The 72089-nt window shown below is 44.3% G+C and overlaps 2 protein-coding genes, 1 long non-coding RNA gene and 1 pseudogene across 4 annotated transcripts; all 4 read left to right on the top strand.

The window, feature by feature from the left end:
* Window positions 1–28500: 28500 nt before the first annotated feature.
* On the top strand, window positions 28501–34222 carry LOC100192506 (Zinc transporter SLC39A7). Its single transcript, NM_001137726.1, is given in 11 exon segments — window positions 28501–28988; window positions 29084–29167; window positions 29261–29310; window positions 30213–30264; window positions 30933–31043; window positions 31352–31611; window positions 32748–32876; window positions 33000–33107; window positions 33459–33560; window positions 33640–33684; window positions 33780–34222. Coding segments are annotated over 11 exon segments (1452 nt in total). The 5' UTR covers window positions 28501–28630; the 3' UTR covers window positions 33933–34222.
* Window positions 34223–39276: 5054 nt separating this feature from the next.
* LOC103643133 (uncharacterized) lies at window positions 39277–40183 on the top strand (annotated as a pseudogene). Its single transcript, XR_560815.4, has one exon. The product of XR_560815.4 is annotated as an uncharacterized protein (transcript).
* A 6187-nt stretch (window positions 40184–46370) lies between these two features.
* On the top strand, window positions 46371–47902 carry LOC100275412 (uncharacterized). Its single transcript, NM_001149489.2, has one exon. The coding sequence runs from the start codon at window positions 46899–46901 to the stop codon at window positions 47415–47417; it is 519 nt and encodes a 172-aa protein (NP_001142961.2). The 5' UTR covers window positions 46371–46898; the 3' UTR covers window positions 47418–47902.
* A 10816-nt stretch (window positions 47903–58718) lies between these two features.
* On the top strand, window positions 58719–61663 carry LOC109943491 (uncharacterized). Its single transcript, XR_002266333.2, has 2 exons — window positions 58719–61218; window positions 61316–61663. It is a non-coding gene; the product is annotated as an uncharacterized lncRNA (long non-coding RNA).
* Window positions 61664–72089: the final 10426 nt, after the last annotated feature.

Raw genomic sequence — 72089 nt, 5'->3', positions numbered from 1 at the left:
GGTCCAACGCAAAAGGACCGCACCACCACCCATTTTCATTTTTTTTCAAAAACTAATTCACAAAGGGGAAGAATTTATTTCAATTGCAAAAAAACCCTTAACAGCTAAGGGGAGAACTTCTTCGGGGGAGCGTTTATTTATCCAAAGGAAAAGCATTTGAAATACGGGGAGAATTTTCAAAATCTTGAAAATGCTCTTTGAAATCTTATACCATTGGCTATTTGCAAAAAAAATTGAAAAGACTTTTCCAAAAGATTTGCAAATACAAGAAAGTGGTGCAAATGTGGTCCAAAACGTTAAACTAGAAGAAAAGAAATCATATACTTAGAAACACTTTGAGTTGGTTTAAATTCAAAGTAACTTATGCACAACTGTCAAATTTGCAAACTAATTACATTTCTACTCTTTATATTTGCTTTGGTTTGTGTTGACATCAATCACCAAAAAGGGGGAGATTGAAACGGAAATGGGCTTAAAACATTTACTATAATCGATTTTGGTGTTTGACATCCATCACAAACCACGTGGACTAATTAGTTTGCCTAGTTGTCAATTATCTCAGGTGCATAAAGTTCAATATAAACCAACAAAGAAAATAAGCTGGGAACTCTACAAAGTTTGGAGCAAAGACATTCATTGGTGCTGCCAGTGGCACACCGGATACTGTCTGATGTGTAGGCCGAGCACCCCACGAACTGGTCGCTCTCGGGTTTTTCTAGAGTCGCTCCGCTATAATTCACCAGACGGTCTGGTGTGCACTGGACATGTCCAGCGAGCCAACAGAGCAATGGTCAACTGCGCCAACGGTCGACTGCTTTGTCAGATGAACAGTGAACAGTGCGTAAGTCAGAAGTCAGAGCAGCGAAGTCAAAACGCACCAAACTATCCGGTGCCGCAAGAGGACAAAGGACTTCAACGGTCAACTGCTCCAAACCCCAACGGTCTACTGGCGTCGCATGCACCGGACAGTGAACAGTGTCATGTCCGATGCACCACCAGACTGTCCGGTGTGCCATCGACAACAACGACTAGAATAGTGGTTGGGGCTATAAATACCCCCAACCACCACCATTCAAGCTATCCAAGTTTTCAGCCCTTCACATTCAATACAAGAGCAAAAGCCTACACTCCAAGACACAATCAAAAGATCAAATCCTCTCCAAACCTCAAAATCAACTCAATTGCTTAGTGACTTGAGAGAGGGTGTTTAGTGTTTCTTTTGTTGCTCTTATTGCTTGGATTGCTTTTTCCTTCTCACTCTAATTCTTCTAAGTGCTTTGTAAAGCTAGCAAGAGACACCTAAGTGTGTGGTGATCCTTGCGGGGTCTTAGTGACCCAAGTGATTAAGGAGAAGTACTCGACCGGTCTATGTGACCAATTGAGAGAGGGAAAGAGTTGGAATAGATCTGGCCTTTGTGGCCTCCTCAACAAGGACTAGGTTCTTTGGAACCGAACCTCGGTAAACAAATCATTGTGTTCATTTGTATTGATCTTCACTCGATTTGTTTCTCCCCTCTCCTCTCTCCAAAGTTCCCTTACTCATATTGAATTGAGTTTGCTCCCAAGGTTATCCGCATTGATTTAGCAACTCATAGCAAGAGGAACAATCTTCTGCACTTCGAATTCATTTCTAACCCTAAGCCCAAGTATAGTGCGTATTCAAAGTTTATAATTTTCAGGTTTCGCCTATTCACCCCCTCTAGGCGAGTTGTGCCCAAAACGTGAGCTGTAGTTGTATGTCGTGGTGATAGGAGGGCGCCCAACATCGACCCGTGCGCCCCGAGAACATCGGGGTTGGTGTAGCCATCAGCGCACACGTTGCGACACCATTGTATCTCCATCTTCGACACTTCAGTCGTGATGGAATCTAAGGATGACTGTGGGGCATTGACCGTACAATCCACGCACGGACGCCAAATCTCGAAGGAGTGCATGGATGTCTCGAGCTGAAGCGTTCCAATCCTCTGGGACTCAAATGTGATAGAATTACTAGTCCTAGGAGGCTAGTAAACACATTTATACATTAGATGGTTCCAGATCTTCTTAAACAAGACAAACCTATAAAGGTGGTGATCAACTTTAAGAGTTGGTCTACAGCTCGAGACATATCATTAGAGTGGGGCTAAAGTAGCCCGCAGCAAAGCAAATCAGCGGTCCAACAACCACAGGCATGGTTGGGAACAAGCGTAACTCTTACCCGATCAGCGATCTCCTTCTCTGAAAAACAACAAATAAACAAGAGTGAGTACTTATGTACCTAGCAGCCCATCTTCACCCACGGAATGGGAAAATCAGATATAATGCATGGAGTCTTTGGAGATCAGGATGTTTTTGTAGAAAAAGCAATTTTTGATGCAGAGCTATTTTGTAAAACATTTTATCTTTTTCAAAGCCCATCCTCTCCTAAAGGATCAGGAAGTTTTTCAATATAGAACAAAATCCCCTGGACTAAACCATCCAGGTTTTCTTGGTAGTTTCCGACCGATTTTCATTTTCAAAAATAGCTACTGGACTTCCCGTCCACCATAGCTCACGGCTCAATCGCCGGACCTTTTAAAACCACTTTTTAAAAGCATTTTTTGAAAACAAAACACTGATTATTCGAATAGGTTTTTAACTCTGCGCAAAGGTGTACACTTTACCCACTAGTCCGGCTTTGCGATCTCATGGCCAATGAGACCCGAATATGAAACTCTCTCTTCCCTTGCACGACTTTACCTTGGTGGTTGTACCGAATGGAACAAGGCCACCTCCATTCCCAAACCAGGACAAAACATTCCCCTCCTTGTTCTCTCGGTGCTCTCCAGCCATCATAACCCTAGGGCACAGACCGTGCAAGTTGAGAGCACCTAGAGGGGGTGAATAGGTGATCCTGTAAAATCAAACACTAAATAGCCACAAAACTTAGTTATAGAAGTGTTAGTGTGACTAAGTAGTTTGAGGCGAGTTCTTGTGAACAAAACAATCATAGAGAAAGCAACACAAGAGACACGCGATTTTATCCCGTGGTTCAGCCAAGTAACACTTATCTACTTCCACGTTGTGGCATCCCAATGGACGAGGGTTGCACTCAACCCCTTTCAAGTGATCCGATGATCAACTTGAATACCATAGTCTTTTCCTTTAGTGTATTTTCCCGTTTGCGAGGAATCTCCACAACTTGGAGTCTCTCGCCCTTACAATAGAGATCACAAAGAAAGCACAGAGTAAGGTTGGGAAGAGCAACACACACAAGACTCAAATACGCAGCATAACCACGCACACAAGTGAAGACTCGAGCTCAAATGACAACACAGGGAGTTCACAACTCAAATGGAGCTCAAATCTCTAACACAACGAAGCGAATGCACGGGAGCAGAGTCTGGATGCCTTAGAATACTTAGAGAATGCTTGGTGTATTCCTCCATGTGCCTAGGGGTCCCTTTTATAGCCCCAAGGCAGCTAGGAGCCGTTGGAGACTAACTTGGAAGGCCAATCTTGCCTTCTGTCGAGTGGCACACCGGACAGTCCGGTGCTCCACCGGACAGCTACTGTAGACAGTCCGGTACATGATCTCCTTCCAAATTTGGAATATCCGACTGTTGCCCCTCGGGATCAGTTGGCGCACCGGACAGTCCGATGTGCCCAACCGACCGTTGACGCGACCACGTGTCGCGCGAAGATTGCGCGTCCGACCGTTGGTGCTGGCGACCGTTGGCTCACCAGACAGTCCGGTGCATCACCGAATAGTCCGGTGAATTATAGCCACGTCACCTTTCTTCATTCCCGAGAGCGACGAGTTCATCGCGGATGACTCACCGGACAGTCCGGTGCACAACTGAATGGTCTGGTGATTTTTAGCCATACGCCGCCATCGAGTCCCGAGAGCGGCGAGTTCACGCGGACCAGCCTGGCGTAACAGACACTGTCCGGTGCACCACCGGACAATCCGGTGTGCCAGGTAGAACTGGAGTTTGGTTGCACACAGCCAAGTCTTTTGCAATTCGATTCTTTTCTTCTCAGCAATGTTTCTAGTACTTAGATAACCTCATTAGTATTCAAAAACAAATGTACTAAGTGTAGAAACATACCTCATGCCTTAATTTGCACTTTTCAACCTTTGGCACATTAAGACTTAAAGAATATGTGTTGGACATCTAACCACCAAAATACTTATAGAAATTGCCCAAGGGCATATTTCCCTTTCAATCTCCCCCTTTTTGGTGATTTATGCCAACACATCAAAATGCAACAAAACGTGCAACATCAATTCAATTTGACTATAATTTGGCATATTTGGATCACTCTTTGCCACCACTTGGTTTGTTTTTGCAAATCAAATTCTTTTTCCTATCTCTAAGTCAAACACACTTGTTTGGGCAAATAGAGAGATATTCCAAGAGTACAATTAATCAAGTGCCAAAAACTCCCCCTTTTCCCATAATCAAAATTCTCCCCCACAAGAGACCAAATTTTGCAATAAGAGCATTTTGGACAAATCAAAAATTCTAACTCTATTATTTTTGAAATTCACAAGTGGTAGCTGATCCATTTGCTTTGGCCTTAATTTCTCCCCCTTTGGCATTAAGCACCAAAACGGGATCATTTTTGGCCCGATAACCCCATTTCCTCACCAAACATGTCAATTAAGAGCAAAAGGCAAATAGAGCATAAGAATGAACTTGGAACTAAATACATCAATACCGGAGTGCAGTGGAAGTCTTTGCATCGTCCAAGTCCATTTTCCCTTTCAATGCACCTTTGAGACTACATCAAGAGTACTCAAACAAACAGGTTAGTCTCAAAGGGTCAAGTTATAGCATATCTCCCCCTTAATATGTGCATCATTCGCATATGGACTTGTGAGGTCCAGGAATCACTTGTACAACTTGAGCACCATAAATAACAATAATTGATTGAAATGCACAAAGTAACATGATCAAAGGCATAGAACACATGTATGCTATAGACCAATCCAAGTTACACGAATCTAAGACATTTAGCTCACTACGCAGCCTGCAAAACCTTTTCTCATCTAAAGGCTTAGTGAAGATATCGGCTAGCTGGTTCTCGGTATTAATATGGTACACCTCGATATCTCCCGTTTGCTGGTGGTCTCTCAGGAAGTGATGCCGGATGTCTATGTGCTTAGTGCGGTTGTGTTCAACAGGATTATCCGCCATGCGGATTGCACTCTCATTATCACATAGGAGTGGGACTTTGCTCAGATTGTAGCTAAAGTCCCGGAGGGTTTTCCTCATCCAAAGTAGTTGCGCGCAACACTGTCCTGCGGCAACATACTCGGCCTCAGCAGTGGATAGGGCAACAGATGTCTGTTTCTTTGAACTCTAGGACACTAGGGACCTTCCTAGAAATTGGCACGTCCCTGATGTGCTCTTCCTATCAACCTTGCACCCGACATAATTGGAGTCTGAGTATCCAATTAAGTCAAAGGTAGACCCCTTTGGATACCAGATCCCGAAGTAAGGCGTAGAAACTAAATATCTAAGAATTCGCTTAACGGCCACAAGGTGACATTCCTTGGGGTCGGATTGATATCTAGCACACATGCATACACTTAGCATAATGTTCGGTCTACTAGCACATAAATAAAGCAATGAACCTATCATGGACCGGTATGCCTTTTGATCAACGGACTTACCTCCTTTGTTGAGGTCAACATGCCCGTCGGTTCCCAAACCGCTTGAGAAGATCTTGTGTGTACTTCGTTTGGGAGATGAAGGTGCCATCCTTGAGTTGCTTCACTTGGAACCTAAGGAAGTAGGTCAACTCGCCCATCATCGACATCTCAAACTTTTGTGTCATCACCCTGCTAAACTCCTCACAAGACTTTTGATTAGTAGAACCAAATATTATGTCATCGACATAAATTTGGCACACAAAGAGATCACCATCACAAGTCTTTGTAAAAAGAGTTGGATCAGCTTTCCCAACCTTGAAGCATTAGCAATTAAGAAATCTCTAAGGTATTCATACCATGCTCTTGGGGCTTGCTTAAGACCATAGAGCGCCTTAGAGAGCTTATACACGTGGTCGGCATACCTGTCATCCTCAAAGTCAGCGGGTTGTTCCACGTATACCTCCTCCTTGATTGGTCCGTTGAGGAAAGCACTCTTTACGTCCCTTTGAAACAACCTAAAATAGTGGTGAGCGGCATAGGCTAATAAAATTCAAATAGACTCTAGCCTAGCCACAGGAGCAAAAGTCTCCTCGAAATCCAAACCTACGACTTGGGCATAACCTTTTGCCACAAGTCGAGCCTTGTTTCTTATCACCACCCCGTGCTCGTCTTGCTTGTTGCGGAACACCCACTTGGTTCCCACAACATTTTGCTTTGGACATGGCACCAGGCTCCAAACTTCATTTCTCTTGAAATTGTTGAGCTCTTCCTGCATGGCCAACACCCAATCCAGATCCTGCAAGGCCTCTTCTACCCTGAAAGGCTCAATAGAAGAGACAAACGAGTAATGCTCATAAAAGTTAGCTAATCTTGAGCGAGTAGTTACTCCCTTGCTGATGTCACCCAGAATCTGGTCGACAGGGTGATGTCGTTGGATCGTTGCTCGGACTTGAGTTGGAGGGACCCGTGGTGCTTCTTCCTCCATCACTTGATCTTCTTGTGCTCCCCTTGATCATACCCTTCTTCTTGAGGTACCTGTTCATCATCTTGAGTTGGGGGACACACTACTGTGGAGGAAGATGGCTGATCTTGCTCCTGTTGTTCATGTGGTCGCACATCACCGATCGCCATTATGCGTATTGCGGCCGTCGGAACATCATCTTCATCTATGTCATCAAGATCAACTTGCTCTCTTGGAGAGCCATTAGTCTCATCAAATACAACGTCGCTAGAGACTCCAACAAAACCTGATAATTTGTTGAAGACTCTATATGCCTTTGTATTTGAGTCATACCCTAGTAAAATCCCTTCTACTGCCTTGGGAGCAAATTTAGAATGTCTACCTTTCTTCACCAGAATGTAACATTTGCTCCCAAATACACGAAAGTAAGATACGTTGGGTTTGTTACCGGTAAGGAGTTCGTAGGAGGTCTTCTTGAGAAGGCGATGCAGGTAGAGCCGGTTTATGGCGTGACAGGCTGTGTTCACAGCTTCCGACCAAAACCGCTCGGGTGTCTTGAACTCTCCAAGCATCATTCTTGCCATGTCGATTAGCGTCCTGTTCTTCCTCTCTACAACACCGTTTTGCTATGGTGTGTAAGGAGCGGAGAACTCGTGCATGACACCTTTCTCCTCAAGATACTCCTCAACTTGCAGATTCTTGAACTCGGACCCGTTGTCGCTCCTTATCTTTTTCACCTTTAGCTCAAATTCGTTTTGAGCCCTCTTTAGAAAGCGCTTTAGGGTCCCTTCGGTTTCTGATTTATCCTGCAAAAAGAACACCCAAGTGAAGCGGGAGAAGTCATCAACAATTACAAGACCATACTTACTTCCCCCGATGCTAAGGTAGGCAACGGGTCCAAAGAGGTCCATGTGAAGAAGCTCCAATGGTCTTGATGTTGTCATCACATTCTTGCTGTGATGAGTGCTTCCCACCTGTTTCCCTGCCTGACATGCTGCACAAGGTCTGTCTTTCTCGAAACAAACATTGGTTAGTCCTAACACATATTCTCCCTTTAGAAGTTTATGAAGGTTCTTCATCCCAACATGTGCTAGACGGTGATGCCACAGCCAGCCCATACTAGTCTTAGCTATTAAGCATGCATCTAGATCGGCCTCCTCTTTCGAAAAATCAACTAAGTAGAGTTTGTCGTCTAATACACCCTTAAAAGCTAATGAACCATCACTCCTTCTAAAGACAGATACATCAACGTTTGTAAAAAGACAATTATAACCCATGTGACACAATTGGCTTACGGATAGAAGGTTGTATCCAAGCAACTCTACTAGAAATACATTCGATATGGAGTGCTCGCTTGTGATGGCTATCTTTCCCAAACCTTTGACCTTGCTTTGATTTCCATCCCCAAAGATAATCGTATCCTGGGAATCCTTATTCTTGACGTAGGAGGTGAACATTTTCTTCTCCCCCGTCATATGGTTTGTGCATCCACTGTCGATGATCCAGCTTGAGTCCCTGGATGTATAAACCTGCAAGGCAATTTAATCTTGGGTTTTAGGTACCCAACTCTTGTTGGGTCCTACAAGGTTAGTTATAACAGTTTTTGGAACCCATATGCAAGTCTTATCTCCCTTGCATTTGGATCCCAACTTCTTAGCAACTACTTTTGCATTCTTACATGAAAGAACAAAAGAATCATTACAAGCATGGTAAATGGTAGAAGGTCCATTGCACATTTTCCTAGGTACAACATGATCTTTCCTAGGCCTACGATGAACAAAAGTAGAACTAGATGCAAACATAGCATGTGAATCATTATGAACATAACTTTTATTATAATGAGGACGACTAGCAATTTTCCTATCATAAATAAAAGCATGGTTCCTTTGAGAACTACTAGCCATAGGGGCCTTCCCTTTCTCCTTGTTGGGAACGGAGGTCTTTTGGCTTGTTAAGTTCTTGGCTTCCTTTCGAAAACTAAGTCCATCCTTAATTGAGGGGTGTCTACCAACAATGTAGGCATCCCTAGCAAACTTTAATTTATCAAAATCAATTTTGCAAGTCTTAAGTTGAGCATTAAGACTTGCTACCTCATCATTTAATTTAGCAATAGAAATAAGGTGTTCATCACAAGCATTAACATCAAAGTCCTTGCACCTATTGCTAATAACTACATGTTCTACACATGATCTAGTTGCATTTGCCTCCTCTAGCTTAGCATTTAATTCATCATTTAAATTCTTTAAACTAGAGATAGATTTATGGCAGGCGGATAACTCAGAAGATATCATTTCATTTCTCTTAGTTTCTAAAGCAAGAGATTTTTGCACACTAACAAATTTGTCATGTTCCTCATACAATATGTCCTCTTGCTTTTCTAGTAGTCTATCTTTTTCATTTAGAGCATCAATTAATTCATTAATTTTCTCTACTTTGGCTCTATCTAAACCTTTAAATAGACTAGAGTAATCCACTTCATCATTCGAAGATTCATCACTAGATGAAGTGTACTTGGGAGTGTCCCGAATACGTACCTTTTTCTCCTTGGCCATAAGACATGTATGGCGTTCGTTTGAGAAGAGTGAGGATTTGTTGAAGGCGGAGGCAGCGAGTTGTTCGTCGTCGGAGTCAAAAGAGGAGCAGTTCGAGTCCCATTCCTTCCCAAGGTGTGCCTCGCCCTTTGCCTTCCTATAGTTCTTATTTTTCTCCTTCTTCCCGCTCTTTTCTTGTCCCTGGTCATTATCATTATCGGAACAATTTGCAATAAAGTGACCAGTCTTACCGCATTTGAAGTAGGAGCGTTTTCCCTTTGCTTTATTCCTGTTGGGGTACTCCTTGCGTCCTTTGAGTGCGGTCTTGAAGCGCTTGATGATAAGCGCCATCTCGTATTCATTGAGTCCGGCAGCCTCCACTTGAGCTACCTTGCTTGGTAGCGCCTCCTTACTGCTCGTTGCTTTGAGAGCAACAGGCTGTGGCTCGTAGATAGGTAGTGGACCATTCAAGGCATCATCCATGTATCGTGACTCCTTTACCATCATGCACCCACTCACGAATTTTCCGAGTATCTCCTCGGGCGTCATCTTGGTGTACCTGGGGTTTTCACGAATAAGATTGACAATATGGGGGTCAATTACAATAAATGACCTTAGCATGAGTCAGACGACGTCATGATCTGTCCATCTTGTGCTTCCACAACTTCGAATCTTGTTGACCAGGGTCTTGAGCCTGTTGTAGGTCTGTGTTGGCTCCTCTCCCCTGATCATCGCGAACCTCCCCAGCTCGCCTTCCACTAGCTCCATCTTTGTGATCATAGTGGCATCGTTTCCCTCATGAGATATCTTGAGGGTATCCCAGATTTGTTTGGCATTGTCCAAGCCACTCACTTTATTATACTCGTCCCTGCAAAGAGATGCTAACAACACAGTAGTAGCTTGCGCATTTTTATGAATTTGCTCATTTATGAAAATGGGATTGTCAGTACTATCAAAACGCATTCTGTATTCAACAATCTCCCAGATACTAGGATGGAGGGAAAATAAATGACTATGCATTTTATGACTCCAGAAGGAGTAGTCTTCTCCATCAAAGTGTGGAGGTTTCCCAAGAGGAATCGATAGCAAATGAGCATTTGAATTGAACAGAATACGATAATAATCAAATGAATAGTTTTGATTAACTATTTTCTTCTTTGAAGAGTCGTCGTTGTTGTCTCTAGGTGAAGAAGAGGAGGCATCGCTGTCGTAGTAAATGATCTTCTTGATGCGCCTCTTCTTCTTCCCGTCCCTCTTCTTGTGACTCGATCCTGAGTCAGTGGGCTTGTCATCCCTTGGTTCGTTGAAGAGGGACTCCTTTTCTTTGTCGTTAACCACCATCCCCTTTCCCTTAGGATCCATCTCTTCGGGCGGTTATTCCCTTAAGTGAAGAGTACGACTCTGATACCAATTGAGAGCACCTAGAGGGGGGTGAATAGGTGATCCTGTAAAATCAAACACTAAATAGCCACAAAACTTAGTTATAGAAGTGTTAGTGCGACTAAGTAGTTTGAGGCGAGTTCTTATGGACAAAACAATCACAGAGAAAGCAACACAAGAGACACGCGATTTTATCCCGTGGTTCGGCCAAGTAACACTTGCCTACTTCCACGTTGTGGCGTCCCAATGGACGAGGGTTGCACTCAACCCCTTTCAAGTGATCCGATGATCAATTTGAATACCACAGTCTTTTCCTTTAGTGTATTTTCCCGTTTGTGAGGAATCTCCACAACTTGGAGTCTCTCGCCCTTACAAAAGAGATCACGAAGAAAGCACAGAGTAAGGTTGGGAAGAGCAACACACACAAGACTCAAATACGCAGCACAACCATGCACACAAGTGAAGACTCGAGCTCAAATGACAACACAGGGAGTTCATGACTCAAATGGAGCTCAAATCTCTAACACAACGAAGCGCATGCGCGGGAGCAGAGTCTGGATGCCTTAGAATACTTAGAGAATGCTTGGTGTATTCCTCCATGCACCTAGGGGTCCCTTTTATAGCCCTAAGGCAGCTAGGAGCCGTTGGAGACTAACTTGGAAGACCAATCTTGCCTTCTGTCGAGTGGCGCACCGGACAACTACTATAGACAGTCCGGTGCATGATCTCCTTCCAAATTTGGCATATCCGACCGTTGCCCCTCGGGATTAGTTGGCGCACCGGACACTGTCCGGTGCACACCGGACAGTCTGGTGTGCCCAACCGACCGTTGGCGCGACCACATGTCGCGCGAAGATTGCGCGACCGACCGTTGGCGCTGGCGACCGTTGGCTCACTGGACAGTTCGGTGCATCACCGGACAGTCCGGTGAATTATAGCCACGTCGCCTTTCTTCATTCCCGAGAGCAACAAGTTTGTCGCGGATGACTCACCGGACAGTCCGGTGCACCACCGGACGATCCGGTGATTTTTAGCCATACGCCGTCGTCGAGTCCCGAGAGCGGCGAGTTCACGCGGACCAACCTAGCGCACCGGACACTGTCCGGTGCACCACCAGACAGTCCGGTGTGCCAGGCAGAACTGGAGTTTGGCTGCACACAGCCAAGTCTTTTGCATTTCGATTCTTTTCTTCTCAGCACTGTTTCTAGTACTTAGATAACCTCATTAGTATTAAAAAACAAATGTACTAAGTCTAGAAACATACCTCATGCCTTGATTTGCACTTTTCAACCTTTGGCACATTAGGACTTAAAGAATATGTGTTGGGTATCTAATCACCAAAATACTTATAGAAATTGCCCAATGGCATATTTCCCTTTCACAAGTTCGGATCAAGCGATTGCACATATAGTCTCGAGTGGTTGTACTTGATAAGATTATAGGTAAGGAGTGATGACAAACTGGTCCTTATGCGAGAGGGACAATCCTTCATGCTCATACTTAACCCGACTAAGCCATCACCTTAAGGCCCTCCCAAACTAGGGAGTCCCTGATCATCCCGCTCAAAGGTGATAAGGGTGACAACCCTTCATCATACTCATTTTGAAAAACATTTTCTTTGAAAACTCACACCTTTTCTCAAATCATTTGGTAACAAAAATGTCAATGAGTGTAAAGATGAATTGCGGTAAAGTTCTAAGTCTGGTTGGCCATATTAACATGTCTCCTAGCAGCAAAATCATATAATGCATAAAATAATAGGCTGAGGGTTGTGGTTGAAAAGCATAGGTAATTTATGCATCAAAGGGATCCAGTGAGCTTCCTGTTGCTTTAACCGGTGAAAGGGTGAGAGCTCACGGAACTGACTTATGGCTCCACCGTCTGGTGTAGACTTGCAGAATTGGCCTTCATGAGACGACACAGACGCTCCGATAACTATGCAACATGAACAAGCAAACATACAAACTAGCAAGTATATCAACAAATATTTAGTATAGTGGTCAGAATGGAGATATATGAACGGGTAGAGTCTTGAGCAGAATCTGTGTCATGTGGTGTTGTGATATTCCTGATGGTGGAGTGGAGGTGCTTACCAGAAGGGTGGATTAGAGGTGAAGCGACACTAGGCTTGTAGCCGGTAGAGCGGTGTAACTGAGTGGGTGGGGATTTGCCTTGGCTGCGGGTGTGGAGAGAGAGAGGGTAACTAGGTGTATTTATAGCTAGGTACATGTGGTTTAGTACGATAGAGTTCACTGTTGGTGAGAATAGTGGCAAATGAATCATTTGACTCAGTCCGAACAGGGAAAATATATGCAGGATATGGGACAAGAGTATTTTTGGAGTTTTTCTGGAATATGAACCATGCTCAAGGGATGACATGGTTGGTTAGGGAATAATTTGATAAGAATTTAGAAACAAGAATTATTGGAATCTAAGTTTGGATGGAGGAGTTTTGGATTTTATAATCATAGGAATAAAAAGAAAAGGGAAAAGGAATATTCCTAGAATAATCCAAAATTTGAATATTTAGAGATATTTGGAAAATCAAAAATACGTATTTTTGAGCGGAGTGCCATGAATCATTTTTGGGCTATTCTTGGGCAGAGGTTTATGTTAGTGGCAATTGTTCCTACCTACTGTGTCACATGCGACAACAGTAAGGCACGACCCAAAAGGCTGGAATACTATGGTATTCTGATTCGGGTGGGCTATGGTATCTTGGGCCAGGTTTTATAGGATTGACGGCGTATCCATACAAACATGGTTCGCCTTTATTTTTGGAAGTCTGGTTCGAAAGAATCTCAAAGTTAAGTGTGCTGAACATGATGGATGAGCAGTTGAACAACATCTGGGATGGGTGACCAGACGGGAAGTTCTTACTGGAAGGAAAATCACAGTCATCGGAAGGTTGTATGACTGAAATATTGGCCTGACAGGTATTAGGTGAGTTGGACAACATGATGGATGAGCAGTTGAATATGTGGGTGATCGGATGATCGATGAATAGTAACGAAGAATAGTAGGATGAACGATGAACAATGACTATGAACGATCCGATGACTGGTGAATAGCCTATGAACGAACGATGAACGATGAATATTTCGTATGAACGAAAGATGAACGATGAATAGTTCGTATGAACGAACAATGAACGATGAATAGTTCATATGAGCGAACGATGAATGATGAATAGTTCACATGAACAAACGATGAATAGTTCATATGAACGAACGGTGAATGATGAATAGTTCACATGAACGAATGATGAACGATGAATAGTTCGTATGAACGAACAATGAACGATGAATAGTCATATGAACGAACGATTAATGATGAATAGTTCACATGAACGAACGATGAATAGTTCATATGAATGAACGATGAATGATGAATAGGGATTATGAACGAACAGACGAACGATTGAATGATCGGACGAACGAACGATTAGAATTTCGGCAGCATAACGGCTGAACAAAGATTACTTGAACGAATGATCGGTTGAACGAACCATGAACGATAGGACGAACGATCGAATGATCGGACGAACGAACGAATAAACTATGAATAGGTGGACAGACGATCGAATGAACGACCGAACGATCCTTGTGCTTGTGTTGTGCTTGTGTGGGAGTGGGAGTGAGGGGGGAGGGGAGTGAGTTGCCATGAAATGGCTTGGGGTGGCTTGAGGGGAGGCCATTGCCCCTCTATTTATAGGCAAAATGGGGGATTAGGGGGAGGAGGCGAGGATTAGTGGGAGGAGGCGAGGATTAGCGGGAGATAAGCATGTATTAGTCATGTATAAGTGAAATTAGCTTCTAGAGCTCACTATATGACACCGGAGGCGTATGTATATGTATGAGCATAAGGAAAAATATTAAGAAAATATTTGTAGAGAGTTTAAAAATGATTCTGAAGGTATGTAAGTGCAATCAACCCTAATTGAGGGTTTTGGTGATTAAATGACAAAACAAACAGAGATTCTAACAAGTTTGCTCCTAGCATGTACACAGTTATTCTACAGACAGGAGAAGCACAGATCTTATGAGTATGCAAATGTAAAAGCACAACGGATTAAAATTCTACATCATATGGCGTGCTCCAAGTGCTTGGAAACAACGACAGTTTACTTTTTCTAATTCTTGAGTTATAGAAATCGCCGTTCAATTAAGAGGGATCCGCAATAAGTTAAGTTATGCAATGAGCTCAGTTCAAATTCCTTCAAATCCTCTAAGAGAACACTTTTATAGATCATGAATGTCCTTTGAAAAACCACTCTTACTCCCCACAAAAGTTCCACCTTGGTTCACTTCAGTTTTGTCAAAACTTGCTCTTCGGTTTCAAAAACCGGTTCAACCGGACCTGAAACCGGTTCAACCAGTTTCTGGACTGTTTCTTCTGCCACCTCTGTCCTGTCTGTCTGACAGTCAAAAGCTGTCAGAAAAGTCGTGAGCAAAGATTTTTCGAAAATCGGTTCAACCGGATTGGAGCCTGGCTCAACCGATTTTGAGTCCGGTCGAGTCTCCGGCTGAGTAGCTCAGTGAACCGAGAACCCCCTAGTGGAAACCGATTCAACTGGTTTTAGAACCGGTTCAACCAGTTTTTGGTCCACTTCTCCCAACGGCTGCCATCTTTTGGGGGATCCTTTAAATACCCCCCACACACTCTCTCTTCATTCACTTCTGCCCTTCCATTATTTCTTGGCTGACCAACCTCCAAACAAAGGCATTCATTTCACCTCTCACACCCGCAATCGCATCACCTTCAATCGTTTGAAGGATCCTTGGTGTGAGGTGAAGTCGATCTAACACACTGTTGATTTCATCTTGATTCTCCTATTCTCTTCATTCTCGAGCTCATTGCAAACTTAACCTTGTGCGGATTTGTTACTCTTGGAACCTTGCGTTCCTTGACGGTTAGAGGTTGCTTGGGAGTCTCCAAATTTGTGGACGACCCCAAGAAGTTTGTATCACCCTCTCTTTGAGCAAACTTGAGAAGAGATTGCCTTGACCTTGGTGGTCGGCTTGTGGAGGATTAGGGCTGGAAAAGACCCGGCCCTTTGTGGGCTCCTCAACGAGGAGTAGGACATCTTTGTGGTGGTTGCCGAACCTCGGGTTAAATCGTGTGTTCTTGCGTGTTCTTGATAAGCACTTTAATTGGTTGGTTAGTTCATATTTGGCTATATTGTGTGCAAATCGTGTGAAAACAATTCACACCGATTTGTCATCTATTTGAGTGGATTTTCTCTCGGGAAAGTCTTTAGCATAATCTCTAACTACTTCGTCTCATTTGTTTAACTATTTATCTAATCTAAGTTGAGTAGGTTCAAACTTGTTCAGTTGTAAACAAAATCAACTGAACCGGTTTGCACCAGTGCAACTTGAATTTGACACTATTTCAAAGTTTTTAGTGGAAAATTTTAGGTGTAACCTATTCACCCCCCTCTAGGCTACTTTCAATTGGTATCAAAGCTTCGTACCTTGTTTTACGCTTAACCGCGTGAGGAAACAATCATGTGTACTCAAAGGGACCATGTGGATCCTCTCCTCTAGGAAATCCCCGTCACATCTTCCGGTGAGGAAGTGGACCCCAAGGTCCTCGACCTCACCATGAAGATTGTCGAAAAGATGTTCCTCAAAATGAAAGAGGAAGATGCTAAGAAAAGGGCCGAAGAAGAAGAATTAAGAAGAAAGGCCGAAGAAGACAAAGGAAAGGGAAAAATTGAATACAATGATGACCTAGTGGAACTTTTGGTGTCAAAGGTGATGAGCAAGGTAAGTCTCAACACCGAAGGATCATCTACCAAAAGTAAAGGTAACGAGTTCAACAAAGTTCAATTTGATTATTCTAGAAATTTTATTCCCAACTTCTCTTCCGCCCCACTTGGAAAGTTACCAACTCTTAGTGAGTTGAAATATGACGAGTGGGCCGATAAGATGAAGTCACATTTAATCGGTGTACATCCTAGTCTTTGGGAGATTGTCAATATAGGTATGTATAAGCCCCCCAAGGAGAAGAGATGACTCCAGAAATGATGCAAGAAGTTCACCACAATGCTCAAGCAATGAGCATAATAAAAGGAAGTCTTTGTCCGGAAGAATACCGAAAAGTCCAAGGAAGAGAAGATGCTCGTGACATTTGGAACATTCTTAAAATGTCACATGAAGGAGACCCCAAAGCTAAGAGACATAGAATTGAAGCTTTGGAGAGTGAGCTTGCTAGATATGATTGGACTAAGGGTGATTCACTTCAATCACTCTTTTATCGGTTAATGGTGTTGGTAAACAAAATAAGAGTGCTTGGAAGTGAAGATTGGAGTGACTCCAAAGTCACTAGACTATTCATGAGAGCATACAAAGAAAAGGACAAGAGTCTAGCAAGGATGATAAGAGACCGTGACGACTATGAGGAAATGACGCCTCACCAACTATTTGCAAAGATTCAACAATATGAATATGAAGAAGCCCCAATCAAGACAAGAGACTCTCATGCCTTGATCTCAAATGAACAAGGCACCCCCAAGAAGAACAAAGACCACAAGGCAAAGAAAGTGGTCGAGACATCAAATGATGAAGATAGCTCAAGTGATGAAGACACAGCTATGTTCATCAAAACCTTCAAGAAGTTTGTAAGGAAAAATGATAAGTTTCAAAGGAAAGGAAAGAAGAGGGCATGCTATGAATGTGGCCAAACCGGTCATTTCATAGCGGATTGTCCTAACAAAAAGGAACAAGAAGCAAAGAAGGAATACAAAAAGGACAAGTTCAAAAAAGGAGGCAAGAACAAGGGATATTTCAAGAAGAAGAAATATGGTCAAGCCCATATTGGTGAAGAATGGAACTCCGATGAAGAGAGTTCTAGCTCCGAAGAAGAGGAAGTGGTGGCAAACGTTGCCATCCAATCTACTTCAAGCTCGCAACTCTTCACCAACCTCCACGACGACTCCTACACTCCAACTTGCCTCATGGCAAAAGGAGATAAGGTAACTTTATTTAGTGATGATTTTACAAATGATGATGATGAACAAATTGTCATGAAAAACAAAATGATTAAATAATTTGGCTTAAATGGATATAATGTTATCACTAAATTAATGGAGAAGCTAGATAAAAGAAAAGCAACTCTTGATGCTCAAGAAGACTTGCTCATCCTTGAAAAGGAGAGAAACCTAGAGCTTCAAGAATTGCTACTCAATAAAGATGAAATGCTAGAAGCCTTGACTAAGGAAGTATCTTTAGTCAAGATAACTATAGAGGATAAAGAAAAAGAAATGACAAATATGAAAACCTCTATTGTTAATCTTGCAAATGAAAAGAATGCACTTGAATCAAGCATGTTAAGCTTAACTGTCCAAAATCAAGAACTTCAAGTGCAACTTGAAAATTGCAAGAACATCAATGCTTCATCTTTATTGGTTGAATCTAAGTCTAGCTCTTCAAATAATACCATTTGCAAACATTGTGTCAAATACCATGCTTCTTGTTGTTTGACTAACCATGCAAGGAAGAAAAGTCCACAGGTTAAGGTCAAAGAAATATTGAAGAGATGCTCTAGCAATGATGGGTTAAAGAAAGTTGAACCCAAGTACAAGTTCTTGAAGCCCAACAATGGAAAAAGGGGGCTTGGGTTCAACTCATATAAGGAAAACCCTAGCATAGTGCATAAGGAGTGGAGATCCCCCAAGTTCATAGAGGGAACCACCCTATATGATGCCTTGGGGAGGATTCACTCCTCAAATGACAAGTCAACTCAAGTAAAGGTAAACTTGAGTCCACAAAGAATAAGATGAAGGAAGCGGGATCCACAAGTGGAGAAAAATTTAATGCACCCATTTCTCATTCTTATCTTTGTGATTATATGTTGACTTGGGATTCAGGGAAATTGGTTGTGAAATATGTGGGTGCCTACACTAAAAGAAAAGTCACGAAAAGAAGTGTGTGGGTACCCAAGGCTATAACTAACACTGTAGGACCGAATTCAATTTGGGTACCTAAAAGCATAGCCTAAATCTGTTTTGCAGGTCTACTCCTCTGGTGGGTCAAGCTGGGTGCTTGACAGTGGATGTACAAATCACATGACCGAGGAGATAGACATGTTTCACTCCTTGCAACTAACTCAAGAAGCACAAGAAATTGTGTTTAGAGATAGTGGCAAGAGTAAAGTGATTGGTATTGGTAAAATTCCTATCTCTGACCAACAATCACTTTCAAATGTTTTACTAGTAGATTCTTTAAGCTACAATTTGTTATCTGTTTCACAACTTTGTGGAATGGGATATAATTGCCTATTTACTGATGTTGATGTGAAGATCCTTAGAAGGGAGGATTCCTCTGTTGCCTTTACAGGTCGCTTGAAGGGCAAACTCTATCTTGTTGATTTCACAACAAATAGGGTGACGCCTGAGACTTGTTTAGTGGCAAAATCCGAGAAGGGGTGGCTTTGGCATCACCGGCTAGCTCATGTTGGCATGAGGAACTTGGCCAAACTTCAAAAGGATAGTCACATTAGTGGACTAACTAATGTTGTGTTTGAGAACGATAGGGTTTGTGGCGCATGCCAAGCAGGAAAGCAACATGGAGTCCCACATCAATCAAAGAATGTGGTCACAACAAAGAGGCCATTAGAACTTCTTCACATGGACCTCTTCGGACCTGTGGCTTACATCAGTATTGGTGGTAGTAAGTATGGCTTAGTTATTGTTGATGATTTTTCCTGCTTCACCTGGGTTTTCTTTTTGAGTGACAAAGGTGAAACCCAAGAGACCTTGAAGAAATTCATGAGAAGAGCTCAAAATGAGTTTGAGCTTAAAATCAAGAAAGTGAGAAGTGACAATGGGACAGAATTCAAGAACACAGGTGTCGAAGAATTCTTAGGCGAAGAAGGAATCAAACATGAGTTCTCGGTCCCCTACACTCCACAACAAAATGGTGTTGTGGAAAGGAAGAACCGAACACTAATTGAGGCTGCTAGAACCATGTTGGATGAGTACAAGACCCCTGATAATTTTTGGGTAGAGGCGGTCAACACCGCCTGTCATGCAATCAACCGCCTTTATCTTCACAAGATTTACAAGAAGACTGCCTACGAGCTTCTCACTGGTAATAAACCTAAAGTTGATTACTTTAGGGTATTTGGTTGTAAATGCTTTATTCTTAACAAGAAAGTAAAGAGCTCGAAGTTTGCTCCTAGAGTGGACGAGGGCTTCTTGCTTGGTTATGCATCAAATGCGCATGGATATCGTGTTTTCAACAATACCACCGGTCTTGTTGAAATAGTGATAGACGTGACATTTGATGAGTCTAATGGCTCACAAGGGCATGTTTCTCATGACGTTGCAGGAAATGAAGAACCACCTTGTAAGGCCATAAAGAAGCTTGCAATAGGTGAAGTGAGACCTCAATAAAAGGATGATGAGGAAGGAATCTTGTGGATGACCAATGAGGTTTTTGATGTGGGCGCAAAGGTGGTGGGTGATAAATCCTCCACCCAAGCAAACCCATCAACCTCAAGTCATCCAAGTCTTGAAGAAGGTCATAAACCCCAAAGATTGCCAACTGTGGTGGAAGGTGAACATGAAAGTGTTGATGCTGAAGTGCCTCTTGATCAAGTGGATGATGAGGAGGAGAAAATTCAAAGACAACCATCAGTGCCCCATCCTCGAGTCCACCATACTATCCAAAGAGATCATCCAGTGGACAACATCCTGGGTAGCATCAGGAGAGGGGTAACAACTCGATCTCGTTTAGCAAAATTTTGTGAATTTTACTCGTTTGTCTCCTCTCTTGAGCCACTTAAGGTTGAAGAAGCGTTGGGTGATCCGGATTGGATAATTGCCATGCAAGAGGAGTTGAACAACTTCACCCGGAATGAAGTCTTATCCTTGGTTCAAAGACCCAAGCAAAATGTGATTGGGACAAAATGGGTCTTTAGGAACAAACAAGATGAACATGGCATTGTTACAAGAAACAAAGCATGGTTGGTTGCCCAAGGCTACACTCAAGTGGAGGGACTTGATTTTGGTGAAACATATGCGCGGTAGCAAGGTTAGAGTCAATTAGAATATTAATTGCCTATGCTACTAACCATGATTTCAAGTTGTACCAAATGGACGTCAAGAGCGCATTTCTAAATGGACCACTACAAGAGCAAGTCTATGTGGAGCAATCGTCGGGCTTTGAAGATCCAAGGAAGCCAAACCACGTCTATCTACTTCACAAAGTGCTCTACGGGCTTAAACAAGCCCCTAGAGCTTGGTATGACTGTCTTAAAGATTTTTTAATTAAAAATGGATTTACAATAGGAAAAGCTGATTCTACCTTATTCACTCGCAAAGTTGATAATGAGTTATTTGTGTGCCAAATATATGTCGATGACATTATATTTGGTAGTACTAATGAAACATTTTGTGAAGAATTTAGCAAGGTGATGACAAACAGGTTTGAGATGTCTATGATGGGCGAGCTCAAATACTTCCTGGGATTTCAAGTCAAACAACTCAAGGAAGGTACCTTTCTATGCCAAACCAAATATACACAAGACATGCTCAAGAAGTTTGGCATGGAAAAGGCAAAGCACGCCAAGACTCCAATGTCATCAAATGGACATCTTGACCTAAATGAAGAAGGTGAACCGATAGACCAAAAATTGTATAGATCTATGATAGGGTCTCTACTTTACTTATGTGCATCTAGACCTGATATCATGTTAAGTGTTTGCATGTGTGCACGCTTTCAAGCTAATCCTAAAGATTGTCATCTTGTTGCCGTTAAAAGAATCCTAAGATACTTAGTCCACACCCAAAACCTAGGATTATGGTATCCTAAAGGCTCCCTTTTCGATTTACTTGGCTATTCTGACTCAGACTATGCCGGTTGCAAAGTAGATCGAAAAAGCACTACTGGGACTTGCCAATTCCTTGGGCGGTCCTTAGTGTCATGGAGTTCCAAGAAATAAAATTGTGTTGCACTTTCCACTGTAGAAGCTGAGTACATAGCAGCTGGTGCATGCTGTGCACAATTGCTATGGATGAAGCAAACCCTTAGAGATTTTGGTTGTGAGTTTAATAAAATTCCACTACTGTGTGACAATGAGAGTGCCATAAAACTTGCAAACAATCCTGTGCAACATTCTAGAACCAAACACATTGATATTAGACAACGTTTCTTGAGAGACCATGAAGCCAAAGGAGATATCGAATTATTTCATGTGAGCACTGAAAATCAACTAGCCGATATCTTCACCAAACCCCTTGATGAGACTAGGTTTTGTTTTCTAAGGAGTGAACTAAATATTTTGGATTCTCGAAACGTGTGTTAAGAACTAAAATTTGAACATATGATTGATTGATATAAAATTGTTGTATGCACAAAATGTCATGTGAAATCCTGTTTTTATTGTCAAAATTACTCATGTCATAAATATTGATTGTGTTTTAGGCCTTACCTGGCTATATCTATAAACTGGTTGAGTATACTGGCTGAGTAGGCCACTCAACCGGATTTTCTCTAGTGAGAACCGGTTGAACCGGTATAAAAACCGGTTGAACCGGTTTTTGTCGCCTCGGCGTCCGCGCTGTCTGTCAGCCCCGCAGTCTGCGCCATCAGTTTCGTAGGCTGTGCTGTCAGTGTGGCAGGTTTTCTGCGCAGTCAATGTTGTTTTCTGCACGTTTTACTGTGCACGCTGTAGCAAAACCGGTTGAGGTTCGCTGACCAGCCGTCGCCTCCTCTTTTCTCTCCTCCCCTTCCCTCTTTCTCTCTTTACCCTTTCATTTGTTACTGCCGCCGACGCCTTCACTTTCTCTCTCTCTCTCTCTCTCACTCACACCACACTCCAAATCTCTTTCGAGCCATCAAATCCTTGAAGAGTTTGTTGGAAACTTGTTCCCCTCGGCCTCCTCCATCAACTCCTTCCTCTTCGTTGGGATTTCTGTGGTTGAATCGACAGATCGAGGTATTGTTTTATTTCCCCAATTTTTTTCGATCCAACACCGTTCTTGATTATCTTGTGTATCTTTCCAAGGATACTGTATGGTTTAGGTGCTTGGCACACTTAAACTATTTTCATTTGTCTCGAACATTGCTTGAGTTAAGTAGTTTGGTATTGTTCGTTGTAGTTAAACCGCTCACTTGAATGGTTAAAGTGCATACTCAATATCATACTTGTCTTTACTCAAACGTGTTCGATAAAATCCTTGAACATCGATTTCCTCGCTCACCATATGTTCTCTTTTTTATCTTAAGGATGGTGCGTCGTAGGAATCCGTCAGTAGTTGAGTCTGACTCCGATGATGACGCTCAAGAGATTCGTGAAGAAACTCCTCCGCGTTCTAGATCCAAGTGTGGGTGCGGGTCTGGTTATGTGATGCAAGGTGGTGAGGCCTTAGGGTCTCATGGTGCTCACGGTCGAACGGCCCGGAATCCCTCCGGTCGGTCTCGACCCGCGACCAATCCTCAAGCCTGGGAGACAACTAGCGATGATGACGAAGGCAAAGATGATGAAGTTGATCTCCCTTCTGCCAACGCACCCATTATCCGGGGGTTGGTTCTTCACAGGGCGGAGGCCCGTCGCTCTGCCAATGAGCCTGTCACTGATTTCACTGCAAGCGGAGGGTCTGCCCTTCTCTAGGACATTCGCTTCCAAAATCCTACATTACATGTTCGTGATGTTAGGATCGATGGTAATCGGTTCTGGACCCTCCAACATGTCAATTTTTATAATTTTGTGATTCTTCCCAAGAAGCATGAGCCAATCCTGCATTAGAGATATATTAACTAGGAAGGATGTGAAGCAATTGGTGATCCAGAGATGACACAGGCTTTGAGGGCCTATGAGAGGAAGAGGATGAAGAACATTATGACATTCCAATACGACTGGAATGATGAAGTTATTGCTCAGTTCTATTCTACCCTTTGGATCAAGCTGGCTGATGAGGAAAGTCTCTATAACTTTCCTTATCTTAATTTCTATATTGAAGGCAGCTGGTACAAGGTGAGCTACCGGAGGTTTGCTCACATCCTTGGATTTTCTGATGGAGATATTTCAGGCGACAAGATTAAGATTCATGACTTTCGTCCTCCCACCAAGGATGAAGCCAGGGATCTTCATATCTCTGAGTCTGGTAAATATTGGGAGTCTACCAATCTATACAAATTCTACAGATACATTAACTCTCTCTGCAGAATGACTCTCATTCCAAAAGGAGGTAATCAAATGAATATCCTGGGAGAGAGCAAAGTCTTGCTCTCATTTATGAAGCCAAATAGTTCTGAAAGCATCAATGTATTTGATATGATTTGGCAAGAAATCATTCATGCTGCATGTTTCCCTCTCAAGGGATGCCTTCACGCCCCCTTCATCATGAAGATGATTGAAGTGGTGACTCAGTTTCGCTTTGAGAAAGGAACAAGACATCTCTCATACACCCCTTCTGGATTGATCCAAATAATTCAGCAGGGCGTCTGAGGAAAGCCCCCTCCAGCTCTTGTGGACCTGCTGCTGCCGGTCCCTCGCGTTCCTCTCCTGGTCGTGGATCTCCCACACCACGTGGTCGTGGTCGTGGTCGAGGTCATGGTCGTGGGATGGGAGCTCGACTGGCACATGGTATTGCAACATTCTTTTCCATGTGCAGGAACATATCTTCCGATGTGCATGAGCTGGCGAGGCGTCAGCGGGAGACTGACGACAACCTCCGTCGTCAAGCTTCTTCCATCGGTATGCCATTTGCTCTCCGCTCGCCTAATGTGCCTCTTCATCCTCCTCCACCAGAAATCAATGAATGGCACCAGCAGGCCTATGGGGTGCCCTTTATGTCAGCTGAAGATGAAGAAGAAGAGGAAGAATATTTTGATGATCATGAGTAGTTTGCCACGCCTCCCTACTAGGGGGATCTGGGTCAATCTTCTTCTTATCCTCCACCCCAGGATCCTTCGGGTAGCTATCCTCCCCCAGCTCAGCCCGGGGAAGAAAACTTTGCGGCTAACTTGGCGTCTCAATTCTTTGATCTGACTCCTCCTCAGTGGTGATTTGTGGTTGGTGGTTCTCTCTTTTTTTGGTGCTTATTGCCAATAAGGGGGAGAAGGATTGACATCTTGGCAGTAGCTTGGCTTGGTAGCCCTTAGGAGCTTTTAATTTTTGTAATGAACACCTGGTCTATAATAATTTTATTCGCCTGACTATTGTGATGCATGTGGTGTTGGCCTAGAGCCACAAACACTTTAATGATGTGATGACCTTATTGTAATAGCCATTACCATTTCATATCTTATGCTATACAATGATGGATTTGTTAGAGTAATGTTGTTTTTATATCATCACATCTTATATAATTTTGTTGCATCCCTCAGTGTTTGTGTATTGTGTTGGTTTTTTCACTCTCTCCAAATATGTTGCAAATTGACATATCAAGTCAATATGAATATCACAAAACTCATGCACATATTTAGGGGGGAGCTGCACATACACAAGGATTTATATCTTGCTAGTGCTTTTACTTTTATTTTTATATCTACTCTAGTTTGTTTTGGCATCAATCACCAAAAAGGGGGAGATTGTAAGTGCAATCAACCCTAATTGAGGGTTTTGGTGATTAAATGACAAAACAAACAGAGATTCTAACAAATTTGCTCCTAGCATGTACACAGTTATTCTACAGACAGGAGAAGCACAGATCTTATGAGTATGCAAATGTAAAAGCACAGCGGATTAAAATTCTACATCATATGGCATGCTCCAAGGGTTTGGAAACAACAACAGTTTACTTTTTCTAATTCTTGAGTTATAGAAATCGCCGTTCAATTAAGAGGGATTCGCAATAAGTTAAGTAAGTTATGCAATGAGCTCAGTTCAAATTCCTTCAAATCCTCTAAGAGAACACTTTTCTAGATCATGAATTTCCTTTGAAAAATCACTCTTACTCCCCACAAAAGTTCCACCTTGGTTCACTTCAGTTTTGTCAAAACTTGCTCTTCAGTTTCAAAAACCGGTTCAACCGGACCTGAAACCGGTTCAACCGGTTTCTGGACTGTTTCTTCTGCCACCTCTGTCCTGTCTGTCTGACAGTCAAAAGCTGTTAGAAAAGTCGTGAGCAAAGATTTTTCGAAAACCGGTTCAACCGGATTGGAGCCTGGCTCAACCGATTTTGAGTCCGGTCGAGTCTCCGGCTGAGTAGCTCAGTGAACCGAGAACCCCCTAGTGGAAACCGGTTCAACCGGTTTTAGAACCGGTTCAACCAGTTTTTGGTCCACTTCTCCCAACGGCTGCCATCTTTTGGGGGATCCTTTAAATACCCCCACACTCTCTCTCTTCATCACTTCTGCCCTTCCATTATTTCTTGACTGACCAACCTCCAAACAAAGGCATTCATTTCACCTGTCACACCCACAATCGCATCACCTTCAATCGTTTGAAGGATCCTTGGTGTGAGGTGAAGTCGATCTAACACACTATTGATTTCATCTTGATTCTCCTATTCTCTTCATTCTCGAGCTCATTGCAAACTTAACCTTGTGCGGATTTGTTACTCTTGGAACCTTGCGTTCCTTGACGGTTAGAGATTGCTTGGGAGTCTCCGAATTTGTGGACGACCCCAAGAAGTTTGTATCACCCGCTCTTTGAGCAAATTTGAGAAGAGATTGCCTTGACCTTGGTGGTCGGCTTGTGGAGGATTAGGGTTGGAAAAGACCCGGCCCTTTGTGGGCTCCTCAACGAGGAGTAGGACACCTTTGTGGTGGTTGCCGAACCTCATGTTAAATCGTGTGTTCTTGTGTGTTCCTGATAAGCACTTTAATTGGTTGGTTAGTTCATATTTGGCTATATTGTGTGCAAATCGTGTGAAAACAATTCACACCAATTTGTCATCTATTTGAGTGGATTTTCTCTAGGGCAAGTCTTTAGCATAATCTCTAACTACTTCATCTCATTTGTTTAACTGTTTATCTAATCTAAGTTGAGCAGGTTCAAACTTGTTCAGTTGTAAACAAAATCAACTGAACCGGTTTGCACCAGTGCAACTTGAATTTGACATTATTTCGAAGTTTTTAGTGAAAAATTTTAGGTGTAGCCTATTCACCCCCCTCTAGGCTACTTTCAAGGTATTTCTCAGGAGGAAAATATTTGGAGAAATATCAGTGTAATATTTGGGCAGTATTTCTAGAAAGAATTTGAGTGAGATCACTGGGGAAATATTTGTAAGATATTTTGAGAAGGATTTTGGAGAGACTATAGACCACTATATTTTATTCATTGAGATCAACTCGCAAACAAACATTTTGAAACAAAATTTAAAATTTATTTTGAATTTTGAGAGTTTGAGAAATTTTCAGGATTTGAATTTTCAGGATGCTACAGATCTACCCCACTTGAAATGAATCTCGTCCTCGATATTCGGCTTAGAAGGGTTATGGGTACTCTTCGAGGAGATTGAGCTTCAACAAAATCTGGTCTTTGAGGAGCATCTAGTTGCCGATTGCAAACGCTGATTCTAGCTAGTCAAAGATCATCTTCAGGCTTCTAGCTTTCACTTGGCAGCTAGCTTATTGAAGAAGCATCTATACCAACACGCAAACATTCCTCAAACAAACTCCCACATGGATTCCTTCCTTGATTGGTCTTCTGGTGCTTCATCAACGAAACTTGGGTGACCAGTTCTCATCCAGAAACTTATATGCTTCGATGATCTGATCCTTCACAAGCTTGCTACATGCACATGTCTTCTTTTCCTCCATAGCAACAACCTCACTGGAATACTACCCCACTTAAAAAGAATGATGGTAGAACTCTTAAATCTGGGGGATTTGGTGACTGGCATAGTTAAGCACGACTTAGACCAACCGATGGTATATAGACGTGATTGTGATTGTAAATTGTTATTTATTATGATTTTAAACATAATGAATTCACTTTATAACGATAAAAATATTTAAGTTTTAAATTATATATACAATCTTAAAGATCTTTTATATTTTTTTGAGTTTTTTAAACGAAGTAGTGCCGATACGACACGATTAGGCAATATAATGTAGTGTCTAGGCAGCTGGTTAGGCACTAGTACCGATACTGCATGACACAATTACTAATAGTGTCTAGTGTCGTGTCTAATAGTGCTAGTGTTTTTTTTATGAGGGTACAAGAACGCCACAACACACACGCGTGCGCGTCCATAACACACACATAAATAGAATGAGAGGCCTAGATCTCTAGTACATTAGAACACGTAATACCGCTGAACATGAACGCGTGTGTACCCTAAAATGTGAGAAAATTCAGTATTAAGTGCTATGGTGCCGGACAACACGTTTGACCATCTAAGGCCTTCTTCGGTTATTCCCAATACATATGGATCGGATGAGATTGGAAAAAATTAAGAAGAAGTTTGATTTGTTTGGGATTCAAACCCATTCAATCTCACTCAATTCATATGTATGTATTAAAAGCTAATCGAACAAGCTCTAAGGGAGCGGATCGACGGGCGCCGCGCGGGAGCGGATCGACGGGCGCCGCGCGGGAGCGGATCGACGGGCGCCGCGCGGGAGCGGATCCAGGGGCGCTGGCGGGAGCGGATCGACGGGCGCCGCGCGGGAGCGGATCGACGGGCGCCGCGCGGGAGCGGATCCAGGGGCGCCGCGCGGGAGCGGACCCAGGGGCGCTGGCGGGAGCGGATCCAGGGGCGGCGGGAGGGGATCCAGACGCGGATCCTGGGAGCTTGCTTGTGCTCCGATGGGGACGAAGGGGAGGAGTCGAGACGCGCCGCTGGAAGAAAAGAGGACGCTCGGGAAAAAATAAACGAAGCGTTACGTTTGTAAAGAGTGGCAGTGCGGGTAATTTCGGAGGGGAATCCGTTGAAATCTGGGGTACCACGTGATTCCAAAATAACTTACGGGAATCGGTAAATTTTAGAGAATCGCTTTCCATCCCAAGCCCCTTTGGCTGCGTTTTAAAATTCCAGAACGTGAATCTCTCCCTGGAAGTCAAACCAAAGGGACCCTAAGTGTCTATAGACCTGGATGTGGTGAGTGGTGATGCTCGGGTGGTGATTGGCATTGTCACTCGGGCTCTTCTTTGTTCTCGTCGTCGTGGTCACCATAGAGCGCGTCTGCAAGCGCTCCCACCCCAAAACCCCGCGGACGCACCGACGCGCGAGCCATAATGCGCCGCCAAAGCCTCGCCACCGTACTGCTGCTCCTGGTGGCCGCCGCGGCCCTGGCCGCCCCCGCCGCTGGGCACTTTGAGTCCTCCTGCCCCTTCTACGACCACGGCGGCCACGGCGAACCACACGAACGCCACGACCATGGCCACAGCTGCGGCGGCGGCGCGGACCATGAGCACCACCATCACCATCACCACGGCCATGGACACGGCGAGATCCAGCGGCTGCTCCCGGAGGAGATGGCGGAGGAGGCGGATCTCGAGCTCGAGTCCTTCGGTTACGAAGACCATGACCACGGCCACCACCACCACCACCACCATCACCACAGCCACGGCGACATGGAGACATCGCCCATGGGTTAGACATTTTTTTGTTCCGATCCTGCTCGTTTTTGCGCTTGAGGCGCGATTTCATCCGAGGCGATTGAATGATTTGGGGATTTGATCGAGCAGGCGTGTGGCTGAGCGCGATGGGGTGCTCGCTGCTGGTCAGTATGGCGTCCCTTGTCTGCCTCGTCCTCTTGCCGGTCATCTTCTGTGAGTGCCCCCGCTTGGCCCGTTGCAATCTGGGGATTATTTGCTTGCCCTTCTGCGCAGGTCCTGATTGTCTGGTTTATTTCAATTCTGCAGTTAAGGGGAAACCGTCTAAGGCCATAGTGGATTCGCTTGCAGTGTTTGGGGTAAGTGGGGATTGTGCAGCTCTTTGAAGGATCTTGCTAAATCGAGCTAGCAAATGGATATTTGTCTACAATCTACTCAACTTTGTGTGTTTTCCTTAGCAAATCCTGAGAGCTACCTAGCCAAGTACATTACATTTCTCCTGTCAGTCTAGCGAACGCAACTTGAAATTCATGTACCCTATGATAATCTTCTGCAATTACAAGCTATTAAAAAGTAATATCTGCATTCAGTGAAAGTCACAGAGATGAATTATCTGGTATCCTGTGAATTTTGTTTCATCCAGGGGCAATTGACCCTGCATATGAAATGTTGCCTCTAAAATTTTGTCCATGATGGATGTTGTAAATAGCATAGAAAACTCAGGTTGTATCGAAATTCATTCTGATGTGTTTCTACTCATTCAGCAGAGAATAAATCAACCAAACAGTGCGACAAAAGTAGACAAATGGAATCATGTCATCTGTTTGAAACACATACTTGATTACATAAAACTGTATTGTAACGGATCTGTGATGGTTGCACTTTCTCATATACAAAGTGACATTCCTTTCTCCTACAAAAGATAAGTAGAAATGCAAATGGTTAAACATGTTTTTAACATATTTTTCCTGATGAGTTCTGTATGTATCTAGCTGAATATGCGACGCAGTCAAAAGAAACCTACATTTTTTAAACATCTGTAGAAGTTTATATTCAGAAGAGTCAACCATGAGACGACACCTCATAATTTTGAGATTATTTAGCTTATTTATGACATTGTCTTGCACCGATATTTTCTGCATGAGGTATTGAGGTTCTATAGTATTGATCTATTTGACTAATTCTACTACGTTCAGAATCAATGATGTTACAGCTTATGTGCTTTCCTTCTTTGGTTCCAAACTTTCAATGTAATCTGCAGGCAGGAGCTATGCTTGGAGATTCATTTCTTCATCAGCTGCCACATGCTTTTGGTATATCCTTTGATACATGCTATGGTCTTATTTTGGTTCTTGTTTTTGTTTGTGCTTGGTTCATGTATATCTGCTGGCTTATGTTTTACTAGTTACTGTTTTGTCTCGCCCATCATCTACATCATCCTGGGCTATAAACTGTTTCTATATCTCCTTTAGTTGTACCTTGGTTCTCAAGGACAGTTTAGTGGCCCTGGCACCATATTTGCACTGCCATTGGACATAGGAGGGGACATGGGTGGATTTTGCAAAGGTCCCAGAAAAGTTTAAACTGAGGAATGTTGTGTTCACTCCAATGTAACTTGTGACCCTAAATCAATCTTCTTGTAATTTTAAAAAGGAGCGTAGCTCCATGCATGTTTTGCCTACTGCACATTGCTTTGTTAAAAGCAGTAAACCTCTGAACTGTCTGAACCAATTGGATCAAACTGTTCTATTTCCTACCATCTCTTGCATGTTCTTTTCTGCTGTGCTATGAGTTATTACAAACTGAAGTGTTGAACCTCCAAAGCATAATAGCATGTTGCTTGTGCTAGCGTCATATTGATGTAATATTGCATCCCTTTTGGTTCTGACGTTCACTTTGTACACGCTGTAGATCCAGTTCTTTTACTTCATTCGCTGTAGGAGCACTCTCTCACTTGCATTATTTTTCAATTGCTGCTCAGGTGGAGGGCATTCTCACTCGCATGATCATGAGGGTCATGATCATGCTCATGCTCATGAGCATGCACATGCACACTCACTGCAAGATCTATCTGTGGGTTTGTCTGTACTATGTGAGTATATCCTACACATTTATGTCCAATAGTGTTCTTATATGATCTTTTTTGCTATATAGAGACACCTTTTTTGATTCAGTTGCTGCAGACTGTTGCTTTTAACCCAAAGTATGTTTGGATGTCACGGCCCTCCAGTTGACATGTTAAATCTGCACAAGCATTAATCACATTGCTCTTAGTGACATGAATTTACTCCAGACATTTTATTACCGAGGAATCGTTGATCTATTTTCTTTCAATATGCATCTAACTTCCTTGATCTGTTCTCTTTCTCCATTGTGTAATTCAACTACTATTCCATGCAGTTGGCATTGTACTGTTTTTTATTGTCGAGAAGATTGTGAGGTATGTTGAAGACAATTCTCAAAATGGGGCTCATAGCATGGGTCATGGGCACCATCATCATAATCATAAACGGCACGATTCTAGCGATAAAGCCAAATTGAATTACCAAAAGAGTGATACTGATGGTAAAGACATTGATCATGCTGAAGAGGAACCTTCGGTTAATGATACCACTGGAAAAATAAGTGATGGCCATGAATCAGAAGCTACTATACGCAAGGTATATGTAACTGAACTCTGCTTCGGATGCAAAACATAGAAAGTATCTGGTATATTTTCCCAAGGCACTGCAATCCATTTACATTTTGGCAAAGAAAAAAAGAGGATGGTACGAACTTGAGAGTTTCCAAGTTTTGTGAACAAAAAAGCATCTAAGGCAAATGTGCATAGAAAATTCTTGTGGAACATAACAGTTTTTTTAGGAAGCATAGCCTATGTGAAACTAAAAAATAGCAGACAAATTTGGTTCAGTCAAAGGAAATGTCGAGGCACACTTTATCAGATGTTTTATGGCAAAATGTGGAACAGAGCACCTCATCGGGTATACAACTTATCTCTTAAAAGTATGGGAAAGCCAAATTATGAAAGCTAAATGATGGCTCTAAGAAAGCGTGGTGTGTTACATCTATGGTTACAATTCAAGCACTGAATATGTTATGAAAAAGAGCACCGAGTAAAGGAGAATCAAAATTGCAATGTGTGTCGGTAAAAGAAATAGTCGAAGGGCAACATCAACCAATTTGCCACATTTGGTGAAAAGCTAAAGGGAAAGGTTTTGACACTCAAGGTTGAATAGGTACTTAATGAATTTATTTAAGTTCGAAAAGAATATAAAACTGTATCACCATAAATGATGCCTTATTGCCCTCAACTTGGCCTATAGGTCCTCTCTCTCTCTCTCTCTCTCTCTCTCTCTCTCTCTCTCTCTCTCTCTCTCTTTGGCATCAGATGGTTGCATAAACTGTAGAAACTAATATTTCTTACAATGATCCTAAGCTGTAGAACTTAATATTTCTTATAAGGGCTAGTCTGGGAACTTTATTTTCCCAAGGGATTTCTATTTTCCCAAGGAAAAATGAACTAATTTCACTTGGGAAAATGAAAATCCCTTGGAAAAATGGGGTTCTCAAACTAGCCCTAATAGTTCTTTCCTCTCCAAAAAGTTCACATTGGTTGCAACAAACTTTCCGTATACATGCATGATAATATAAGATTCCTTTATTCATATTAGACATTCTGTGCAATTAAATCACCATTTGGTTTAGTTTTATATGATGGGTCTGCATTTATCCTACTTAATGAGGCATGTGATCCTCCACTTATGATTTATGAACATGATGTGCCTGTAATGAACAGAGGAGCTCATCCAAAGCCACTGATGGAGAAGCCACCAATTCTGGAAGGGATCCTGCCCCTGAAAAAGCACCATCAATTTCAAACTCTAACTTAGTGTTTGGCTACCTCAACCTTTTCTCAGATGGTGTTGTAAGTCTATCACCTGAACCATGTTTTGTATTTCACACATGCTGAATGCTGATGTTTGTGTGCTAGATTTTCTGAATTACTTGCTAGTTTGGATTTTGATGGAAATTCATGTGAATGATGCAGCATAACTTCACTGATGGGATGGCTCTCGGGAGTGCCTTTCTGCTGCATGGTTCTGTTGGTGGCTGGTCTAGGACTTTATTTCTGCTTGCACATGAACTTCCCCAAGAGGTTATGGTCACCATTAGATTTTCCTGATGCATTCCTCTTCAACTTTCTGTCAGTGTTACACAGTAGTAGCGTTGACATCTATATCTATGCAGCATCTGGCAAAACTAGCTCATGGTAAAATACCATCCTGGAGCTAATTCTGCAATAATATAGCATCTATACAAGTGCAACCATTTGATAATTTTCTGGTTTGCGTAACTAGATTAACAAAACTAGTTAGATGTTCACCTCGAACCTTTAGTTTTTTTTCAGTGATAATCACCCTGTTTTTCATTGACAGAACAATTTTTCACTCATACAAAAATTACTCCTACTTGTTGATCTTAAACTTTATGTTCTTTCTCTGTTAAGGTAGGAGATTTTGGTATCCTTGTGCGGTCAGGCTTCACGGTATCTAAGGCCCTATTCTTCAATTTCCTCTCTGCGTTGGTTGCTCTTGCTGGAACAGCACTAGTGAGTTCCTTAAAAATACCCATACGTAAAGCGACTTTTTTTCCCCTGGATATAACACATTACTTTACTGCATGTGCAGGCATTGTCTTTGGGTAAAGATCCGGGACATTCCTCCCTGATTGAGGTATGCTCCTTCAAACAAGACCCACCCGACATGCATCCCTGTTGTACCGTTGGAGCTAATGCACCACCTGCCCTGCCAACTGTCATGTTTTACAGGGTTTCACCGCCGGTGGTTTCATTTACATTGCTGTCGCGGGAGTCCTACCACAGATGAACGACCAGAAAACAACCATCAAGAGCTCAGTAGCTCAGCTGATCTCCCTGGCAATGGGGATGCTGGTCGCTCTAGGCATTTCTCTGGTAGAATAATCTGAATCCCCATTTCACCACTTGCAGCTTTAGGTCCAACCGAGTTACCCCAAGTCGATATAATGCTCTAGCAGCTCCAGACTAGAAGCAGGGTTTTCTGATCCTCTCGATATATAGTACCAAAAAGTTTTTTTTTTTTGAAATTTTGGCATCTGGTTATAGATTGCCTCGCATCGGTGTTATTTGAAGGCAACCCGTCGCACTAACTGAATACTGTACAACTTTATGGCCGGCTGGCTGATGTCGGCTCATGACAGGATCAACAGCATATAGTGGAATCCCTGTTTCCTAGCCGAGGTGAGGCCCTTTTGGCGGCTACACCCGCTTGTCCTGGCCCCGTGCACGGTGCACCGGTGGGTATGCATGCCACCACCACGTCGGTCAAGATCTGCCCGTGCTTCGGCCTGGAACTCTGGCTTTGCCGGACTCCGGACGTTCATAGCTGACGAGCAGTGCGTGTAATTAATCGAGCTTGTTCTCGCGTAAGTTGTTACTTGATTTGGACGACCAAATCTAGCCAGCCTACTAAGGTGTTTGCATGCAATAGATATATTAGCAAATAGTTTTGAAAACAGCTGCTGCCCAAACTAGTATTTTCTTAGGTTTAGAAATTCCATCCGAAACTGTTTTTTTTTCATGTAAGGTTGGACACGTCTTATCTAAAGCTAGTATTGACACTGTTTTTTTAAACAACGACAACGTAGCAGTAAACGTTTCACAGGACGATGAAGAACCTTGTTTAGATTCGGCGGGCATGTGTAGCGATCGGACGGGGGAGCAGGAATTACTGCGCGGTCCTATGTTCGACCTGTCTGTCGATGCTCCCCCCCGTATGGTGTTGTCGCCGAACTCTTAAATTTTGTACAGGAACAGAAAGACCGTGCACGACACAACACAAGGATGTGAAGGCTCCTCAATAATTGCTCGTCGTGTCAGGGAAAGAACAGGTGGGCGATCAGTGGTCACCGATCGCAGATCTAATCTAAAACACAAACGCGCGACTTTGAGAATTTGACAAATGGATAAAACCCGAGCTTGGGAGGTGGATAGAAGTCAATGTGCGGGTAGTGTCCTACTCTCCTCATTATAAATTGTACGCTAATGTTCTACTCTCTCTATTCTAAACCGTAAGATACATTTATATTTTTTTTCTAAATATCTAGTAGCTTTTACTGTGCACAATAAAATAAGTATAAAAAAGCTAAAATATTTCACGATTCGGAAAGAAAGGAGCACCAATCATTATCCAAAACTAGAATCGTTGTTTGGAACTATGGGATTTCATGCAATTTTGGCATGAAACCAATCCTTATTTGCAGGATGCTCTTAAGTTGTCTCCAGCATCTCCCCTATCTCATCAAATATCTCGTTTTCTATTTCAAACTTCACCATGTAAATAGTATCAAACAACTACAGTTCCGCGTCTCCCTATTTTACTCAATCCACTGAAGGCAACCTTACGTGGTCTAAGAGATTGCCTTTAAAACAATAAACATATTATAAGAAATGTTCCAAAAAAAATCTAAACTATTATTTTAATATTTGTTAACAAATAAAACAAACCTTCACGTCATTTTTAACGGCCTAAAATTACCACGCAATCAGAAAACATAATATAGAACTACCCCTCTATGTGTTAACAAATTACTTACCACTAGTATTATGCAAAAACTAGCAATAATGCCTTCGTTCCTATTTCTCTTATATAATGAGATAATATGATACGAACATTACTCTTTCGGATGTATTCAACTGTTATACAAGGTTCAATGATTCAAGCTCAAATAGGATAACACCTCGTTTGGATGCTTTGAATTAAATTTCATTCTAATAATAGTAATTTAGACATATGTTAATTAAGCTAATACAATTTTCTATAGAATATATTTGTATACTACTGTTAGCCATATGGAGGAGATATTTATGTACTACATTTCTATTATAGGGAAGCGAGTCGAAGAACGTGTCATAAATCGCAGAGTAGAAACATAGACTAGTAATACATAAAATCAATTTTCACTCTTTCGCCCCATGAATTTGAGATATGCTTATATCTAAACTTTGGAAAGTGGTGGAATGTCAAATTCCAAACAAAATAGCCTACTCTATTAAGTAGATTCTATGTCCTTCAAAATAAAGGGATCCAAACGGGCCATAATGAATTTAGAGGCAACTTTATTCTTAAGCAACTATTTCCATAGTTTTGAGAATAGGTTGCTACCTAATATTATTATCTAAGAGCTTAGGAACATTGAAGAAGACCATAAAGTATTTTGGAAAAGGTACGAAGGTGGAGAAGACCAACGAGGACATACAAAACTAGCTGAAGGTCTAGTCCATCTCGAGTTCGAGTCTACATTGGCCTGTAGAACCAACATATAGTAAAATAGACACACAAAACACATATAGACACCAATTTTTGATGATTCACATATGAATGGAGAGATAATTTTATGAGCTAACTAGTGACTTTGGTTTAACGTATAAATTTCGTTAGAGTCAATAGGAATCACCGAAACAAGTCAGTATCCAGAATCTGTTAGGATGATGTGTCACCGTCTATTTGACTGTTGGGTTGTGTATCATCATAGAGCTTGTTAGCGGTGCATCCAGGGGGTGTGACGATCCTTAAACTTTATATTCAGCAGTCGTTACCTATGTTAGGGTTTGATTTTTGCTTTAGATTAGTTTGTCATTGAAAGTCGCTAATATTGATTGTGAAACCATAACTTTGAGTGCTTAATCATACATCTGCAATTGTTACTTTCATTGAGCTACATACTTTTGAGTTCTTGCTTGTGTTCTTTATTCTATAGGCAAGGATTAGCCTTGTTGGTGAGGTCAACCAAATTAATGACATGATTGATAACTAGAGGAGTCATGGGCTATAAGGCTGCACGATTTTGTTCTTTTGATATGAAGCCGGATTGGTGTGTCATGTTTCACCAAAATAAGAGTTATTATGTACATGTCAAAATATTGGGAACCTCATCCCCATCAAGTGGAAATCAAAGATTCAGGTGTATCATCATTTTTGAATCTATCCCCTAATTGAAGTTGCAAGAAAAATGGACCAAGAACATTAATAGTTAAGTTTTGGTATTTGATGATCACCATAACCATTTGGACTAACAATATCTATTAATGTTTTTGGTTAAAGTTTAAAGGGTGTAAAGTGGACTTAGACGGAGGTAACAGGGTGATCTAGATGATCAACACCTCAAGCAACATATTGGAAGACCCATTACCTTTAAGAACATGCAAGAGTCCAAGACACATGATAGATACAATCTAAGCACAAAGATCATGCATGAACAAAATAAGAGAAGGGTTCTGCAGATGTCGGACCGGAGGCATCTGACCATCTTGAGGAGCATCCGACCATATGGTTAGAGGCAAACCCTAATCGATATAGAATAGGAAAGTGTTAGACCAACATATCAGATCCTATGTAGTAATGGTGTTGAACCATACAATCACACTGTTCACACTCATAGAGGTGTCAGACTATTCCTGTTTAGGGTCATTAGACTAATTGACACAGAGTTCGACGGTGCCAGAAAGGTTGCAATGGGGTGTCAAACCGATCCAATGGTTGACATTGGACTATACGCCATAGAGCGTGACCCTAACGATTGACAATGGATAGTACTAACATTGTAGCCATTGAGAGGCACTTGACCCTAACAGAATGATCTGATGGTGTAGTTGTTGAACATCATGATCGTACACAATGAAGCTTGTTGAAATTGGAATGAATACTTCACTTCTTTGTACTACAAATAAGACCCCAGTTGACCATTTGAGTGTGGGATCTAAGGAACATACCAAGAGAGTTTAAGATCATATCTAGTAGATTTAGACACCCAATGTAACACCCCTGGTGTTTATATTCCGCTCGACAACGAGTACGGGTTTAAGCACGTGATATCGGTGAATAAGACGGACACTAGGGTCTAATTATTTTTACCTATCGCGATTTTTACATCGCATCTGTTTCGTTTGTCGCGAGTGCAACATTGTTTTTATTTTCATCTATCCGGGTTCTTCCGAAATTTTCGTGATGTTCGGAACATCGTTGTTCCGAAAAATCGGTGCGTCCGGTGATTATTTAAAATTCATCGCTCACGCGAATACGAATTCGGAAGCCCGACTCACTCGAATGATTTTATCCCAGGCGGATTAATTTGTACTCGACAACTAAGGTGTTGGGGCAAAATAATTTGTATCGCGAGTTGTCTGAGAAAAATCGTGCGCGAGGATATAATTCAATTAATTCTTCAGCACGCTGTTTCGACGACAAAAATCGCGTATACATTAGCGGATCTGGTTTCGGCTAATATTAGTCGAATCACGCAGAACAAATTGTCAGTACCGAAATCAGTTTAATTTGGTCTGTTGTTTCTCGCCCGGATCCAAATCTTCGGATATAAGCTATTGTTAAATAATTTGATTCGCCAAACCCAGAGAATAAAATGTGTATTTATGTAGCGTGTCGGCCTGTGTTCATTGCTAAAAATCCCGATTCAAAAATATCTGCGATTTCCGTTATAAAAAAATAGAAATTAGGAAAAATCTAAAAAAAAATCTGAATTCTCTGTATCTCCACGCTTAGCCTCCTTCTAATCTTATCCTGCCACCGCACTACCTTGTTCCTTATCCTCTCTCTTCCCTGGAACAAAAATCCTGTATGTGCATGGAAATCTGTCGCTTCCTTCAACCTCTGTTCCTATCCGCGCGTGGAGGTGGAAAAAAGATCTTCTCCGGCCGCCGCTGGATCCCTACAAATATCACCACCGAGCGGCTCCTTACCACGGCATCGTTCTCCCTGCGCTCTCTCTCTCACACTGCGTCTTTGGCTCCTGCTCCATCTCCTTTGCTGCGAAGCTCCGAGCTCTGCTCGGCCGGATTTTTCATGGCGCCCAGCCCCTTGCGTCGGCCAGCCCCTGCCATGGAGCCTTCGGCTGTGCAGCTCTCTCCCTCTCGCGTGCCTTGGATTTGTGCCGCGCCCTGCAGAGCTCCCTTGGTGAGCGCCCAGGTCGTCCCTCTCCGGCTCTCTCTGCTGGCGGCTGAGTTCCCTGGAAGCCGTGCTCTGCTCGCCATGGATGTCGTCCACCATGGTGCTCGGTCTAGACGTCGATTCCCTCGTCGCAGTGAGCTCCAGCCGATTCCTTGCCTCTTCCCCGTTTAAATCATGGAGCATCAGCCGCTGCTCCCTGTTTCCGGCAGCCAAGCCCCTGCGCGCGCATCCTCCCGCGCAGTCCCCAGCGCCACCGGCCAACCTCGCCGGCCAAGCTCCCTCGCCTTCAATCCTTTAGCCGTCGCGCCCCTCAGCTCGCTGGCCGTGACCTCGCCGAGGTTTTTCCCATGGCCGGCTCACTGCTCAACCCAAGCCGAGGTCTTGTACGAAACAGCACCTTCCATGGCCGCTGCGTCGCGCTCCTTGTGCTTGCGCAGCTGAACGCCATACTGCGCAGTGTTTTGTCCGATGTCGAGCTTAGCTCAGTCTCTGTTTCTCTGCGCACGTCGAGTTCCTTGCCGCGCGCTGAGCTTTCTGTCGGTCTCCAACTCGCCATGGTGTCCAACTCCTGTACCAACCGTGACCTACGCTTGGTCTTCCCAGCTGCGTTGACCTGCGTCGACCTCTGCTCGCTTCGCTCGGGATGTCGTGCTGGGTCGCTCCATACTTGGTGCACACCGCGTCGCGATGCTGTGCACCATGCGTCACCAGTCATCCTCACCATGGCCAGCAGCTTCAAAAATATGGACGCCTAAGCCTTTTTCCTATCTTTCACGCCCACCTCGGTCTTCATCCTCAATCTTTGCCAGAAATTTGGTTAAATGGACGAACCAGAAGATCTCCAGAATTTTATGGATGAAGAAGAAAATAAAGTCGAAGAGTGACGCTCGCTAGATGCTCGACGAAAGGCGTGAACCGAAGATTTATCACTATTCCTCAATTGCCGAATTAAATTTTTTTTGAGGTGAGTGATTCACTGCTCCTCCATAATAGATCGAAGCATGGAATGGTTTCGTATATTAGATGCGATAATTTTCTTGTCGTGGTTAGGATGTGTTGTGGCTGTATTAAATATTCGTTGATGTATCATATGTGCAATGTATGTTTGAATTGGTGACGAGAAGGATAGGTCTAGTATTTTTATTGACTAGCCATCATATTTTTCAGGATTATGCTAGTTTTGTTTATTAAGATGTAGTCGATGCTCGACTCTAGTAGTCATTATTTTCTATGTTCGGTGACCGATTAAATGTCTTAAGTTGATGAAAACGTAGATTAGACAAGGAGTGCTTAGGTAGACGTGTAGGTCTAGTACGCTTGAATCAGTTCTATGTTTACGACGTGAAGTATAACGATGATGCGTGGAATAAATTTAGTATTTACTTAATTAGCTGATGAGTTGTGTTTAGGTTAATTATGTTTAATGTGTATAGTTTGTTATTCGTGATGTTTGCGATAGGTTCAAGAAGCGTAATTATTACGCGTAGTTGTACGTCAATAACTAGTGTTTTCGTATAAAATAGTACAACGCCTCGCCGCTAGATGTTTAAATTCGCTATCGCATAGCACTATTTAGGTTTGTAATATTCATGTTTATATGCATTCATATGCATAATGCATTTCATTCAGGTACGTTAATTAATCGCGTGATGCGGAAGAAAAACCAAGTCGACCCCAAGCGTGGGCTAATCTGCAAGCTGAAGCTGATGAATCAACCTGAAGATGGTTAAATCAAGCAAGTGCTCGGTCAAAGAATACTCGTCAAGCGGACGTCACCTAACAACACTAACCTAGTGTTACTCAGGCAAGCCCCGGTGCATGCAACCCCTTTCCTTGTGTTTTTAAATACTTTTCGCACACTTTAAGTCTAGTGAAATGTGCATTAAGTTTATAGGAATTGCTTGAAACCCTTTGATGCATTGCTTTCCTTGATATCCATACCTTTATCGATACTTCTGTGAAGTATCAAAATTATGATTTACAAAAATGCTTAACCTTGCTTAGATCTTGTGGATAGAGGTTGTCCTCAATTTAACCCGGGAGAGGATGGCTTCTACCTGCAAGAATATTTTCATTTGGAGCAATAGTGGGATCTTACTGCAAAGTTCCCTGTGATGCTCTTTCATCCTAAGGAACAGACACAATCCTAAGGATGGAAATACTTAAATTGAGACTTGGGGTAGGAACAGGTGATGTTCTACCCAGGTTGATTAAGGATTAACGCGTATGTAGGCTTGATGATCGAGGACCCTTTAACTGGTCACATGCCTCGTCATGGGTAAGCCTTGCCTCGGGCAGACTAAGGCCGGAATAAGATAACACGAAATGGGCGTGGAGCGGTGGCGAGAGTAGCGTGTACCCTCCGTGGCAAGAGGCTGGACGGTGGTGTATCTGTGCTCTCGGTTTGCGTGAACCTGATCCGGTCTTAAGAACCCCGGTGGCGGGTTGACATATGCAAGGGTTAAGTGCTACATATGTCGTGTGATTGGAGATCCTCAGCTGAGTATAATCGATTCGGATCGCCGTACCTTCGCGGTTATGAAGACTTGGTCACTGCCCTGCAACCTAAAGTCAGGATGTGAACACTATGGATAAAAATGATGTTGTATTGATGAGATGGAAATTAGACTAGATGCAAATGGAGTCTATTAATACTTAATATGGCGTTAAAAGATTGAAAGTAAGGACTCACGTTAGTAAGCTACTTCTGCAAAAATATAAGTTGATTTTTGCTAAAGCCTCTCCTTGACTCCTATTTATCCAGCATACCCTTGAGAGTCTTTTCCTTAGTCGGGTAAGACTTGCTGAGTAATTCCATACTCAGGGTTTTATTCCCTGTTGTTTTTCAGGTCCTAGTTTTGTGCTGCTGATGATGGTGTTAAGTGCCGGTGGGCTCGGCCTTCTTATAAGTTTAAGTAACTCCCTTATACTTCTTATTGAGGATGGTCTTTTGAGCTAGCATATATTTCAAACTTATAACCACTCTGATAGAATAATATAAAATTTTTGTAACTTGTAAAATTTGGTAATAAGATTTCCGCTGCAATAATATTGTTGTGTATGATTTGTGTTACTTAATCCCGCGGTTCTGGTTGTAAGTGGTTTATCCGATGTCCTTGGGGTAATCGGACGGATCCTGTTAAGTTATTTGGTGCACATGCATAGTCGTCTGAGGTCTTTGAGACAAGGACAGGTGCATGTGGGTCCAATAACTTGGGAGGTTCTGCCACAGCTGGTATCGGAGCAGGATTAAGTATATACAGTCACATACATATTTTCAAAACAAAAGTTTTGGTTTCGAAAAACCTATTTTCAACTAAACATATTGTTTGGCTTTGAAAAATAGTTTTGAAAAACTATAATGCTAGCGACATCCTCTGTTAAGCCCTAAACTAAGGACTATTAGGTGGCTTAGTTGAAAACCACTAACCCACAACCGGGTGGGTATTGCATACATGTGTATTGTTATTTTTGAAAACCATTCCGTTTGGAATGGATCGACGCCCAAGGTAAGGTGAGATGTGAGAGCATGACCGAACAACCGTCGGTCTAGGGGAGTGCTTAATTGTAGCGCTTGATTATATACATGTTCCACATATGTATATATGAAGGTTGCGATGTGGAGTATTTACTTCTTCGGGAATTCAGTACCCCATGGATGTGTATGGGTATACAGACATGGGAATACTGAGAATTGTAATGTACTTGTAACGACGCACCTACGCTCAGGTAAGAAGGTGAGTTACCATAATGAGTTGCCCTATGGTTAAAGTGTGGCAACGGCGCCTATGCGTGGCTCGGCGCTTAATGATGAGCTAGCCTCCATATAGAAATATATGGAGTATAAACTGTGATAAACTGTCATGTGTGACTCGCATCATTGGGAATTGGGCTGTGATGGAATTTTCTGCAGGTACACTAACCTCGAAAACGTATGTGTAGCTGACGTCTAGCAAATTATCGTGAGAGTCGTAAGTATGCCACCGGTATAGAACGTTATTGCCACATTAGATTGGCAAAAACTCGTGAGGACGTGTAGGACGAGCATGCATCCTGATTGTTGCATTATGTTTGTTACCTATACACCCAAAATGCTTCTCTCATATTTATTCCAGTAACCATTGATTGTAGATAATATGGTGTAATGCTGAATTATGAACTTCGATGAAATAGGTGTCCTCCATTCTTTAGGTGACCTTTTAGGGTACTTTATGTTTGCTCTTGTACTTGATGTGCCAATAGAAGGTTAGTGACTTGTTTGCCTAAATCGAAAATTAGGCCATGTTCTTATTTGGTGAACCGAGACCCAAATTTGAATTTACCATTATCCCTCCATAGCTAAACTCATGCAAATGAAGGTTTAGATAATCTCTTTATTGGACCTACGATGTACTCGGACTTCAAACAAGAATCTTAAGTCATATTTCCATCTTAGATCATGCCCTTCTTCGATTGGCACAAGTTGATGTCCCTTACCCAGTTGCCTGTTCTTAAGGATCGCCATGTTGCCTTATCAACCGAACCTAGGAAAGACATGTCCTATCACTTTCTTGAAGTTTGTTGCCTTTGGTTTCATCATATCTATCGAAGGCATACCAACTTAACCTTGTGATTGTTTCCCCTCCGTATCTAATCGGATACTAATTCTTGACCTTGTAATCTCTACGATGGGCATAGAAATATGCTTGAGGCTGAATTAACAGTCTCCCATCGTACTCCTTTCATTAATTTTAGGTTATGGCCACGCCTTGTTCATTTCATCGGGACATAATCTATTTGGCTCTCTACTTGTAACCATTTTTACAGGTGGAGTATCTCCTTGTATATTGTCACCCTTGTTCAATTCATTTGTATCGCGCGAGATTTCTTATTGGTTACGTCTGGTAATGGCATTATGGCTAAAACCTATGGTGTCGTGACGAAACCGAGGGCCTTCTGTGTGTGCGCACACACGGTTGTGCTGCTCGGCACGCGCTGGTACCATGGCTAGTAGTTGTAATCCATTATGAGACTATGTCAATGCGTTATCTTGGCACAATCTATTTTTGCTACGTGAGATTTATTATTGGTGCCAGTTTTGTAATGGTGTCATGGTTAAGGACTTATGGTGCCGCTGCGAAACTGAGAGCCCCTTGTGAATGTACACGCAAAGTTATGCTGCTTGGCGCATGCTGGTATCGATGTCTCTAGTCATGATCCATTGTGGAACTACACTGACGTGTGATCTTTCGTGGAGTCCTCCCTTGAAACAGTTTCTATGTTGTTTGTCAAGTGATCAAGCAACATCTATCATCTCTGTTGAAATCAAAAGGGCATACTCCTTTCATGTGTGGTTTCTTTTCCTTGACTCTAATAGTGACTTCACACATGCACATTCCCTTTGCATCCTTTGTGTAAAGGTGAAGCCTTGGAGCTTTTTAGTGTCAAGAGACAACTGATTAGCTCTCAATATGGAGATCTGTTTCCCCTGCTGCTGAGATGCAGGAGTTTGTTCACTCGCTCTCTTATTTAATCCATGTATTCCCTAACCAAGTAGATAATTCATCTCGCATGAAGGAACGGATGAACAACCTGATCTAATGGATTCCTGCCCAACTGCATGATCAACTGTTAATAAGAGTGAACTCTCAACCTTTGGCTTACCGATGGTACTGAGAGGACTTACCCAATGTCAAAAGTAAGTCCAACAAGTTGGTTTTACTAACTTGTAACTGCCCAATGAACAAAGGTTGAGTTTAGAGATCGATTTGTCGAGTTATCTAAACTCACTTTGGCACAAACCATCCTGAGAAAGTACTTATAAAAACCAAGTTAATTCGACGGATAACCACCTATTCATCGTCCTAGTCATGCCTCGATCACCTCACATGTGCTTTTCCAGCATGTGTGATTAAGTTCAGCCATGATTAGTGTTGGACAAAATGGACTAGTTGCAAAGTCCGCATCTACAGATCCCTCCGCTGGTGATTTTCTTGAATCTATATCACCTTTCGTGGACTTGGATTCCCTGGCTAACACGAGTTGACCGTGATGTTATTCGACATTCACACCCGTCTCGTGTGCTATGAACTTATCGTAACCACTTGTTGGTAAACCTCTTTTTATGTGTTTTACCCAAGATGGTGCATCTAATTCTGTTTGGGTAAAATCGCGTATTTGCCGCTTGCTCAACAGACTCAGATAGTACAGTGTCATCAGAAAAAGCAAACTGCACACATGGAACCTTATGTGTTCTCATGGCAGACATCGTCTCTATTGGTGGACATCTCTAAATAGGCTTAAGTCAATACATGTTATGTCCACTACGGAAACCTTATCCTGAGACACTCGCCCTTGTTTGGAGTTGTGTTATGATTATTGCTGATATGAACATGGGTTACATGCTTCTCTACTCTTAGAAGTCTTTCGTTCTGAATCTCGGGACGAGATTCTTTTAAGGGGGGAGGGCTGTAACACCCCTGGTGTTTATATTCCGCTCGACAACGAGTACGAGTTTAAGCACGTGATATCGGTGAATAAGACGGACACTAGGGTCTAATTATTTTTACCTATCGCGATTTTTACATCGCATCTGTTTCGTTTGTCGCGAGTGCAACATTGTTTTTATTTTCATCTATCCGGGTTCTTCCGAAATTTTCGTGATGTTCGGAACATCGTTGTTCCGAAAAATCGGTGCGTCCGGTGATTATTTAAAATTCATCGCTCACGCGAATACGAATTCGGAAGCCCGACTCACTCGAATGATTTTATCCCAGGCGGATTAATTTGTACTCGACAACTAAGGTGTTGGGGCAAAATAATTTGTATCGCGAGTTGTCTGAGAAAAATCGTGCGCGAGGATATAATTCAATTAATTCTTCAGCACGCTGTTTCGACGACAAAAATCGCGTATACATTAGCGGATCTGGTTTCGGCTAATATTAGTCGAATCACGCAGAACAAATTGTCAGTACCAAAATCAGTTTAATTTGGTCTGTTGTTTCTCGCCCGGATCCAAATCTTCGGATATAAGCAATTGTTAAATAATTTGATTCGCCAAACCCAGAGAATAAAATGTGTATTTATGTAGCGTGTCGGCCTGTGTTCATTGCTAAAAATCTCGATTCAAAAATATCTGCGATTTCCGTTATAAAAAAAATAGAAATTAGGAAAAATCTAAAAAAAAATCTGAATTCTCTGTATCTCCACGCTTAGCCTCCTTCTAGTCTTATCCTGCCACCGCACTACCTTGTTCCTTATCCTCTCTCTTCCCTGGAACAAAAATCCTGTATGTGCATGGAAATCTGTCGCTTCCTTCAACCTCTGTTCCTATCCGCGCGTGGAGGTGGAAAAAAGATCTTCTCCGGCCGCCGCTGGATCCCTACAAATATCACCACCGAGCGGCTCCTTACCACGGCATCGTTCTCCCTGCGCTCTCTCTCTCACACTGCGTCTTTGGCTCCTGCTCCATCTCCTTTGCTGCGAAGCTCCGAGCTCTGCTCGGCCGGATTTTTCATGGCGCCCAGCCCCTTGCGTCGGCCAGCCCCTGCCATGGAGCCTTCGGCTGTGCAGCTCTCTCCCTCTCGCGTGCCTTGGATTTGTGCCGCGCCCTGCAGAGCTCCCTTGGTGAGCGCCCAGGTCGTCCCTCTCCGGCTCTCTCTGCTGGCGGCTGAGTTCCCTGGAAGCCGTGCTCTGCTCGCCATGGATGTCGTCCACCATGGTGCTCGGTCTAGACGTCGATTCCCTCGTCGCAGTGAGCTCCAGCCGATTCCTTGCCTCTTCCCCGTTTAAATCATGGAGCATCAGCCGCTGCTCCCTGTTTCCGGCAGCCAAGCCCCTGCGCGCGCATCCTCCCGCGCAGTCCCCAGCGCCACCGGCCAACCTCGCCGGCCAAGCTCCCTCGCCTTCAATCCTTTAGCCGTCGCGCCCCTCAGCTCGCTGGCCGTGACCTCGCCGAGGTTTTTCCCATGGCCGGCTCACTGCTCAACCCAAGCCGAGGTCTTGTACGAAACAGCACCTTCCATGGCCGCTGCGTCGCGCTCCTTGTGCTTGCGCAGCTGAACGCCATACTGCGCAGTGTTTTGTCCGATGTCGAGCTTAGCTCAGTCTCTGTTTCTCTGCGCACGTCGAGTTCCTTGCCGCGCGCTGAGCTTTCTGTCGGTCTCCAACTCGCCATGGTGTCCAACTCCTGTACCAACCGTGACCTACGCTTGGTCTTCCCAGCTGCGTTGACCTGCGTCGACCTCTGCTCGCTTCGCTCGGGATGTCGTGCTGGGTCGCTCCATACTTGGTGCACACCCAGCTGGGCGTCGCGATGCTGTGCATCATGCGTCACCAGTCATCCTCACCATGGCCAGCAGCTTCAAAAATATGGACGCCTAAGCCTTTTTCCTATCTTTCACGCCCACCTCGGTCTTCATCCTCAACCTTTGCCAGAAATTTGGTTAAATGGACGAACCAGAAGATCTCCAGAATTTTATGGATGAAGAAGAAAATAAAGTCGAAGAGTGACGCTCGCTAGATGCTCGACGAAAGGCGTGAACCGAAGATTTATCACTATTCCTCAATTGCCGAATTAAATTTTTTTTGAGGTGAGTGATTCACTGCTCCTCCATAATAGATCGAAGCATGGAATGGTTTCGTATATTAGATGCGATAATTTTCTTGTCGTGGTTAGGATGTGTTGTGGCTGTATTAAATATTCGTTGATGTATCATATGTGCGATGTATGTTTGAATTGGTGACGAGAAGGATAGGTCTAGTATTTTTATTGACTAGCCATCATATTTTTCAGGATTATGCTAGTTTTGTTTATTAAGATGTAGTCGATGCTCGACTCTAGTAGTCATTATTTTCTATGTTCGGTGACCGATTAAATGTCTTAAGTTGATGAAAACGTAGATTAGACAAGGAGTGCTTAGGTAGACGTGTAGGTCTAGTACGCTTGAATCAGTTCTATGTTTACGACGTGAAGTATAACGATGATGCGTGGAATAAATTTAGTATTTACTTAATTAGCTGATGAGTTGTGTTTAGGTTAATTATGTTTAATGTGTATAGTTTGTTATTCGTGATGTTTGCGATAGGTTCAAGAAGCGTAATTATTACGCGTAGTTGTACGTCAATAACTAGTGTTTTCGTATAAAATAGTACAACGCCTCGCCGCTAGATGTTTAAATTCGCTATCGCATAGCACTATTTAGGTTTGTAATATTCATGTTTATATGCATTCATATGCATAATGCATTTCATTCAGGTACGTTAATTAATCGCGTGATGCGGAAGAAAAACCAAGTCGACCCCAAGCGTGGGCTAATCTGCAAGCTGAAGCTGATGAATCAACCTGAAGATGGTTAAATCAAGCAAGTGCTCGGTCAAAGAATACTCGTCAAGCGGACGTCACCTAACAACACTAACCTAGTGTTACTCAGGCAAGCCCCGGTGCATGCAACCCCTTTCCTTGTGTTTTTAAATACTTTTCGCACACTTTAAGTCTAGTGAAATGTGCATTAAGTTTATAGGAATTGCTTGAAACCCTTTGATGCATTGCTTTCCTTGATATCCATACCTTTATCGATACTTCTGTGAAGTATCAAAATTATGATTTACAAAAATGCTTAACCTTGCTTAGATCTTGTGGATAGAGGTTGTCCTCAATTTAACCCGGGAGAGGATGACTTCTACCTGCAAGAATATTTTCATTTGGAGCAATAGTGGGATCTTACTGCAAAGTTCCCTGTGATGCTCTTTCATCCTAAGGAACAGACACAATCCTAAGGATGGAAATACTTAAATTGAGACTTGGGGTAGGAACAGATGATGTTCTACCCAGGTTGATTAAGGATTAACGCGTATGTAGGCTTGATGATCGAGGACCCTTTAACTGGTCACATGCCTCGTCATGGGTAAGCCTTGCCTCGGGCAGACTAAGGCCGGAATAAGATAACACGAAATGGGCGTGGAGCGGTGGCGAGAGTAGCGTGTACCCTCCGTGGCAAGAGGCTGGACGGTGGTGTATCTGTGCTCTCGGTTTGCGTGAACCTGATCCGGTCTTAAGAACCCCGGTGGCGGGTTGACATATGCAAGGGTTAAGTGCTACATATGTCGTGTGATTGGAGATCCTCAGCTGAGTATAATCGATTCGGATCGCCGTACCTTCGCGGTTATGAAGACTTGGTCACTGCCCTGCAACCTAAAGTCAGGATGTGAACACTATGGATAAAAATGATGTTGTATTGATGAGATGGAAATTAGACTAGATGCAAATGGAGTCTATTAATACTTAATATGGCGTTAAAAGATTGAAAGTAAGGACTCACGTTAGTAAGCTACTTCTGCAAAAATATAAGTTGATTTTTGCTAAAGCCTCTCCTTGACTCCTATTTATCCAGCATACCCTTGAGAGTCTTTTCCTTAGTCGGGTAAGACTTGCTGAGTAATTCCATACTCAGGGTTTTATTCCCTGTTGTTTTTCAGGTCCTAGTTTTGTGCTGCTGATGATGGTGTTAAGTGCCGGTGGGCTCGGCCTTCTTATAAGTTTAAGTAACTCCCTTATACTTCTTATTGAGGATGGTCTTTTGAGCTAGCATATATTTCAAACTTATAACCACTCTGATAGAATAATATAAAATTTTTGTAACTTGTAAAATTTGGTAATAAGATTTCCGCTGCAATAATATTGTTGTGTATGATTTGTGTTACTTAATCCCGCGGTTCTGGTTGTAAGTGGTTTATCCGATGTCCTTGGGGTAATCGGACGGATCCTGTTAAGTTATTTGGTGCACATGCATAGTCGTCTGAGGTCTTTGAGACAAGGACAGGTGCATGTGGGCCCAATAACTTGGGAGGTTCTGCCACACCCAAGTGCTCAAAGAATATCTTAATGATTAGCGTAGGTGTTTTGCTAAATGCTTAGGTTAGTTAGAGCACCGCATAAAGCGTGTTCTCTAGGTTTAGACCTAGTGTTTGAGTATGGTTAGAGCACCTCTTACCTTGAAATAGTTCTATAGAAGGGACTTTGTAGTCTTGTGAGATCACACCAACTATGTGTATGGCATGGTTGTCATCGTGTACTAGATGGAATGGGGCCCATGACATTTCAACCAAAAAACTCGATAGTGGATATGGAGGGGAACATGGAAGACCCACTTGGAAGACCCACTTGGAAGACCCACTTGCGCATGGAAAAGGCTTAGGGCTATCCATGGAGTTACCTAACCGAGCCTCAACTACATGCTTCGCCTCTCCATCACTCTCTAGCTTTGGCATTGACCACACAACCTTAATTGGATAGACTCTACAAGCTATGCATTCCTACACTAGGTACCAGGTGTATATGTATCTGGACAAGATGTTGAAGGCCACCATTGTTGTTTGCGTGACACCACTCAAGTTGTAAAGAGGCACCCAGTTGTTGGGCCATGTCACACCCGAATTTAAGGGATAAAGTCGGGTGCGTTTCATATGTGCGCCAAAGAAGAACAACACATATAATGACAAAGTGTATAGAGATAAAGGTCACAAATATCATAATGTCATTATTACATAGTGGAAGTCTTACAAAAATAAATGATAACTATAAAGCGAACTAAATGTCTATCTATGGCGCCATAAAGCTGGCTAGAAGACGCCACCTAGATCAACTCGTACTCCTCATTGTACGGCTCCTCTTGGACCACCTGTTCTTCTTCTATGGGGGGGGGGTATATATCGCAAGTGTGAGCTCACAAAAGATCATAGCTCAACAAGTTTCGGGAATAATGTGCATGAACTCGCCAAAGGTGGGAGTTCATGTGAAGTGTAAGACTGACCAATAAATAGGGGTTAAAGCTGAGCATTGCTTTTAATAAGTTGATCAAATTTTATTAGCAGTTACTAAATGTAAGTAAATACCAAACCAGAATAATAATTGTAAAGCCCAAAATTTGTATCAGGAAAATAATAATAATAATAATAATAATAATAATAATAATTAAATAAAGAACTAAAAGCATCAATAATAGTATTTCAAGAATTTTTGAAACCTTTGAGAATTTATAAGGGCCTTTCCAATTCATAACCAATTGATAAACATTAATTTGGTTAAGCAACAAATAAATAAATATATAAATGCATAGCATGCTGGTGTTCTTTGTGTAAGAGGTGCACAATAATTGGAATCTGAAGATTTAAACCCAACTTGAATTCAAAATTCAAAGGGAGAAAGGTGAATACTAAAATTTAGGAAGGAAATTCTAACTAAGTTAAATATTCCTTCTATAATTAAACAATAGAGAGAAAAATAAATATTTAGTGCCAAAATTAGGTGTTATATTCACATTAGGACTGAATTAGAAATTTGAAAGAATAAAAATTCAAAACAGGAAGTTAAACTAGTTTGAATCTTTGAATTTGGAAATAGAACCAGAAAAGAAAAGAAAAAGGGAATAACAGTGTGTCTAGGCCGGATTTCGGTTTTCGCGGCCCACTGGAAACTCCCCGCGCCAGCCCATTACGACCGCGCTCTGCTCCCTTTCTTTGGGTCAATGACGCGCGGGCCCGCCCGGCCAGTCACCCTAGGCGTGCCCCAAACACGTTCACCAACTGACTGGTGGGGCCGCAAGGTCAGCTCTATCCCCTTGCTCACAACCACCTCCCCATGGGCGCTGGGCCGTTAAGCTATCACCGCCGTGAAATACGGGGGATATACCGGTCGGGATCGCAGCTCCTCGGGCCATAAAAAGCCGACCGTCGCTTTCCCTCCCGATACGAGCTCAACAGACCCATGGATTCCGCGGGTCGCTGGGATTTGCTGCCGTGATCCAGGGCGTCTGGCTCCTTGTTGGGCTATATAAGTCGGCCGTGACCTCTTCTCTGCATCCCATCCAAGTACCGCCACTGTTGATCATCAGGGCGTTTTGTCGCGCTCGTCGTAATCGCGTGGGCCACCGCAGACCTGTGCGCACGGATAAAGCAGGAGTCGCAGCGGCGATTCACCCCGCCTCCATCGCTCTGCATTCAGGGATTCAGTCGAGATGGGTCTGCGAGATCACAACGAAGCTTCGGTGGACATCCGAGGGCGTGGGAGCAACCAGAACCATGGGAAATTCCGCATCGCGGGAGCACACAGCCGCGGAGCATCGCTCGCCGTAGCTAGCGTTCAACCCTGCCTCAAGTGCGGTAAGAAGGCCTCTGCCGAGTTCGCTGCTATCTCTTCTACGCATAGCGCTAGGGAATCGAGAATTGAAGGTTGTGGGCACTGCATTGGGAACGCGCCAGCGATGCCCCGCCGTGGTGTGCTCTGCGCCGTCGGTGGGTCAGCCGATGGGGAGAAGAAGCTAGGCTGGCTGTCGGATCGGCGATGGACGACTGAAAATAGAAGCAGGATACCCCTTCGCGTAATTGAATCCAAGCCATTTGTTTGCAATTGAACGGATGCGGGTTGATCTCGGTCATATTAAATCTGATCCGTTGATGGGGGATCTGATGGTCGAGATTGTGTACCGCTTCATAAAGACCCTGGTTTGATCGGAGGCGCAGTATTTTGATCCTACGGTTCATATCAGCTGATACCTCTTTAGCGTGGGCAAGTTTCTAAAAACGTCCTCAGACTTTGAGTAAACTAACCCGCACTCTAGGGTATTACAAAAGTTATTACTATATAGTCCTGGTATCTGCAGATTAGACCCCGTACTTTCTGGTAATAGCAGCGTCAGTCCAAAGGGATTATTAACTTAACCCGGAGATAAATTTTTAATATAAAAATAAACTTAGAAACTTGTTTAGCGCATAACTTACTCATTTTAACTCCGTTTTGCTCTGTTCGAATTGCGTTAGCTTCATAAAAATATTCTCTACGCAGTAGCAACATCATGTGTACCATATTTCATATATTTTTAATTAGGTAAGTGTTCAATCTATATTCAGTAGATTAACTCTGCTAATCTAGGATAATCTCTTTATAAATGTAATCTGAATAAAAGGGTAAGCCCTAATCAAGCTATAATCTAGATTAAAGTTGAATTTGTTCTTTAGAATATATTTCCTCATATACTATATATTAATCAATTTATAATATAGTAGATCTTCAAAAAACCATATCTTTCTAACTGTGACTCCGACCTTACTAGTTCTCGATCCCACAACCTCGTAACAACGCGTAGATTATTACTACGTAGTTTGTTCTTATGATTGGTGTAATGTTAATTTTGCCTATACATGTTTGTCTGTATTGCTACGTTTAGCGTGAGGTCACGAGTCACCTGAAGAGCAAGTTGGTACCTGGAATCTCAAGTGCCAGACAAGTTGTGCCCTTGATCACTTCTTTTACCCACTCATGTTCTTATTAATCATAATAATCTGCATAGGTTAATTTTGATGGGACCTAATAGGGTACCCTAGTTTGTCTATCTTTATGCCTTGTTTACCACTGAACTTTTTGGGTAGTACTTGCTAGTGCTATATGTGGTTTTGGGCATTGAGATACACATCATTCATGATTATACTTTTGTTATCAGTTGTTACTGTTCATGATAAGATCATTATGTTAATTGGAACATGGAGCGACCACCCGGGAAAACAGTGCTACCATAAGGGTTTAATAGACGCCCTTGGCTGATTAATTAGGAAAGCTAGTGGAAGACTACCTTACCCGAAAGGGGCAAGGGCAGTAGGGGAGTGGTCATTGTGGGGAGGTCTTTGGTTGATTTTGCTGCGATGGCGGTCAGGCAAGGGATCCCTGCATTGGAGCTTCCTATAAACTGTAGCGGGTTTTCTGAAGCTAGTGGAACTTTGTAAAGGCCTCGTAGTGTTACCCTGCCTCGCTTCCTTGGTAGAGGTGTATGGGGCCCGTACAACCCCGTGGCAGATGAGTAACATGACTTGTGGGTAAAGATGTGCAACCTCTACAGAGTGTAAAACTGGTATACTAGCCGTGCTCACGGTCATGAGCAGCTTGGACCCTCACATGATTAACTTATGGAACTAAATTCAATTTGTCATATGCATTGCATCGCATGTGATGTTATTACTTTTGTTCTACTACTTAATTAGGTTGGTATTTACTTATACTTAGTAATTGCTAATAAAATTTTGACCAACTTTAAAATCAATGCTTAGCTCTAACCATCCACTTTGGTAAGCCTTACACTTCACGTGAGCTCCCACCTTTGGCGAGTTCATGCACATTATTCCCCACAACTTGTTGAGCGATGAACGTATGTGAGCTCACTCTTGCTGTCTCACACCCCACCCCCCACAGGTCAAGAACAGGAACCACAGGATGAGGCGCATGGAGGATGCTGTGATGAGTTCATGAGTGGTCTAGGCCGTCGTCTCCCAGTCAACTTTGGGTTGCTGGACTGTTGTCTCCTTATAATGTAATTATTTATTTATTTTGTATAGAACTCCTATTATATAGTAAAGTTGTGACATTCGATCCTGTGCCATGATTCATCATATGTGTGAGACTTGGTCCTAGCACACCTAGTGATTATGTTCGTGCCCGGGCTTTGGACCCATAAAACCCGGGTGTGACAGAAGTGGTATCAGAGGAATGTTGACTGTAGGACGAAACCTAGATAGAACTGGACAACCATTGTCTACTTACCTTTGCTACTCTGATTCTTTTCTAAACTTTTCTTAATCTTTTCTCATCTATTTCCGCTCTACTCTGATTACTCTTATCTTTCTGCTTCCAAAGACAAAAGTGGATTTCACACTTTGAAATCATGTGCCTAAAGTGATTTTAGGAATAGGAGAACTAATCTTAGGAACAAAAACAAAACTATTTTTGTAGGTATCTATACACTTGAATGTTTGTTCTTATGATACTTGTTTGATTTGGATCTTTGATTGAGTGTGATGAGTTGTGGAGTAATGTCCACAATTACATCTGCATATACATAATGCTTATAAAACTAACTATACAAACTAGATTATCCCTCATTAAAGTATCTAGCTTAACAATATCCATCTCATCTAAAAAGATTCTATTCTACACTCATAGATCCATCTCATCCCAAAAGATCCTAACTTATCATAATTAAAATGTATCTAGCTTAATAGATCCATCTTTTCTTAAAAGATTCTCTCTTATCTTAGTAGATTCATCTTATCTTGAAAAGATTTTATCCTATTTCAATCTGATCTAGATCCCACCTAATCTAACATGATCCAAATTGAGTTACTTAAATAAGTTAGATAATGTTGGCGACAAAAAAATTAAGCCCTAATTCTATAAACATATCTTATCCTAAATTAATACCTTGGACTAACTCGTCCGTAAACAACAACCTAACCCACATCATAGGTTGCCTAATCCATTTGTTCCAAAAGCAAAGTAAAACTCTGTTCAAACCTACCTACCTCGTGTACCCCGGCTATCCTAACTATATGTCCTTAACTCAGATGGCAACTCCAAGAAGAAAGACCAAAGAAGACCAACCACGTCAAAGAAGGATAAGGATCAACTCAAGTCTTCAAAGATCAAGTTGAATCACCAGCAGAATCAAGATCCACAGTTCTAGATGAAGTCTTTCCTTATTATACTCTTCCTTGCCACAACCTATACTTGCCATAACCGTACCTCATCTGACATAATAAATGGCTAGACATATATATCCATAAAAAAACTTTAACCAAAACTTTAATTCCCAAAACCAAATGAGAAACTAAAATTCTAGACCAAACTTATTGTATCCCTTTTCTTACAAATCTCGAGGACGAGATTTCTGTTAAGGGGGTAGGATTTGTAAAGCCCAAAATTTGTATCAGGAAAATAATAATAATAATAATAATAAAATAAAGAACTAAAAGCATCAATAATAGTGTTTCAAGAATTTTTTAAACCATTGAGAATTTATAAGGGCCTTTTCAATTCATAACCAATTGATAAACATTAATTTGGTTAAGCAACAAATAAATCTATACTACTTCATAAGACACTAACGTAGACGTCCACAATCATACGGTGCACGGTTCTGCCCGACGGCTGCCCCCGGTCCGTGCACGCCCCCCGATCCACCCCAATCTCGCTCCGTGACCTTGCCCTCGCCACCCCAATCTCGCGACCCCTCCCCCGCGCGGCGGTCGCGGTCATCTCGCTCAAAACCCTAGCGACCGCGCCTCCACCCCGGTGGCGAGGACACCCGGTGTCGATTCGTCCTCGCAGATCGATCGGACAAGCTCCTCCTCACCATGGGTGACTCTGACCTCGAGGCTCCTCCCTGTACCAGCGCCCAAATCCCATGCCCGGATCTCCCCTCAGCCTCGGCCTCGACCTCGACCCAGATCTCCCCTCCTCCGCCTCCTGTCTCCGCCCATCTCAAAACCCTAGCAACCGCGCCTCCGCCCCTACCCGAATCCAATCAAGGTCTGATCCCTCGGTGGCGAGGACACCCAACGCTGATTCGTCCCTGCAGATCGGTGGGCAGGACAGATTCAGATTCGGGTTCGGGGTCCGCTCAGGTCGCCTCGCCGGGGTCCACCGCGGCGGTCAGAGGGTATGGTGGGCGGCGGGAGGCAGGGCGGAGCGGTGGAGGAGGTCAAGCTCAACACCGGCAACGTGTTCGCGGCGCTCGAGTCCCTCAAGAAGAAGAAGAAGGGTGACAAAGGCAAGGTGGCCGGGAGGAGGACGACATGGGGGCCGTGCAGTGGCAAGAGACACCGCAGAAGGAGCAGTTCTGGGCTCCCGCGCCACTTACCACCAAGTCCTGGGCAGACGTCGAGGACGACGACGACTACTTCGCCACCACCGCGTCGCCACGCCCCTTCTGGGGCACTGCCGGTGAGCCCGCTAAGGAAGAGGACGACGTCGATGATGTTGTGCGCGCCGCCCTTCAGGAGGTATATTCTTCCACCTTCTCTATGTGCCTTGTGATTTGTTTGTGAAATGTGCCCATGAAATGTTCTTATACCTTAAGACTGTTCGTTGCTGTTTAATCTCCGTACTGGTTAGTTGACAGTTGGCGCGGCCGCGGAATCCTTGGAGTAAGACCAATTTGTAGGTTTACTTGTCCATTATGCTGTTTTTTGGCGATTGGTGTCGGTAACAGATGCAATTATTCGCCTTGGCCGTGTGTCTTGTGTGAAATATGGCAATCAATTTCTGGTGTAGGTATTGAAACACTAATTTTTAGCTGCAAATTATGTGAAAAGAATTTTGTCCTTTGAATGATAGAAGGGTTGGCCTGCTGTATAGTGTATGCTTAGCTGACAAACTGACACACTACTCTTAAGCATATCTGCTCTTGGATTTTTGAAGCATCTTTAAGTGATTCCAAAAATCCATGGATCTGATCCGAGCACAATTAAAAGGCCAAAGGGAGGCCACACACGAGTTTACCAAGCGGACACACGCGAGTACATCCGGCGCCCACCATCAGCCATGTAATTCACTACCTTTTCATCCTGCACACTTCTTTCCTGTGTTGAGTATGCTGTTCTTTTTGGAACCTGTTCGGGTTGCGTGAGGTTTTAGCCTGTTCCTGTTTGTTGATACGTGTGTACTCGATGTGGGGTGGCAGCTTCGAATGCGATGGGTTGGGTTGCCTAGCCTTGGTGATTGTGGATTGGGTGGCTCATTAGTGTTTTGCGTTGTTGATCACTGGGGTTAGGTTACAGGTTTATTTCTGAAATAAGTTTATTTCTGAGACATAGGTTACATGTTTACCGATCCTCTCCAAACAACTGGTATGTTATGTTTCATTCGATTTTCAGTTAAGTCATAGTACTAAACTGCACAGTCTCATTCGATTTTCAGTTAAATCAACCTGTTAATTTGGTACCATAATTTTAAATATGTTCATCTTATCTTTGTGCGTTTAAATATGTTAGTTTTGTACAATTCAAGTTTGTCAAACCAATTTTGCTAGACTATTTAGTAGTACATATATCTTTAACTTTGTTGCCTGCTCTTTGCTCATGCTCCAGCTAATTTCAATGGGTGATGCTACTCATAGTACTAAACTGTACATAGTAAACCTTACAACTGGACGTACCTTCCTGTTCATACAATTAGTTAGTTCTTGTTGCTAACTGAAAAATTGTAGCTATGTTTATGTATTACTTCATTCAGTTCTTAATTCACTACCTTTTCATTGTGATAGGTGAAGACAGTTACCTTCCCTTTGCAATCCAACTATATATAGAGATCAACGTCAAAAGGAACCTTAGGCTTTGTAAACGACTAACATAGGTATCATTTGGTTGCTTCAAAGAGGTGCATCACCGGCCAAGGCTTTCATTGCCGAGGGAAAGTTTGCTGCTGATCCAATTGATAATCGTTGCCTACTCTCCTATTGCTTTGCTCTTTCACATTTTGTTGATGGGCTAGCTTTTGTTCATGACAACGCACAAGAGTTTAAGTATTGTTGTAGGTGTGAATTCGAATTTTGAAGTACATAGTGGGCACCCAATTCTGATATGAGGTTTCAGTATGGAATATTCCATAATTTTATTGTGTGTGTTTGGCTGAAGTAGGTCACATGATTGGAATATGAATTGATATGCAGTTTTATCAAATATTTTATATACTGTCGTAACACATGGACATTGCACTATCGACTTAAGCTTGACTTCTGCAGTCTGTACAAGTTCACATATAGGAGTTTCACATGAGGAAAAATTTAGCAGGGTCCAGGAGGTTTGTTCTGTTTGCAAATAGCAAGACCAAATATGGGAAAGCTGCTTGTATTGTGCTCTTAGTTGCCTTGGGGCCATTTTTGATAAATCACCATATATAACTTAGGAATTTGCCAAATCACTTGCTCGAGTTCAGCAATTTTATGAAATGAATTTTGAAGTTGAAAAACAAGTATGCATTTTCTCATATTTTGCAACATTCAATTTCAGCTATGGTAGTAATTAATCTTGAGTTGATTAGGTCACTTTTCTTCATTATAACCTTTACTGCATTATACTCTTTGTTTATAGTATTTATACAGCAATTTATGCTTCACATAGGTTGTGCAACCTGTGCAATCATCCATCTCAGTCCACCAGTCAGCTACCCAACAAACAATTTTGCCTCAATTTGTTGAGCCGTTGGCACGAAGGGTGTGGCCTCTGTGCGGTGATCCCTTGACCATGTCGATTCTGGTGAGCCCTTGACCATGTTGATTCTATAATAGGACTGTTAATTTTTATTTCGCCTCTAGCACGATGACTATTGGAGTGATCTAACACACCTCTTTTTTGTGCATGTTGACCGTGTGAGGAACACATTGGAGGAATTAAGAAGGAGCTCATGAATCTGACCGTACTGGCCATAGTTAGGCAAGCAATCGACCCTATGGTGAAGTTACTAGAAAGCACATATGTTGGACGCTTATTAGATAAGTTTTCCCTTCCACTGCTCGGCATATGTTTGACACAAGTGTATTGGTTGTCTTCAGTTGTCTCATTTATTCACTCCATGGTACAATGCTTCAATTTATTCATTGCTAAACATATGGAGTAGTGGTTGCCTTGTTATGCGTATTGATTGGATTAAACTTTATAAGATAGTATCTGTCAATGATAAATACCTTTATCTGTATGAAACCATGAGCAATCAGATGTTATACAAAATTCTTATGGATTAAAGTGTTAAATGTGAATCTAACATAAAGTGGACACATTACTAAATTACTCTTTTACTGAACTTATTTCGAAGCCAAAATTAGAAATTCAATCTTCCATCACTTGAGTATGTGTGTCCTTAGATGACAAAGTGAAGCTCTTCTCTGTACAACTTTCATCAGGTATTGCAAGCATATCCATGGTTTTGGTGCCTTTAGGAATCAATGCAGTGTCACTTGGATACTCTTTTTTGTCCCTAGGAAAGGGCATTGCTAAACATATGGAGTAGTGGGCGCTTTGTTATGAGCATTGATTGGTTTAAAATTTATAAGATAGTATCTATGAATGATAAATACCATTATCTGTATGAAACCATGAGCAATCTCAGATGTTATACGAAATTCTTATGGATTAAAGTATTAAATATGAATCTTGCATAAAATGGACATAATACTAAATTACTCCTGTACCGAACTTATTTCGAAGCCAAAATTAGAAATTCAATCTTCCATCGCATGATTTCATTTAATAAAAATTCAAGACCATAATATGTGCACACTCATGCAATGGCATTCCTCCATATACAATGCCTCGGTTTTCCTCCCTGCAGTCTGTGCCCACCTCATCGAGTTTCAGCTGTCTTCTCATGCTGCGTTGACTTTGCTCAAGCAGCGGAGGAGGAGAGGATGAGGAAGGAGTTCGAGGTAGAGGGTAGGACTCTAGCCCAAAAGGAGAAATCAGAGGCAATTGACTCCAATGTCATTACTCCAGAGACGCAAACACGCAGTTCGTGTTTGTACTATATACGAAACTTTAGTACTACATACAGTTCAGACTTAAACACACGCTTGGATGGCAGTTTATCAAGGTGTTTACTAGATTTATAAAATTATTCTCAATCATAGTTAGTTACTAACCGATATGTTGTGTGTATTCTTCAAGAAATATTGTCTGATTCCAATGTCCTTGAAAAGAGAGAGCACAAAAATTTGTCATACATCTGCCTGCAGCGCAATCTTCCTCACTACACCAAAATGCTTAACTTCCTAGGGCCTAAACCGTAGGAAGTTAGCTCAAAACTCTTAGAAGTTATACAAACCGTCGGAAGTTAGCCGAAACCGTCGGAAGTTAGCCCGTCGGAACAAATTGGTCGGAAGTTAGGCTAACTTCCGACGGGCTCTCGGAAGTTAAGGAAACTTCCGAGAGGGCCGTCCGCCTCTCAGAAGTTAATGATTAACTTCCGAGAGGGCGCTTCCCTCTCGGAAGTTAAGTGCTGACGCCGTCCAGCACGGGCTAACGCCGTCCAGGCCTGGCTTTGATCCCAATACACGACATTGCTTTTATGGCCTGGTAAGTTTACCTCATTTTAAAATCACTAGCGGTTTCTGTTTAAGCTAAATCTGTGTTACACCTTACCCACTCTATTTTCCAAGACACTGAATTGATTATTATTTCTCTAGCAACTAATGAGGTTCACTTCTCAAATTTAAGAGAGGTAAAACTTCTTATTGGTCTTTGTTGGAAAGTATATTTATACACATCTAGCTATGTCCAAGTTCTGGACCCGAATTTTGTCCTATTCATGGTAAATTAGGAGTAATCCCATAATTACATAATTCAACTAATTTACATGTGTTCTCCATGCCAGGGCAACCAGTGGTCAAGTTGCGCATTTGGTTCGGTGGGACCTTCGCCCGTCCTGCATGTTATGGGACTCTCAAAAACTTGCACTTTCCATTACTTGTACAGGTAGAAACGACATGTAATTTTTACAACATTTTTTTCCTATTCTATTCAGTACAGGATCTGGGACACCAACTTCTCATACCGTTGCTTGTAACTACAGAGTCTAACAGATGGCCTTACTGCTGATACACGATAACTGTTTATATCGCGGTCGGGGTTTCAAGACTATGGATAGCTTCATGCTCATTGTATTTTTAGGTTGTCAAGCCTGTCAATTAGATCCAAAGCATTGTTCCTATCAATCTCGAAGTAAATAACTGGAAGCATGGAAGACCTCCTAACTGGGAGCAAGTCTTTCCTGTTGCCACTGGCTGGGTAGTGGTTGTTGCTCTTGCTCAACCTACTTTGTTTGTTGTAACTTGACTGTGTTAAACTCTTGACTTTTGCTTATTTCTAGGACTCCTGTACTTAACATCCCTTATCATATCCTGATTCTCTTGGGTGAGAATTGGTGGTGAATTATTTGTTTTGCCCGGCAACAGAGTGATTGTGGTACCCTTTTGTGTTGGTAAGTTGACTTGCGCTGCTAAAACTGAAAGTGAGGGTGGAGGCTGATCCCCATGGCGTCTTCTAGGATTGGGATCCAGCCCATGCAGCTGGTCTGGCATGCGGTGCTTTGACGGTAAAGTAGACTGTCGCTAGGGCCCTGAGCCGTTGGAGGCTCGTCAATTTGTACTTCGTGGCATCGCACGGGCACATACCTAGTTAATATATAAATGCATAGCATGCTGGTGTTCTTTGTGTAAGAGGTGCACAATAATTGGAATCTGAAGATTTAAACCCAACTTGAATTCAAAATTCAAAGGAAGAAAGATGAATACTAAAATTTAGGAAGAAAATTCTAACTAAGTTAAATATTCCTTCTATAATTAAACAATAGAGAGAAAAATAAATATTTAGTGCCAAAATTAGGTGTTATATTCACATTAGGACTGAATTGGAAATTTGGAAGAATAAAAATTCAAAACAGGAAGTTAAACTAGTTTGGATCTTTGAATTTGGAAATAGAACTAGAAAAGAAAAGAAAAAAAGGGAATAACAGTGTGTCTGGGCCGGATTTCGGTTTTCGCGGCCCACTGGAAACTCCCCGCGCCAGCCCATTACGACCGCGCTCTGCTCCCTTTCTTTGGGTCAATGATGCGCGGGCCCGCCCGGCCAGTCACCCTAGGCGCGCCCCAAACACGTTCACCAACTGACTGGTGGGGCCGCAAGGTCAGCTCTATCCCCTTGCTCACAACCACCTCCCCGCGGGCGCTGGGCCGTTAAGCTATCGCCGCCGTGAAATACGGGGGATATACCGGTTGGGATCGTAGCTCCTCGGGCCATAAAAAGCCGACCGTCGCTTTACCTCCCGATACGAGCTCAACAGACCCATGGATTCCGCGGGTCGCTAGGATTTGCTGCCGTGATCCAGGGCGTCTGGCTCCTTGTTACTGGTGATCTTTGGATTGGTGGCTCTCTCCTTTTCTGGTTCTTGTTGCCAAAAAGGGGGACAAGGTTTCTTCTCTTAGCAGTACCTTTTATTTATGTAATGAACATTGGTTTGTAATAATTATTATTAGTCTATCTTGTGATGCATGGCTTAGAGGCCATAAACTTTTTAAATGATGTGATGAGATGTGATATCATTATTGTAATAGCCAGTAGTAACTTTTCATATCTTATGCTATGCAATAATGAGCTTGTCTGTGTAACACTACTCTTATTATCATCACATCCTATATAATTGTGTTGCATCCCTCAATTTTTGTGTATTATGTTGTTTGTTCACTCTCTCTAAATATGTTGCAAATTGACATATCAAGTCAACATTAATATCACAAAACTCATGCACATATTTAGGGGGAGCTACACATACACAAATACTTTTATCTCGCAAGTGTTCGTAATTTTTAAATTTTTATCTCTACTCTAGTTTGTTTTGGCATCAATCACCAAAAAGGGGGAGATTGTAAGTGCAATCAACCCTAATTGAGGGTTTTGGTGATTAAATGACAAAACAAACAGAGATTCTAACAAGTTTGCTCCTAGCATGCACACAATAATTCTACAGACAGGAGAAGCACAGATCTTACGAGCATAAAAATAGAAAGCACAACAGATTTAAAATTCTACATCAAATGGCGTGCTCCAAGTGCTTGGAAACAACGGCAGTGCTCATTTTATAATTCTTGAGTTATAGGAATCGCCGTGCAATTAAGAGGGATCTGCAATGGTTAAGTAAGTTATGCAATGAGCTAAGTTCAAAATCCTTTGAAATCATCTTTGAGAACATTTTTCCAGATCATGAATGCCCTTGAGAAAAACCATTTTTACTTCCCACAAGAACTCCACCTTTGTTCTCTTCAAAATATTCAAAAGTTGTTTTTCAGCCCTGGAAACCGGTTCAGCCGGGCCTGAAACTGGTTCAACCGGTTTTGGGACTGTTCCTCTGCCATCCCTGCTCTGACCTGTCTGACAGTCAGAGCTGTCAGAAAAGTCGTTGCAGATCTTTTGGGAAAACCGGTTCAACCGGAATTTTGCCCGGCTCAACCGGTTTTGGATTCGGTCGAGTCTCCGGCTGAGTAGGTTAGTGAACCGGGATCTTCCTGGTGGAAACCGGTTCAACCGGTTTTTACCTCTTTTCTCCCAACGGCTGCCAGCTTTTGGGGGATCCTTTATATACCCCCTCACACTCTCTCTCTTATTTACTTCTGCCTCTCCCACGAAACCTTGGCTGACCAAACTCTCAACAAGTGCATTCATTTCACCTCTCACACCCGCAATCGCATCTCCTTCAATCGCTTGAAGGATCCTTGGTGTGAGGTGAACTCGATCTAACACGCTGTCAATTTCATCTCGATTCTCGTATTCTCCTTGTTCTCGAGCTCGTTGCAAACTTAACCTTGTGCGGATTTGTTACTCTTGGAACCTTGTGTTCCTTGACGGTTAGAGGTTGCTTGGGAGTCTCCAAATTTGTGGATGACCCCAAGAAGTTTGTATCACCCGCTCTTTGAGCATATTTGAGAAGAGATTGCCTTGACATTTGTGGTTGGCTTGTGGAGGATTAGGGTTGGAAAAGACCTGGCTCTTTGTGGGCTCCTCAACGAGGAGTAGGACACCTTTGTGGTGGTTGCCGAACCTCGGGTTATATTGCGTGTTCTTGTGTGTTCTTGTTAAGCGCTTTAAATTCCTTGGTTGGTTCATATTATCTATTCGAGTAGATTTTGTGTAGGGCAAGTCATTAGCAAAATTCTTCACTACTTCATATTTGTTTAACAGATTATCTAATCTAAGTTGAGCAGGTTCAAACTTGTTCAGTTGTAATCAAAATCAACTGAACCGGTTTGCACCAGTGCGACTTTAATTTAACCTATCTCGAAGTTTTTAGTAAAAAATTTCAGGTGTAGCCTATTCACCCCCCCTCTAGGCTACTTTCAAGTCGGTCGTGACCTCTTCTCCGCATCCCATCCAAGTACCGCCACTGTTGATCATCAGGGCATTTTGTCACGCTCGCCGTAATCGCGTGGGCCACCGCGGACCTGTGCGCGTGGATAAAGCAGGAGTCGCAGCGGCGATTCACCCCGCCTCCATCGCTCTGCATTCAGGGATTCAGTCGAGATGGGTCTGCGAGATCACAACGAAGCTTCGGTGGACATCCAAGGGCGTGGGAGCAACCAGAACCATGGGAAATTCCGCATCGTGGGAGCACACAGCCGCGGAGCATCGCTCGCCGTAGCTAGCGTTCAACCCTGCCTCAAGTGCGGTAAGAAGGCCTCTGTCGAGTTCGCTGCTATCTCTTCTACGCATAGCGCTAGGGAATCGAGAATTGAAGGTTGTGGGCACTGGATTGGGAACGCGCCGGCGATGCCCTGCCGGTCGGTCAGCCCATAGGGAGAAGAAGCTGGGCTGGCCGTCGGATCGGCGATGGACGACTGAAAATAGAAGCAGGATACCCCTTCGCGTAATTGAATCCAAGCCATTTGTTTGCAATTGAACGGATGCGGGTTGATCTCGGTCATATTAAATCTGATCCGTTGATGGGGGATCTGATGGTTGAGATTGCATACCGCTTCATAAAGACCCTGGTTTGATCGGAGGCGCAGGATTTTGATCCTACGGTTCATATCAGCCGATACCTCTTTAGCGTGGGCAAGTTTCTAAAAACGTCCTCATACTTTGAGTGAACTAACCCGCACTCTAGGGTATTACAAAAGTTATTACTATAGAGTCCTGGTATCTGCAGATTAGACCCCGTACTTTCTGGTAATAGTAGCGTCAGTCCAAAGGGATTATTAACTTAATCCGGAGATGAATTTTTAATATACAAATGAACTTAGAAACTTGTTTAGCGCATAACTTACTCATTTTAACTTTGTTTTGCTCCGTTCGAATTGCGTTAGCTTCATAAAAATATTCTCTACGCAGTAGCAACATCATGTGTACCATATTTCATATATTTATAATTAGGTAAGTGTTCAATCTATATTCAGTAGATTAACTCTGCTAATCTAGGATAATCTCTCTATAAATGTAATCTGAATAAAAGGGTAAGCCCTAATCAAGCTATAATCTAGATTAAAGTTGGATTACTTCTTTAGAATATATTTCCTCATATACTATATATTAATCAATTTATAATATAGTAGATCTTCAGAAAACCATATCTTTCTAACTGTGACTCCGACCTTACTAGTTCTCGATCCCACAACCTCGTAACAACGCGTAGATTATTACTACGTAGTTTGTTCTTATGATTGGTGTAATGTTAATTTTGCCTATACATGTTTGTCTGTATTGCTACGTTTAGCGCGAGGTCACGAGTCACCTGAAGAGCAAGTTGGTACCTGGAATCTCAAGTGCCAGGCAAGTTGTGCCCTTGATCACTTCTTTTACCCACTCATGTTCTAATTAATCATAATGATCTACATAGGTTAATTTTGATGGGACCTAATAGGTTACCCTAGTTTGTCTATCTTTATGCCTTGTTTACCGCTGAACTTTTTGGGTAGTACTTGCTAGTGCTATATGTGGTTTTGGGCATTGAGATACACATCATTCATGATTATACTTTTGTTATTAGTTGTTATTTACTGTTCATGATAAGATCATTATGTTAATTGGAACATGGAGCGACCACCCGGGAAAACAGTGCTACCACAAGGGTTTAATGGACGCCCTTGGCTGATTAATTAGGAAAGCTAGTGGAAGACTACCTTACTCGAAAGGGGCAAGGGCAGTAGGGGAGTGGTCAGTGTGGGGAGGTCTTTGGTTGATTTTGCTGCGATGGCGGTCAGGCAAGGGATCCCTGCATTGGAGCTTCCTATAAGCTGTAGCGGGTTTTCTGAAGCTAGTGGAACTTTGTAAAGGCCTCGTAGTGTTACCCTGCCTCACTTCCTTGGTAGAGGTGTATGGGGCCCGTACAACCCCGTGGCACATGGGTAACATGACTTGTGGGTAAAGATGCGCAACCTCTACAGAGTGTAAAACTGGTGTCGGGGACCATAATTAGGGGTACCCTCAGGGCTCCTAATTCTCAGCTGGTAACCCCCATCAGCATAAAGCTGCAAAGGCCTGATGGGTGCGATTAGGTCAGGGATCAGTCCATTCGAGGGACTCGATCACGCCTCGCCCGAGCCTAGCCTCGGACAAGGGCAGCCGACCCCGGAGGATTTCCGTCTCGCCCGAGGCCCCCCTCCAGCGGCAAACATATTTCCGGCTCGCCCGAGGCCCTGTCTTCGCCAAGAAGCAACCCTGACCAAATCGCCGCACCGACTGACCAAATCGCAGGAGCATTTAATGCAAAGGCGGCCTGACACCTTTATCCTGACGCGCGCCCCCCAGCCGACAAAGCCAAAGTGACCGCCGTCACTTCGCCGCTCCACTGACCGGCCTGACAGAAAGACAGCGCCACCTGCGCCGCTCCGACTGCGGTACCACTTGACAGAGTGAGGCTGACAGGCAGTCAGGCCCGGCCGCAGGCACCATAGGAAGCTCCGCTTCGCCCAACCCAGGGCTCAGACTCGGGCTAAGCCCCGAAAGACGGCGAACTCCGCTACGCCCGACCCAGGGCTCGGACTCGGGCTAAGCCCCGGAAGACGGCGAACTCCGCTCCGCCCGACCTAGGGCTCGGACTCGGGCTAAGCCCCGGAAGACGGTGAACTCCGCTCCGCCCGACCCAGGGCTCGGACTCGAGCTAAGTCCCGGAAGACGACGAACTCCGCTCCGCCCGACCCAGGGCTCGGACTCGGGCTAAGCCCCGGAAGACGACGAACTCCGCTCCGCCCGACCCAGGGCTCGGACTCGGGCTAAGCCCCGGAAGACGACGAACTCCGCTCCGCCCGACCCAAGGCTCAGACTCGGGCTAAGTCCCGGAAGACGATGAACTCCGCTCCGCTCGACCCAGGGCTCGGACTCGGGCTCAGAAGACGACGAACTCCGCTTCGCCCGACCCCAGGGCTCGGACTCCGCCCTGGCCTCAGCCGACGGGCTCCGCCTCGCCCGAACCAGGGGCTCGGACTCGACCTTGGCCACGGAAGACAGACTCGACCTCGGCTTCGGAGGAGCTTCCACATCGCCCAACCTAGGGCGCAGATCAGCCACGTCAATAGGAGGCGCCATCATCACCCTACCCCGAGCTGACTCGGGCCATGGGGAACAAGACCGGCGTCCCATCTGGCTCGCTCCGCCAGATAGGCAATGTTGGCGCCCCGCATACTCTGTGACGACGGCTGCTCTCAGCCCCCTTACGGAAGCAAGAGGACGTCAGCAAGGACTCAACAGCTCTGACAGCTGTCCCTCCGCCAGGCTCCAGCACTCCTCCGATGGCCATGACATCACACCAGCTGGGTGCCAAAATCTCTCCGGCTGCCACGACGGCATGTACTTAGGGCGCTAGCTCTCCTCCGCTAGACACGTAGCACTCTGCTATACCCCCCATTGTGCACCTGGATCCTCTCCTTACGCCTATAAAAGGAAGGACCAGGGCCCTCTTAGAGAAGGTTGGCCGCGCGGGGACGAGGACGAGACAGACGCTCGCTTGAAGCCGCTCGCTCCCTCTCCCGCGTGGACGCTTGTAACCCCCTACTGCAAGCGCACCCGACCTGGGCGCGGGACGAACACGAAGGCCGCGGGATTTCCACCTCTCTCACGCCTGTCTCCGGCCACCTCACTTCCCCCCTTCACGCTCGGCCTCGCGTCGACCCATCTGGGCTGGGGCACGCGGCGACATTCACTCGTCGGCTTAGGGACCCCCCAGTCTCGAAACGCCGACAGTTGGCGCGCCAGGTAGGGGCCTGCTGCGTGTTGACGAACAGCTTCCCGTCAAGCTCCAGATGGGCAGTCTCCAGCAACCTCTCCAACCTGGGACGGTGCTCCGTTTCGGGAGTCTTGAGTTCATGTCCCTCGGCGGCAGCTACGACATGATACTCATTCCACCGCCGGGCGACAGCGGCAATGGCGGCCGACAGCCCGCCCACCGGCGGCGGAATCAACGACATCTTCCCCGCGTGGTGGAAGAACAACCTTCGAGCTCATCCCGCCCTCTTCCCCGCCGATGGAGGGGAAGGCGGGGCAACCAAGGCCAAGCAGGAGGCAGCGCCTCGTCGGCTGTCGAGCGAGCCGATAGCGCCAGCACCCCAACGGGGGGCGCACCGGGCATCGACCTCGCGCTTGAGACGAAGACGAGCGCCATCTCCCCGCAACACGCCAATCCCGAGCAAATGGACGACGCCAGCACGCTCGCGGAAGGCTTGCTGGGTGTCACCCTCGTACCTGAGACGACGGTGCAGTCAGTCCCCGACGTGACTTCATCACCGCCCGTCGACCAAGAGGTACCGACCGATTCCCATCCCACGTCATTTGGATTCAGCCTCAACCCGCCTAGCGGCTTCGCTTTGGCGGGCGCTCTCGTAGAGGCGAGTCCAAACCCTCTGGGGTTTCATATGCGGTCGCCTTGGGACCGGCTGACGGACGTCTCGACCTACGGGCCCTCTGGGTTCGAGGAAGACGACGAGCCCAACTTCTGTTGGGATTTCTCCGGACTTGGCAACCCCAGTGCCATGCGGGACTTCATGACCGCATGCGACTACTGCCTTTCTGACTGTTCCGACGATAGCCGTAGCCTCGGCGACGAGGGCTACGGCCCAAGCCGCGAATGTTTCCATGTCGATCTAGGGGGTCCCTCCGAAGGTAACCATCTCGGCATGCCGGAGGACGGTGATCTCCCTAGGCCGGTGCCTCGCGTTGACATCCCACGGGAGCTAGCTGTGGTCCCCGTTCAGGCGGGGGGGCATGACCCACAGCTCGAGCGAATCCGCGGGGTGCAGGCCAGGCTCGACGAGGGAGCAGGAACGCCTGAGCCGATCCGCCGGGACGTCAGGCAGGCATGGGCGGCTCAACCTCCGGCCGGAGAAATACGTCATCTACCCCAGGGCTTCCAGCACCGCATCGCCGACGATGTCAGGGTCAGGCCGCCACCCGCATCCAGTGGGGTTGGCCAGAACCTGGCTGCAGCAGCAATGCTCCTCCGCGCGATGCCGGAGCCATCAACCACCGAGGGGCGGCGAATCCAGGGAGAGCTCAAGAATCTCTTGGAAGGCGCCACGGTCCGACGGGCCGAGAGCTCCGCCTCCCGAAGGCAGGGGTACCCCTCGAAACCTCATGCCGCGACTTCCCGATTCATGCGGGAAGCCTCGGTCTACACCGGGCGCACGCGCAACACAGCGCTTGCGGCCCCGGGTCGCCTCGGCAACGAGCACCATCACCGCGACCGTCGAGCCCACCTCGACGAGAGGGTGCGCCGAGGCTACCACCCCAGGCGTGGGGGACGCTACGACAGCGGGGAGGATCGGAGTCCTTCGCCCGAACCACCCGGTCCGCAGGCCTTCAGCCGGGCCATATGACGGGCGCCGTTCCCGACCCGGTTCCGACCCCCGACTACTATCACAAAGTACTCGGGGGATACGAGACCGGAACTGTGGCTCGCGGACTACCGTCTGGCCTGCCAACTGGGTGGAACGGATGATGACAACCTCATCATCCGCAACCTCCCCCTGTTCCTCTCCGACACCGCCCGCGCCTGGTTGGAGCACCTGCCTCCGGGGCAGATCTCCAACTGGGACGACCTAGTCCAAGCTTTCGCCGGCAATTTCCAGGGCACGTACGTGCGCCCCGGAAATTCCTGGGACCTTCGAAGCTGCCGACAGCAGCCGGGAGAGTCTCTCCGGGACTACATCCGGTGATTCTCGAAGCAGCGCACCGAGCTGCCCAACATCACCGACTCGGATGTCATCGGCGCGTTCCTCGCTGGCACCACCTGCCGCGACCTGGTGAGCAAGCTGGGTCGCAAGACCCCCACCAGGGCGAGCGAGCTGATGGACATCACCACCAAGTTCGCCTCCGGCCAGGAGGCGGTCGAGGCTATCTTCCGAAAGGACAAGCAGCCCCAGGGCCGCCCATCGGAAGATGCCCCCGAGGCGTCAACTCAGCGCGACGCCAAGAAGAAGGGCAAGAAGAAGTCGCAAGCGAAACACGACGCCGCCGACGCGGACCTTGTCGCCGCCGCCGAGTACAAGAACCCTCGGAAACCCCCCGGAGGTGCCAACCTCTTCGACAAGATGCTCAAGGAGCCGTGCCACTATCACCAGGGGCCCGTCAAGCACACCCTTGAGGAGTGCGTCATGCTTCGGCGCCACTTCCACAGGGTCGGGCCACCCGCGGAGGGTGGCAAGGCCCGCGACGACGACAAGAAGGAAGATCACCAAGCAGGAGAGTTCCCTGAGGTCTGCGACTGCTTCATGATCTACGGTGGGCAAGCGGCGGATGCCTCGGCTCGGCACCGCAAGCAAGAGCGCCGGGAGGTCTGTTCGGTGAAGGTGGCGGCGCTAGTCTACCTAGACTGGTCCGACAAGCCCATCACTTTCGACCAAGCCGACCACCCCGACCATGTGCCGAGCCCGGGGAAATACCCGCTCGTCGTCGACCCCGTCATCGGCGACGTCAGGCTCACCAAGGTCCTCATGGACAGAGACAGCAGCCTCAACATCATCTACGCCGAGGCCCTCGGGCTCTTGCGTGTCGATCTGTCCTCTGTCCAGGTAGGCGCTGCACCCTTCCATGGGATCATTCCCGGGAAGCGCGTCCAGCCCCTCGGACAACTCGACCTTCCCGTCTACTTCGGAACACCCTCCAACTTCCGAAGGGAGACCCTGACGTTTGAGGTGGTCGGGTTCCGAGGAACCTACCACGCGGTACTGGGGAGGCCATGCTACGCGAAGTTCATGGCCGTCCCCAACTACACCTACCTGAAGCTCAAGATGCCGGGCCCCAACGGGGTCATCACCGTCGGCCCCATGTACAAACACGCATTCGAATGCGACGTGGAGTGCGTGGAGTACGCCGAGGCCCTCATCGCCGACCTGGAGAGCCTCTCTAAAGAGGTGCCAGATGTGAAGCGTCATGCCAGCAACTTTGAGCCAGCGGAGACGGTTAAGGCCGTCCCCCTCGACCCCAGCAGCGACGCCTCCAAGCAGATCCGGATCGGCTCCGGGCTCGATCCCAAATAGGAAGCAGTGCTCGTCGACTTTCTCCGCGCGAACGCCGACGTCTTCGCGTGGAGTCCCTCGGACATTCCCGGCATACCGAGGGATACCGCCGAGCACTCGCTGGACATCCGAGCCGGAGCCCAACCCGTCAAGCAGCCTCTGCGCCGATTCGACGAGGAGAAGCGCAGAGCCATAGGCGAGGAGATCCGCAAGCTAATGGCGGCAGGGTTCATCAAAGAGGCGAAAGGCGTCGAGCTCAATCCCGAAAAGTGTGTCTTCGGGGTGCCCCGAGGCATGCTCTTGGGGTTCATCGTCTCCAAGCGAGGCATCGAAGCCGACCCGGAGAAGATC

Source organism: Zea mays, chromosome 1, assembly GCF_902167145.1.
Source record: "Zea mays cultivar B73 chromosome 1, Zm-B73-REFERENCE-NAM-5.0, whole genome shotgun sequence".
Taxonomy (NCBI): domain Eukaryota; kingdom Viridiplantae; phylum Streptophyta; class Magnoliopsida; order Poales; family Poaceae; genus Zea; species Zea mays.
The sequence above is the reverse complement of the archived record's forward strand: the minus strand, read 5'-3'. Positions and strand labels throughout refer to the sequence as shown.

Excerpts from the sequence above, each read along its gene's own strand:
- LOC100275412 (NM_001149489.2), top strand. The coding sequence starts at position 46,899 with ATGGCCGGCTCACTGCTCAACCCAAGCCGAGGTCTTGTACGAAACAGC.